Source organism: Schistocerca piceifrons, chromosome 1 (genome assembly GCF_021461385.2).
Source record: "Schistocerca piceifrons isolate TAMUIC-IGC-003096 chromosome 1, iqSchPice1.1, whole genome shotgun sequence".
In the NCBI taxonomy this organism is placed as follows: Eukaryota; Metazoa; Arthropoda; class Insecta; order Orthoptera; family Acrididae; genus Schistocerca; species Schistocerca piceifrons.
In genome coordinates, this window is record NC_060138.1 from 722,775,049 (window position 1) to 722,847,137 (window position 72,089).

Here is a 72,089-nt window from a genome sequence, read left to right on the forward strand (position 1 = left end):
AGTGAATGAAATTCGAGAAATTACTCAGAATCCTCCATTAGCATAATTGTTTGTCTGTCTTTTCACGGATCAGCCTAATAAGAAAACACGAAGCCCTGACTTTATTGCACCGATTTATGTGTGAGAGTGAAAGAGTAATAAAGGCGACAGATACACCTCTGTACAGACAAAACATTACACCAAGTTAGCGGCAAGCTGCATTCACATAGACTTTCATCATTTACAAAAGCAGAGTAAAGAATTCATTATAAAGTGTCCCCACAGAAAGAAGTCACAGGGGTTCATGTCTGGCGAATAGGGAGGACAATCCACGCCGCCTCCTGTATGTTTCGGATAGCCCAAAGCAATCACACGATCATCGAAATATTCATTCAGGAAATTAAAGACGTCGGCCGTGCGATGTGGCTGGGCACCATCTTGCATAAACCACGAGGTGTTCGCAGTGTCGTCTAAGGCAGTTTGTACCGCCACAAATTCACGAAGAATGTCCAGAGAGCGTGATGCAGTAATCGTTTCGGATCTGAAAAATGGGCCAATGATTCCTTTGGAAGAAATGGCGGCCCAGACCAGTACTTTTTGAGGATGCAGGGACGATGGGACTGCAACATGGGGCTTTTCGGTTCCCCATATGCGCCAGTTCTGTTTATTGACGAAGCCATCCAGGTAAAAATAAGCTTCGTCAGTAAACCAAATGCTGCCCACATGCATATCGCCGTCATCAATCCTGTGCACTATATCGTTAGCGAATGTCTCTCGTGCAGCAATGGTAGCGGCGCTGAGGGGTTGCCGTGTTTGAATTTTGTATGGATAGAGGTGTAAACTCTGGCGCATGAGATGATACGTGGACGTTGGCGTCATTTGGACCGCAGCTGCAACATGGCGAACGGAAACCCGAGGCCGCTGTTCGATCACCTGCTGCACTAGCTGCGCATTGCCCTCTGTGGTTGCCGTACGCGGTCGCCCTACCTTTCCAGCACGTTCATCCGTCACGTTCCCAGTCCGTTGAAATTTTTCAAACAGATCCTTTATTGTATCGCTTTTCGGTCCTTTGGTTACATTAAACCTCCGTTGAAAACTTCGTCTTGTTGCAACAACACTGTGTTCTAGGCGGTGGAATTCCAACACCAGAAAAATCCTCTGTTCTAAGGAATAAACCATGTTGTCTACAGCACACCTGCACGTTGTGAACAGCGCACGCTTACAGCAGAAAGACGACGTACAGAATGGCGCACCCACAGACTGCGTTGTCTTCTATATCTTTCACATCACTTGCAGCGCCATCTGTTGTTGAAAATTGTAACTACTGTAATTTCGAAAGTTTGTCCGCCTGAAAATGTACTGTTGTCCCAAGCATATTGCAACAAACGGTGTGTTTCTATCGCTGCTCGTTTAGTTTTTATTGCCGTTTCAAATATACCGGTCATTTTTGAAACACCCTGTAAGAGTGTGACCAACTGCCACACAGAGTTCTGTGCTTATAAAAAAATAGGAGACCCTACTTTTGGGATTGCCCTCGTAATTAAACTGATGGTGTTCCAAGAGCTCAGTGCAGTTTATACTCATCACAGGACGTTATCCTTCAGATCACGAAGAGTCCAGAGACATTCCTGATAGACATGATCTTTCAGACATCCCCACAGCCAAAAGTCACATGGATTTAGTTCTAAGGATCTGGAACGGTACATACCTTGAAATGGCTTATAGGGGATGCCGTTTTTAGCTTCTCAACGCAAATCTTTGATCTGGCAAGTGATATGTGGTGTCGCCACATCTTGCATGAACATAGTGGTGTGGACAAGTTTTATAACGGGCAGGTGTTACGGTACATCTAAAAGGCCCGCAGGGTGTCATCATCTCGAGGAAAAACGGACCAAGAATGAAGGATCTTGTGAAACCATACCACACAGTCCCATAAGCCGAGTGCAGTGGATATTCCTGCGCAGCATGTGTCGAAGAACAATCCCATATGCCTCAGTTCTGTACACTGACGGCACCCTGCTGAGTAAAGCGCGCCTCATCTGTCCAAACAATTTCCCCGTCGATTTCTCGCTTCCCACGCCCGGGTTCCCGGGTTCGATTCCCGGCGGGGTCAGGGATTTTCTCTGCCTCGTGATGGCTGGGTGTTGTGTGCTGTCCTTAGGTTAGTTAGGTTTAAGTAGTTCTAAGTTCTAGGGGACTGATGACCATAGATGTTAAGTCCCATAGTGCTCAGAGCCATTTGAACCATTTTTTAGCCCATCGATTTCTATGCTTCCCAAAAAACGAAGGGCAGAGTATCGGCATTGTAGCCTCTCATAGGGATTCATCTGGTGACCGTTCTGAAACTTGTAGGGTTACCCGTGTAAAATGCACCACAAAATCTTTTGAACTGTTGTTTAGCAACTTCGTCAACACCTGCCACTGGAATGGGCTGTCTTTCCCTCTCTGTTTCACCGCCTATTTCACGTGTTTGTTCGAATTTGTCGATCATTTTCTTTAGATCATTTCTTGACATTGGGCCTCTTCTCAGCTGTTTCTGTCGGCGATATTCCCGCAATGCGGCGCTGCTATTGCTGCCGTTCTGATAAAACAGTACCAGCACTGCACCCTATTTCTTAATACCATTGCATTTCGTACGGAAAACTTCAGCCATCTTGCCCCTTTACATCGAGAATCACTTCACAAAAGAAATCACACGTGTCACCAAGTGGCAAACAGCATACTCACGCCAAAACAGGAAACATCTGATATTCTGACTGCTTACAGCGCCGTATTTTCCATTTGGTAGCAGTAAGTGGAACTTTTCTTTTTTCAGCATACTTTGCGACCGCGCCGATCAGTGAACATACTTCCGATGTTTCAGCGTTCTGCGATGTACACAGCTGGCAGTTGTGACGGTACGTCACATAAATATTGACATTTTTATCGGTTGTAAAACGTCGTTAACGTATTTTATGAATATAATTAGTTTAAAAGATACAGTTAATGTTTTTGAAACAACTGATATGCAGCGATAATTTAAGAGTAACATCTTTACTTAAAAGATGTCTATGAAAATAAAAAAGGATCGTAAAGAGACGCGACTGTACAGCCGAGGAGGAAGGACGTACTTTATGGTACACATACTGTTTTGTTTCGCGATACGGAAGGCAGCCATTGAGCGGCTACACATGTTTTATGTAAGTTATTCTGTATTCTGATAAAATAAACTAATTATTGTTATCACAAAATGCATTTCTTTGTAACAGTTGCCACCTCAAATGGTCGCAGCGGCTAACTATTTTTAATAAGCATTTTTTGAGTAATTTGCGCTGCGGGAAGCTCATCTTCTGACGCAGCCTCTGTTCGGCCATTACGCGCCGAAGTATTAATTTATCTTTTTAAAGTGTTAACACTAACTGTAGATGCGAGAGATTTCGTTGTAAGAACCTTACTAAACTGCAACAGATAATTAATTTACGTTTAAGTTCATTTTTTAAATTATACAGATTCCATGAGCTCAGTAAGTTTTATCTTGGCCGCTCCACGGCAACAATCGAAAATCTCTCGAGCCTTGCTTTGCAATCAATAAATAGAAATTATCAAAATTACATTCAATTCAGTTAACGGCAACTATATTTTAGTCATCACGTTTAAAATCTAAAGTTGGTGCATGAATATCAGCTGCCCTTCAAGAACCCATTTCATATTTACTTATGCACGTAAGTAAAAGTTATAAGAAAAGATAATATCCCTGAGAGAAAGAATCATTCTCTAACAAAAGAAAAATTCACCTGATAAAAATAGAATTATATATATATACATATATACAGGGTGTTACAAAAAAGTGCGGCCAAACTTTCAGGAAACATTCCTCACACACAAATAAAGAAAAAATGTTATGTGGACTTGTGTCCGGAAACGCTTAATTTCCATGTTAGAGCTCATTTTAGTTTCGTCAGTATGTACTGTACTTCCTCGATTCACCGCCATGATTTCATACGGGATATTCTACCTGTGCTGCTAGAACATGTGCCTTTACAAGTACGACACAACATGTGGTTCATGCACGATGGAGCTCTTGCACATTTCAGTAGAAGTGTTCGTACGCTTCTCAACAACAGATTCGGTGACCGATGGATTGGTAGAGGCGGACCAATTCCATGGCCTCCACGCTCTCTTGACCTCAACCCTCTTGACTTTCATTTATGGGGGCATTTAAAAGCCCTTGTCTACGCAACCCCGGTACCAAATGTAGAGACTCTTCTTGCTCGTATTGTGGACGGCTGTGATACAATACGCCATTCTCCAGGGCTGCATTAGCGCATCAGGGATTCCACGCGACGGAGGGTGGATGCATGTATCCTCGCTAACAGAGGACATTTTGAACATTTCCTGTAACAAAGTGTCTGAAGTCACGCTGGTACATTCTGTTGCTGTGTGTTTCCATTCCATGATTAATGTGATTTGAAGAGAACTAGTAAAATGAGCTCTAACATGGAAAGTAAGCGTTTCCGGACACATGTCCACATAACATTTTCTTTCTTTGTGTGTGAGGAATGTATCATGAAATTTTGGCCGTACCTTATTGTAACACCCTGTATATATATATATCGTAACAAAGGGCACCGATGTAAAACACTGCAGCACTTGTAACACCGCCAGTTTAATTATAAGCATGTGGTATATTTAGTATCATTTAATATAAACACTAAATCACTCAGTTTTTGTGCACCCAGTTCTTCAACAGCTAACCTAAAATAAATCTTAGCTGCTAAGATGAACTGCTCTCTACTTTCATATCAAACATGACCCATAAGTATGTTACTTGTAAAACTGCCATGTCATATCACTGTTGAGTGCAAGAAAAATATGTACATTCATTTGTTATGAATTGAAAAATTCATAAAAAAGATCCTCGATCATTTGGTTTTGAATACAGTTGTTATTATAATAATAATTATTAGTATTGTTATTGAACAATGTTGTAGTGGACCTAGTGCAGGATCATGTGGCGAGTAAATGAAACAGCACCTGGGACGGCAGACAGACGAATTTTATTACGAGAGACGAGACACTGACAATAACAGAGTTAGTCCTCTGGGGGCGTGGGGACGCTGGGCGCCGAGGTGGACTTGGCCCTTTGGTCGGCGGACGCGCGGTGCCCGCCGTCGGCAGCGGGTTTGGCGGGGGCGGCGCTGGGGGCGGTGCTGCGCGGGAAGGCGGTCGTGCGTAGCGGCTTGGGCTCTCCTGTCCGAGGGTCGTAGGAGCCCAGGTAGCGCGAGCAGTGCGCGCAGAACAGCTGCGCCTCCTCCGCGCACAGCATCAGCAGCGGCAGCAGGCAGAACGGCCAGCACCTGCGCCGACGCACACCTCGCTCACTGCCTCGGTTCTCGGCGTATGCCTATTCATTTGTTGCACTGAGGGCCGTACTCTGTTCATCGTCAAGTTCAACCCTATTGTGATGTCACACTACTCTGCTTAACTGTCACACTTCGCGAAATTTCGGCTCCGTGCAGCACCCACGAAAAATCATTACGTAATTGAAAAGTTTCGCGCTCCACTATTTTTCTGTACACTGGTTTACTTTGGTTAATTGTACACTATTGGCCATTAAAATTGCTATACCAACAAGAAATGCAGATGATAAACGGGTGTACATTGGACAAATATATTACACTGTAGGCTGTTTCCCGGCATAGTAAGCCAGAAGTGTCCTGTATCAATGTGTCCCTCTTGACTTCAGCTACACCAATTCCGTGCGTTGTAGACAGTTATTGTTTGCTTCCCATATACTGACATTCAGTTTTGATATGTGAGCTCATAAATAACCATTTGTATTGTGTTCGTCTGTATTTGTGCTTGTTGTCCAGTTTTTTTGGTTTAAATGGTTCTAAGCACTATGGGACTTAACATCTGAGGTCATCTGTCCCCTAGACTTAGAACTACTTAAACCTAACTAACCTAAGGACCTCACACACATCGGTGCCCGAGGCAGGATTTGAACCTGTGACCGCAGCAGCAGCGCGGTTCCGGTCTGAAAAGCCTAAAACCGCTCCGCCACAGCGGACGGCTCCAGTTTTTTTTTCCTGGGTCCTCTACTCTGCAGGCTATTTTCAGTCTTTGTTTCCTGAATATGTTCTCAAGCCTGTGAGCTACTTTACTGTTATGGGCAAGTATCTACCGTTTGTTTATTTTTGTGAATACTTCTTATTCATACGTATTCTTTTTTCTGTACAAAAAGTACTTTTGTAACAGTGTGTACAGAGAGTAGACACACGTAGAGAAACATCCTTAGTAGTGTATGACAGACTTTTTAACAAACCTATGAAAGACTGACACTATCATGTACTCTAAATCTATGAGAAAGTAGCGGTGCTCTCCCTTGATGCAAACATTAGTCTTTTGACGTCTATTCTTTTCTTAAAGGGGTCTATGTCGCGCAACGTGAAGCTGACTTTGAGAGAACTGTCGTGGAGTTTAAATAACTGTCGTGTCGATGTGTAATGGCGGTGCTGTAGAACTGCTTGGACGGAGGATGTAATGAAAGAAGACATTCCAGAGGCACGAGAACTGAACAGCGAACAGAGACGTTTTGCTGAAGAAGATTCGTGGGCTAGAAAGCAGATTAGAAGATATTCGAAGGAACTTTAAAGGTGAATAGCGTGAACAGTACATGAAATCCGAAAATTCTTGTAGTGTGTCTGTTTGTGAATGTGCGTAAGAATGTGTATAGTCTACGCTGTTGAAAGAGAGTATAGTAAGGAAATAGTATTTTTCGATCCAAAGAGCTTATTAAAGAGGAGACGACGAGCGCTTTTAGTGGCAGTACCAAAGATTGGCAGCATTTAGCAACATTTAGCACAGCAAAATCTTTTTTATAGCCATCAGCCGTACATATTCTACTTCATTCTTTACTGGTTTCGGTTTTTATAACGATCGTCACCGGAAGACTGAACAAAAACAACAACAACAACAACAACAACAACAAAACATGTTGTTGTTGTTGTTGTTGTTGTGGTCTTCAGTCCTGAGACTGGTTTGATGCAGCTCTCCATGCTACTCTGTCCTGTGCAAGCTTCTTCATCTCCCAGTACCTACTGCAACCTGCATCCTTCCGAATCTGTTTAGTGTACTCATCTCTTGGGCTCCCTCCACGATTTTTACCTTCCACTCTGCCCTACAATACTAAATTGGTGATTCCTTGATGCCTCAGAATATGTCCTACCAACCGGATCCTTCTTCTTGTCAAGTTGTGCCACAAACTTCTCTTCTCCCCAATCCTATTCAATACCTCCTCATTAGTTATGTGATCTACCCGTCTAATCTTCAGCATTCTTCTGTAGCACCACATTTCGAAAGCTTCTATTCTCTTCTCGTCCAAACTATTTATCGTCCATGTTTCACTTCCATACATGGCTACGCTCCATACAAATACTTTCAGAAACGACTTCCTGACACTTAAAGCAATACTCGATGTTAACAAATTTCTCTTCTTCAGAAACGATTTCCTTGCCATTGCCAGTCTACATTTTATATCCTCTCTACTTCGACCATCATCAGTTATTTTGCTCCCCAAATAGCAAAACTCCTTTACTACTTTAAGTGTCTCATTTCCTAATCTAATTCCCTCAGTATCACCCGACTTAATTCGACTACACTCTATTATCCATTATCGTCGTTTAGCTTTTGTTGATGTTCGTCTTATTTCCTCCTTTCAAGACACTGTCCATTCCGTTCAACTGCTCTTCCAAATCCTTTGCTGTCTCTCACAGAATTACAATGTCATCGGCGAACCTCAAAGTTTTTATTTCTTCTTCATGGATTTTAATACCTACTCCGAATTTTCTTTCGTTTCCTTCACTGCTTGCTCAATATACAGATTGAATAACATCGGGGATAGGCTACAACCCTGTCCCCTCCCAACCACTGCTTCCCTTTCATGCCCCTCAACTCTTATAACTACCGTCTGGTTTCTGTACAAATTGTAAATAGCCTTTCGCTCCCTGTATTTTACCCATGCCACCTTCAGAATTTGAAAGAGAGTATTCTAGTCAACATTGTCAATAGCTTTCTCTACATCTACAAATGCTAGAAACGTAGGTTTGCCTTTCCTTAATCTAGCATCTAAGATAACTCGTAGGGTCAGTATTGCCTCACGTGTTCCAATATTTCTACGGAATCCAAACTGATCTACCCCGAGGTCAGCTTCTACCAGTTTTTTCATTCGTCTGTAGAGAATACGCGTTAGTATTTTGCATCCGTGACTTATTAAACTGATTGTTAGGTAATTTTCACATCTGTCAGCACATGCTTTCTTTGGGATCGGAATTATTATATTCTTCTTGAAGTCTGAGGGTATTTCACCTGTCTCATACATCTTGCTCACCAGATGGTAGAGTTTTTTTGGGACTGGCTCTCCCAAGGCCGTCAATAGTTCTAATGGAATGTTGTCTACTCCCGGGGCCTTGTTTCGACTCAGGTCTTTCAGTGCTGTGTCATACTCTTCACGTAGTATCGTATCTCCCATTTCATCTTCTTCTATATCCTCTTCCATTTCCATAATATTGTCCTCAAGTACATTGCCCTTGTATAGGCCCTCTATATACTCTCTCCACCTTTCTGCTTTCCCTTCTTTGCTTAGAACTGGGTTTCCATCTGAGCTCTTGATATTCATATAAGTGGTTCTCTTTTCTCCAAAGGTCTCTTTAAATTTCCTGTAGGCAGTATCTATCTTACCCCTAGTGAGATAACCTTCTACATCCTTACATTTGCCCTCTAGCCATCCCTGCTTAGCCATTTTGCACTTCCTGTCGATCTCGTTTTTGAGACGTTTGTATTCCTTTTTGCCTGCTTCATTTACTGCATTTTTATATTTTCTCCTTTCATCAATTAAATTCAGTATTTCTTCTGTTACTCAAGGATTTCTACTAGCCCTCGTCTTTTTACCTACTAGGTCCTCTGCTGCCTTCTCTACTTCATCTCTCAAAGCTACCCATTCTTCTTTTACTGTATTTCTTTCCCCCATTCCTGTCAATTGTTCCCTTATGCTCTTCCTGAAACTCTGAACAACCTCTGGTTTAGTCAGTTTATCCAGGTCTCATCTCCTTAAATTCCCACCTTTTAGCAGTTTCTTCAGTTTTAATCTACAGTTCATAACCAATAGATTGTGATCAGAGTCCACATTTGCCCCTGGAAATGTCTTACAATTTAAAACCTGGTTCCTAAATCTCTGTCTTGCCATTATGTAATCTATCTGAAACCTGTCAGTATCTCCAGGCTTCTTCCATGTATACAACCTTCTTTTATGATTCTTGAACCTAGTGTTAGCTATGATTAAGTTGTGCTCTGTGCAAAATTCTATCAGGCGGCTTCCTCTTTCATTTCTTAGCCCCCAATCCATATTCACCTACTACGTTTCCTTCTCTCCCTTTTCCTACTACCGAATTCCAGTCACCCATGACTATTAAATTTTCGTCTCCCTTCGCTATTTGAATAATTTCTTTTATTTCATCATACATTTCTTCAATTTCTTCGTCATCTGCAGAGCTAGTTGGCATATCAACTTTTACTACTGTAGTAGGCATGGGTTTCGTGTCTATCTTGGCCACAATAATGCGTTCGCTATGCTGTTTGTAGTAGCTTACCTGCACTCTTATTTTTTTTATTCATTATTAAACCGACTCCTGCATTACCCCTATTTGAATTGGTATTTATAACCCTGTATTCACCTGACCAGAAGTCTTGTTCCTCCTGCCATCGAACTTCACTAATTCCCACTATATCTAACTTTAACCTATCCATTTCCCTTTTTAAATTTTCTAACGTACCTGCCCGATTAAGGGATCTGACATACCACGCTCCGATCCGCAGAACGCCAGTTTTCTTTCTCCTGATAACGACGTCCTCCTGAGTAGTCCCCGCCCGGAGATCCGAATGGGGGACTATTTTACCTCCGGAATATTTTACCCAAGAGGACGCCATCATCATTTAATCATACAGTAAAGCTGCATTACAGTTGTACTTATGTACATCAAAATAATAATCAGTACTTACAAAGTAGTGTATCAGATGGATCAGAAATGCATATTTCTCATGAATGACTTATCAGCATACCAAATACAACGATGTTGCTCAGTGGTATGTAAAATACACGTAATTTGGCTAATGTCGTAAATCACACTAGAAGATTACAATCCAGTGCATAAAGGATTACGTAAGGACCCAAGTAAATGACATCGAAGGAAGAGGTAAGCCGAGGTCATCGAAGAGCGTTGAGTTAACTTCAAATGCTGCAGAACTGCCTCTCCCACAACGTCAGGAGGACTTCGATCGCTTCATTTTAGGAAGATATTGAGCTGCAACAGCAGCGCTGTGTACCCGCGTGGTCTCAGGCTCCTTGCCACGGTTCGCGCTGCTGCTCCCCGTCGGAGGTGCGAGTCCTCTCTCGGGCATGGGGATGTGTGTTGGCCTTAGCGTACGTTAGTTTAAGTTAGATTGAGTAGTGTGTAAGCCTAGGGACCGATGACCTCAGCAGTTCGGTCCCAAGGAACTTACCACAAATTTCCAAATTTTGAGAGCCACCACACAGTCACAAAAAACGAACCTGGATTTCTCAATGACACACTACCTTAGCGCTGGATAGGGCTCGCGCGATCCCGAGACACTGTCCTGTATTCCTAGACTGCAAGATCACCATACATGACTATGCATTTTTTTCTTGTGAGCATGCGTGAAGGGAAGCGAGTTCATCTCCTCTTTACCTAGTGAGGTAAAAGAAGCGAAGAACAGAACAACAGGAGCCGTAACTTCTGTAAAAGCCGATCCATTGTCTATATTTTATAACGAATTTAGCTGTTGTCTAGGTGTTGTTCGTGCTGCTGGTGGTGGACACACAGCCCATTTGTAATAGCTCAGCTAAAACTTTAAGATTTTGTGAGTATTTTGCAATTAATGTCATATTTGCAATTATTTAAGAATAGCTATGAAGTTGTGTACGAGGGTTGCCCAGAAAGTAATGCACTGCATTTTTTTCTTCAATAGTTTCTTACTGAACATAATCAGAATTACACACACGAAAGAACGGTGTTTTATACCCGCGAGGGTATCCGAGAGCGCTAACGCGCTGCTTCCTGGATTCGGGTAGACGCGCCGGCGGATTAAAGACGAGGGCTGGTGTGCCTGCCAGCCTGGATGTGGTTTTTAGGCGGTTTTCCACATCCCTCTAGGTGAATACCGGGCTGGTCCCCACGTTCCGCTACAGTTACACAGCTCGCAGGCATCTGAACACATTCGCACTATTCCATGGATTACATTAGATGCAGACAGTGGGGGTACTCCAATTCCGTCCCAGGGGAGGGGGGGGGGGGGTAATGGGTTGGCGGCAGGAAGGGCATCCGACCACCCCTTAAAATTAACATGCCAAATCCGATTAACCACGGCAGACCCTGCACAACCGCGGGATAAGGCACAAGCGATAGATAGAAAGAATGGTGTTGATAAGGCACAAGCGATAGATAGAAAGAATGGTGTTTTATGTACATAATGTACATACCCTATTTTTCCACGTAATCGCCATCCCGTTCTATGGCCTTCCTCCAGCGCAAAACAAGGGCGTGTATGCCCTGTCGGCCAAATCCTCCTCCTGGTGGCGAAACCAGTGCTTTACTGCTTGAACTTCCTTTACTGATTGACAGATGCAGCGCCAACTGCCGAGTTGTAATGCATCTCTCCTCGTAGATGACATCATCAGCTTGCTGTAACATGTCAAGTGTAACAGACGTGGATAGTCTCTCCGAACGCTCCAGATCGTGGAGCCCCGCCGAACCGCCTTCTGATGACCTTACCCTCCGTGCCCGGCGACTAAGTGTACTTCTGTCGATAGCAGATGATGATGATGATGATGATGATGATGACTGGTTTTTTTGGGCGCTCAACTGCGCGGTTATCAGCGCCCGTTCAAATTCCCAACCTTTTCTCAGTCCAGTATCGCCACTGTCATGAATGATGTTGAAATGATGAGGACACAACAAACACCCAGTCATTTCGAGGCAGGGGAAAATCCCTGACCCTGCCGGGAATCGAAACCGGGACCTCGTGCTCGGGAAGCGAGATCGACAGCAGATGCACCATAGACTTTGCACAAGCGTTTGTGAATATTCCCCAGGGTTTCTTTTTCTGCATCGAGAAATTCAATGACGGCACGTTCCTCGTAACGTTCGTCACCTACAGACGCCATTTTGAAATTGTCGTGCAGCTGCACTAACCGTCGGAAGTGACGGAAACTTGGCGCACTCACCCAGGAGACTTCAAATAATAGCTACGTAACGTTTCAGATTTGTAGCATTGTTTTCGGCTGAGGAAAAAAAATGCGGTGCATTACTTTTTGGGCAACCCTCGTAATTCACCCATTATTTTTGATACACGCTCTGCAATTCTGAGAATTTTCGCTCTTTTTGTCCGTGTATCCTATATACACTACTGGCCATTAAAACTGCTACACCAAGAAGAATTGCAGATGATAAACGGGTATTCATTGGACAAATATATTATACTACAACCGACGAGTGATTACATTTTCATGCAATTTGGGTGCATAGATCCTGAGTAATCAGTACCCAGAACAACCACCTCTGGACGTAATGACGGCCTTGATACGCCTGGCCATTGAGTCAAACAGAGCTTGGATGGCGCGTACAGGTACAGCTGTCCATGCAGCTTCAACACGATACCATAGTTCATCAGGAGTAGTGACTGGCGTATTGTGACGAGCCAGTTGCTCGGCCACCATTGACCAGACTTTTCAATTGGTGAGAGATCTGGAGAATGTGCTGGCCAGGGCAGCAGTCGAACATTTTCTGTAACCAGAAAGGCCCATACAGCACCTGCTGAAATGTAGGGTTTCGCAGTAATCGAATGAAGGGTAGAGCGACGGGTCGTAACACATCTGAAATGTAACGTCCACTGTTCAAAGTGCCGTCAATGCGAACAAGAGGTGACCGAGACGTGTAACCAATGACACCCCATACCATCACGCCGGGTGATACGCCAGTATGGCAATGACGAATACACGCTTCCAATGTGCGTTCACCGCGATGTCGGCCAATCACGGATGCGACCATCATGACGCTGTAAACAGAACCTGGATTCATCCGAAAAAATGACGTATTGCCATTCGTGCAGCCAGGTTCGTCGTTGAGTACACCATCGCAGGCGCTCCTGTCTGTGATGCAGCGTCAAGGGTAACCGCAGCCATGGTCTCCGAGCTGATAGTCCATGCTGCTACAAACGTCGTCGAACTGTTTTGTTGTCTTGCAAACGTCCCCATCTGTTGACTCAGGGATCGAGACGTGGCTGCACGATCCGTTACAGCCATGCGAACAAGATGCCTATCATCTCGACTGCTAATGATACGAGGCCATTGTGATCCAGCACGGCGTTCCGTATTACCCTCCTGAACCCACCGATTCCACATTCTGCTAACAGTCACTGGACCTCGACCAACGCGAGCAGCAATGCCGCGATACGATAAACCGCAATCGCGATAGGCTACAATCCGACCTTTATCAAAGTCGGAAACGTGAAGGTACGCATTTCTCCTCCTTGCACGAGGCATCACAACAACGTTTCATCAGGCAACGCCGGTCAACTGCTGTTTGTGTATGACAAATCGGTTGGAAACTTTGCTCATGTCTGCACGTTTTAGGTGTCGCCGCCGGTGCCAACCTTGTGTGAATGCTCTGAAAAGCTAATCAGTTGCATATTACAGCATCTTCTTTCTGGCGGTTAAATTTCGCGTCTGTAGCACGCCACCTTCGTGGTGTACCAAATTTTATGGCCAGTAGTGTTTTTATCAGCTGTAGAAAGTTACCTTTATAGAGCAACATTTAGCATAAGGCTGAGCAAGCGATGACTTTCGCACCGTTGTACAGTGTTGTTGCACTGTATAGCAAGGCGGGTACTGACCCGACAGCGCAGAGCGCCCCCAGCGGCGTCCTGGAGCGGTCGGTGCGCGCGCGCCGTATCACGGGAGGCGCCTCCATGCCGCACGCCGGACACGCCACCGCCGCCTTGCCCGGCCGCCACATCTCCACTGAAACAACGCCGCCAACAACCACCTGCATCCCACCCACCATTCGGCTGCACAGTACTGCGCCTAACGCACACACATTTTTTTAAGTTTACTGCCACATCCGTCATTCACGTCTATATTTCGTGACAATGTTGTACTTGGTGTAGCGTTCTATGTCACTTATACACAGACGCACCTGTTTTTCACAAAAGCAAAATCACGAAATAATCGTCCAAAGTGTGTGGAATCAAGAAGGATATCTGATACGAGTTATGGCAATGAAATTCGAATATCGGTGACAGTCCATTCTACACCTGTTCGATATACGAGGGTAATCCCAAAAGTAAGGTCTCCTGTTTTTTTTATAAGTACACAGACATCTACATCTACTTCTACATCCATACTCCGCAACCCACCTGACGGTGTGTGGCGGAGGGTACCTTGAGTACCTCTATCGGTTCTCCCTTCTATTCCAGTCTCGTATTGTTCGTGGAAAGAAGGATTGTCGGTATGTTTCTGTGTGGGCTCTAATCTCTCTGATTTTATCCTCATGGTCTCTTCGCGAGGTATACGTAGGAGGGAGCAATATACTGCTTGACTCTTTGGTGAAAGTATGTTCTCGAAACTTTAACAAAAGCCCGTACCGAGCTACTGAGCGTCTCTCCTGCAGAGTCTTCCACTGGAGTTTATCTATCATCTCCGTAACGCTTTCGCGATTACTAAATGATCCTGTAACGAAGCGCGCTTCTCTCCGTTGGATCTTCTCTATCTCTTCTATCAACCCTATCTGGTACGGATCCCACACTGCTGAGCAGTATTCAAGCAGTGGGCGAACAAGTGTACTGTAACCAACTTCCTTTGTTTTCCGATTGCATTTCCTTAGGATTCTTCCTATGAATCTCAGTCTGGCATCTGCTTTACCAACGATCAACTTTATATGATCATTCCATTTTAAATCACTCCTAATGCGTACTCCCAGATAATTTATGGAATTAACTGCTTCCAGTTGCTGACCTGCTATTTTGTAGCTAAATGATAAGGGGTCTATCTTTCTATGTATTCGCAGCACATTACACTTGTCTACATTGAGATTCAATTGCCATTCCCTGCACCATGCGTCAATTCGCTGCAGATCCTCCTGCATTTCAGTACAGTCCTCTCGATATACCACAGCATCATCCGCAAAAAGCCTCAGTGAACTTCCGATGTCATCCACAAGGTGATTTATGGATATTGTGAATAGCAATGGTTCTACGACACTCCCCTGCGGCACACCTGAAATCACTCTTACTTCCGAAGACTTCTCTCCATTGAGAATCACATGCTGCGTTCTGTTATCTAGGATCTCTTAAATCCAATCACACAATTTGTCTGATAGTCCATATGCTCTTACTTTGTTCATTAAACGACTGTGGGGAACTGTTTATTCTACAATAGTTTACATCAGTTTACAGCTTGAACATTTAGCTACTTTTCGACATAATCACCATTTCTGTCGATGCATTTTTGTAGACGCTGTGGCGGTTTTTGTATGCCCATGTCATACCAGCTCGCTGCCATGCTGTTCAGAAAGTTATGAACCTCTTCTTCCACCTCGTCGTCGGATCTGAATCTCTGGGACCGCAACTAACGCTGACAGGTACTGTGAGACTCTGAAAAAACTCAAACGGGCAATTCAGAACCGGAGAAGAGGAATGTTGAGCGGTACACATTCTCCATGACAACGCTCGCCCACACATCGCTCGGCAAACCGTTGTTCTGGTACAACAGTTTCAGTGGAACATAATCACCCACCCACCCTATAGTCCTGACTTGGCGCCCAGTGACCGTAACCTGTTCCCTAGGTTAAAAGAACATTTGGCCGGAAAGTGATTCATCTCCGACGACGAGGTGAATGAAGAGGTTCATAACTTTCTGAACAGCATGGCGGCGAGCTGGTATGACATGGGCATACAAAAACTGCCACAGCGTCTACAAAAAAGCGTCGACAGAAATGGTGATTATGTCGAAAAATAGCTAAATGTTCAGGCTGTAAACTGATGCAAACCATTGTAGAAATAAACAGGTCTAAGTATTTACAAAAAAAAAAAAAAAAAAAAAAAATAGGAGACCTTACTTTTGGGATTACCCTCGTACCTAGAATTCTTATGTCGTATCGAGTATTGCTAACGGCATTTCCTGCTTCGGGAAGTAAGGCATTCAACTACGTCCAGCGTGTTCTTTGCTCTGGCGGCGCATTGCATGCTGGAAGTCTTTTCTGATCGCCGATGCATTCAGTCTTATGTTTTGTGATTTTCTTTTGTGCTGTGTGCTGATGTCTGTTAATTGGTAACGACAATATTTGGTCGAAAAAAAAAAAAAACAATTTTCAACAATAGTAATTAACGTGTTTGACAAAAGTACAGAGGTAATTCATTACAAATACTGCAATGTGTAAATTGAGTGGCAGAGGAGACACGTCGCTAAAACATATTAATAACAACTCTTCTCATAAGAAGAACAAGGGAAGGTGCTAACTACGGTAGGTGAAAAAAGACAGTTACTCTCTCATACGTCAGTGCAGCGAGCAAACAATCGAAGCCAACAAAAAAGAATTCATTTTATCAACAACTCGGCCTTCCATCGAGAGTAACATTCCACTGGAAAAGTGAGCGTCCCATCTGATAGAGTGGATAAACAAATACGCTGCAGGTTTGTGTAGTACTTCACATTTTTCGAGGGGAAAAAGTATGAGTTTAACTTATGTTGGTTCCTGTTAGATTGCGGGGATTTGAAGCAGCAATTTTGCTTGTGTTATTAAAAATAGACATACGTGGTATTTTTTTTGGAACGAAATGTGGCTGGGAGGGAAGATAATTCCTTCATGCTGGTCCAGAAGCCAGCATCAAGCCCCACAAGCTGCACTAACTTTTATAGCAAGAATGAGACTAACACCTTGTGAATCAGCAAAATTCGCACTTTTCTGTGCTGCCAACAGTCACACAGCAAGAATTTTAAATTCAGAAAAAGTGACGTACTCATCCTAACCAAACTGTCACGCGTCAGTCTTTCATAATGTTTACAGCATGAAGTTTTGGCATGATGTATCGAAGTTGGCAGCATTCTATTTACACGTGCGCAGGTCGGCCATCACGCCGCGCGGTCGCTATGTTGGCAATCAGAAGCCCCGCAGTCGAACCAATACCCCTATTTTTTTCGTAATATCCCTTATTACATTTATATGGGAACTGGAAACGAATTGAATACGCTTTTTATACTCATTGCCTTAATTGTTATTCTGGTGTTAAGCATGGCAAAATATGTAGTCTAGTAAGCTGCATCACTGAACACAAATGCAATCGCATTATGTGCTACCAATGATTTTTGCTTCGGCTTTTATTGCTGAAAAGTGGAATTAAAAAATTTAGCGAAATCGTTGACGAAATGACACAAAAATTACTAAAATATATCGAAATAAATTTATGAAAATGACGAAATCAGGCAAAAGGTTTTACCACTAACAGCACCTCTACCCATACATGATTGTGTTTGGTATTTTCCGCGCTTGCTATATTGTTTGTTTTTAATTTTATTATTTATTTATTTATGCGAGAGATGAACTGTTAGTATTTTTCTCCTAAAGGTTGTGAATGCACAACTGTTAAAACACAGAAATCGGTATATACATTTATGATGGCTATAGAGGTGATCAAGTAGTACTTTTGACTTTAAAAAGTCATTGTTTAAGAGCCACTCGGATAAGGCGCGATTCTCAATGAGGCGATATGATGTGCGACACCGTACACGATGCGAATCGCTATAAGGTGCAGAGGCAACCCTTACTGGTGAAGCGCACAGAAAAGTACAGTGGATGACAATTGCTACAGAACAAATGCCAATTGCTGCGGAACAACAGACAGTTGCTACAGAACATCCGGCCGCTGATAGCAAAAGGTAATGTTGGGAGTGAGACGTGTTGACTACAGCGATGACTGTGCACGAACGATCTGTATGCATTCGAACCTACGGTGTTTGACGCAGTACGTTGTTTGACCAAGTCGTTGTGGAACCGATTATTGCGGCAATCCGCGTGGTAAGGCAACACATGTGCAAGACATCTTTTAGAGTGCTTACGATCCTGGACGAGCAGTTGGTTGGTTCGAAGCCGGTCAATGTGCCACTACTGTAGCCACAGTAATGTTTGTGTCCAAAAGTGACAAAAAATGGTTCAAAAGGCTCTAAGCACGATTGGACTGAACATCTGAGGTCATCAGTCCCCTAGAACAGAACTACTTAAACCTAACTAACGTAAGGACATCACACACATCCATGCCCGAGGCAGGATTCGAACCTGCGACCGTAGCGGTCGCGCGGTTTCAGACTGTAGCGCCTAGAACCGTTCGACCACAGAGGCCGGCCCAAAAGTGAGCTCTTGCGATTAAAAACGGCTGCTGAATGTAGAAATGCTATGTGAAACATGCCGATAGCCGTAGACGAACCACGGCACCGCAACAGGATCGATACATAGCGCTATTGGCGAGAAGAAAGAAACATTTCATTCCTAGGCATATCGCTGCAGACCCTGCAGCCGCTACCCATAAAAGTGTGTCTGCCAGAACCATATCGCGGCGATTAAATAAGGCTGTTTGTATGCTCGGAAGTCTCTTAAATGCATCCATCTTCAACCACACCATCGTCGAGAAAGAGTTTGTTGCTGTAGGGTGCATTTTGATGGGGCGTCAACAGCAATGGTCCAGAATGATGTTCGACGAATACCATTGCTTTATTGTGGCAAGTAATTCTGTCTCCCAGTTAGTGTGGAGAGAGAGGGAATCATTTTACACACCATAGAATGTTCATGTTCATCGGTATGGCCTAGGCGTTTTTCGTTATAGAAACACGACTCCACCTCTATTACGTACGTACTGTGCTTCATGTCGTCAGTCATTGCCTCTGATTATTTCTGTCCAACAATGTCTTAGTTGAAGTAACGTAAGTGGCTCACGGTAGTAGGACAGCTACAACACCGACAGGTATCTCTCAACAGAGTGTGCTGGTTGCTGCATGCAACTGTATCATACGATGCAAATTTCGAGTTATCAGAAGTGCCTAGAAAAAAATTGTTTTATATAAATGAAGAAAAGCTACATCCACCCCACCACTTGGTTTCTCATTAAAGCTTTTATTTTTAGGGTAAAAAATTACAAACCATGATTTTTAGATTGGCTATGCACTCTTCCTCATTCGATTCTAAGAATACTATCCGGTAGAAAACAGTTCTTAAAATCTGATAGTCGTACATCAAGCATGATAATGAACTCGTTTTCTTTTCGCTATTGCCCACAGTTATTGTGATACTTCACAAATAAGTAAAATACCGGCCATACTGTGGCTCCGTATCTTTCCCAGCGTAGTAACTGATGATGTCATATCGCGTCTCCAGCCGGAACGTAACGTCATCTTGACACAATATTTCGGCGGTCAACCTGTCCGTCATCATCGTGTGACTAAGACGTCGCACTAATTCGCCGGAACTGAAATCGAACGGCAGCGGCAGCTCCTTTATACACCGCCTGCAGGTCCACTACGCTTGCTAGAACATAACTGCTCTCTAGCGCAAAGCACTACAGCGCACCGGTGGTAAAAACTCGCGGTAAGAATAAATCGATATCCAACACTGTTGACACCATTTGATTATCGAAGCAAAGACCGTTGTTTTTTACAAGTTTGCAGTAAAGAATATAGTCGGTGGACTACTTATGTTTCGTGGGTTTTAGGTTATACATTGCTGCATGCGAAATACCGCCAACACATCGAAATTGCTTTGAATGGTGGAAGGAGAGCAATAACTCTTTTCACGATCGAGAAAATACTTGAGATATATCGGAAGCTGTCCGCGACGAGGTTGGCAGCTAGGTACCACATCCAAGGCCCTTCCGGTTAGCCGTGTGGTCTAACGCACCGCTTTCGGGGCGGGAAGGTGTGCCAGTCACAGGCACGAATCCGTATGACGGATTAGTGTCGAGGTCGGTGTGTAGGCCAGCCTGTGGATGGTTTTCAAGACGGTTTTCCACCTGCCTCGGCGAACGCGGGCTGTTTCCCCTTATTTCGCACCAGTTACACTATGTGGGCAATTGCTGCGCAAACACTTTCTCCACGTACGCGTACACCATAATTACTCTACCACGCAAACGTTGGAGTTACACTCGTCTGGTGTGAGACGTTCCCGGGGGAGTCCACTGGGGGCCGAACCCCACAATAACCCTAGGTTCGGTGTGGGGTGGCAGTGGGGTGAGTGGACTGCTGTAGCCGGCTGTGGGGTTGTGTACCACTGAGGGCTACGGCGGAGACGAAGCCTCTTCGTCGTTTCTAGGCCCCCAGTTCCACACAATAAAATACAATACCACACTGAAGGCTACTGCCGTCTACTATGCGGAGTACGGAGCTACCTGGTGATTCTATTTTTCATATAATGCCGGTACAAGCCAAAGATGGGCATGAAAAACTTACTGAAATGAAAAGACACCGGGAGGCGCCAGCTGATGACGCTGACTGGATGGTTTTTCAGTCTATGCTATCTGATTTCAGGAAATTTTGTGACAGGTGTGAAAGTGATCTGAAAGCTAAATACCAGTTACTTCTGAATGAGCAGATAAACGAAGCAGAGAACGACACGTCGAGATTAGCTGCTTCGATTTGCACAAACACGTTGTCTACCTGTAAGTAGAGTTCACCACCCATCGCTACACCATCTACGGTGACTGACCTCACTTCAAATCCAACTGTTCTTCTGAAAACTCATGAACGTAACGGATACAGAACGTAATCATCTGAAACAAGCATAACGGTAGACGAAAATGTTCCTCTCATGGGGTACGACTACCTCCGATAACATTGTAGGCCTGACGACGGGACATGCTATGAATGATGTCATGACTCTCATGTTGAGGCAGTAACACCCATTCTTCATGCAGAGCAGCTGAAAAGTCTTGGAGAGTGGATGGTGGATGCTGACGTGATGCAACCCACATCCCTAGTGCATCCCAGACATGCTCCATGGGATTAAAATCGGGAGAGCGGACAGGCTACGCCATGCGTGCAATATCTACCTTTTCCGTAAAACATCGACCACCCGTACTCTATGAGGTCCAGCATTATCGTCCATCATTATGAAGTCTGGGCTGACAACACCTCGCAATCTGACAGCAGTTAACTCTTGCTGACTCACCCGTACAATTTCATGAAGAGGTACTCGAGTGATGAACATAGTCCCTGCCCACACCATCAGGGATCCTCCTCGATATGGGTCTCTTTCCCATTGTTTGGATCCCGAAATAGTGTTCCACGTATTCTCCAAATCCGTCGAGAATCACTGTCCAGACCAAATTGGATCTCATCTGTGAAAAGAACATTGGCCACCGTTCGACCGTCCAGGTGGCATGTTGACGGCTCCACTCTAGACGTCAGAGGTAAACAGACAGCAGGTCTCCAACAATAAAGACCACTCCGCTGAAGCATTCTGCACGCCGTTTGCCTCGATACAACACGTCCAGGGGATGCTGGGAGGCAAGATGCTAGTTGCAGTGCAGTACTAAGGTAATTTTGCGCCCTTACTGCCAAACAACGGCCCACTCTTTCTAATGTCACACGTGGTTGACCCTGTCCTGGTCTCCGGGATACAGTTTCGGTCTCTCTAAACTGTCACCTAATCAGAGAAACAACAGAACGATTGGCATTAAGCTATCGGTCAGGTCAATTTGCGACACTCTTGCTTCTATTCTTCCTATTACCTTCCACAGCATAGTGTCTGTAGGCGTCTTCTCGTGCCATCCTGCACCGTCTGTGACTGTGTACACAGGGATTGTGGATGTGGGACTACCCTACAAACACTACCAAACACTATCCCGCTTGATAGGTGCCCTGACGTTGTTGGCGTGGTTGTCCGTTGATCGGAATGCCATCATCTGTGCAGAACACGATCGAAACGGCATATGTTGATAGTATGTATCATTGTATCTTGTATTAGACACAGGAGTGGGAAATAGCAGTTTGGTGCTTTAATTTTTGGCACTAGTGTAACACTTTGCGGAAGTCAACGGATGTTGAAACGCTTTCCTAGCTTTGTTAATTTGTAACCATTAGTTGTCTATTTACCACATTGACTGAAGTACCGTACTATGCTGCCTTACAAAAAAAACTTTTCATGGTCGCATTTTGAACGTCATTCACGCACTTTCACCAACTTACATTACTGCAAAGGGTTGCTTCTCACAGGAGAAACAGCATGTAGAATATTTGGGTTCTGATTTGTCAGAGTAGCTGTCATTGTTGCTCCAAAAAATGGAAGCTGTCTGGACTAATGCGTGGAGTTTGTGTTTCTGCGAGATACCTCATATGAAAACACAGCCGAACTATGTCTAATACACTGCAGCGCCAAAGAAACTGGTAAAAGCATGCGTATTCAAATACAGGCAGAATACGGCGCTGCGGTTGGTAACGTCTGTATAAGCCAACAAATGTCTGGCGCAGTTGTTAGATCGGTTACTGCTGCTACAATGGCAGGTTATCAAGATTTGAGTGAGTTTGAACGTGGTGTTACAGTCAGCGCACGAGCCATGGAGCACAACATCTCCTAGGCAGCGATGAAGTGGGGATTTTCCCGTACGACCATTTCACGAGTGTACCGTGAGTATCAGGAATCAGATCTCCGACATCGCTGCTGCCGGGAAAATATCCTGCAAGAATGGGACAAACGACGACTGAATAGAATCGTTCAACGTGACAGAATTGCAACCCTTCCGCTAATTGCTGCATATTTCAATGCTGGACCGTCAACAATTGTCAGCGTGCGAACCATTCAACGAAACGCAATCGATATGGGCTTTCGAATCCGAAGGCCCACTCGTGTACCCTTGATGACGGCATGACACAAAGCTTTTCGCCTTGCCTGGGCCCGTCAACACCTGCATTGGGCTGTTGATGACTGGAAACATGTTGCCTGGTCAGACGAGACTCGTTTCAAATTGTATCGAGCGGATGGACGTGTACGGGTATGGAGACAACATCATGAATCCAAGGACCCAGCATGTCAGCAGGAGACTGTTCAATTTGGTGGAAGCTCTATAATGGTGCGGGGCTTGTGCAGTTGGAGAGATATGGGACCCCTGATACTTCTATCTACGATTCTGACGGTGGCACGTACGTAAGCATACTGTCTGATCACCTGCATCCATTCATGTCCATAGTGCATTCCGGTGGACTTGGGCAATTACAGCTGGACACTGTGACACCCCACAAGTCTAGAATTGCTACAGAGTGGTACTAGGAACACTCTTCTGAGTTTAAACATTTCCGCTGGCGATCAAACTCACCAGACATGAACTTTATTGAGCATATCTCGGATGCCTTGCAACGTGCTGTTCAGAAGAGATCACCACCGCCTCGTACTCTTACGGATTTATGGACAGCCCTGCAGGATTCATGGTGTCAATTCCCTCCAGCATTACTTCAGATATTAGTCGAGTCCATGGCAAGTCGTGTTGCGGTACTTCCGCGACTCGCGGGGGTCCTACACGATATTAGGCAGGTGTACCAGTTACATTGTACGGGTGCATCCAGTATTTTCTTCGGTTTTTTTTAATATTTTTTTTTAGCTTTGAACAACGATAAGCTACAAAAAAGGCCAGTTCAGAAGAGATCATGATTGCAACTGCAACTGAAACTGAAACAGAAACGTGAATCGTGGTGCCTTGTCGGTTCTCGTTTCGAGAGTCATATCGCGCATCATATTGTACACGTATTCTCTCTCAGTGGGAACACGAGTGACGCACCAATAAACGTCACGTTGCGCGACTTCTTTTGCGACGTGTCTCATCACATATCGTATCACCTCTGTGAGAATCGCTTCCGAGTTATGTAGGTTGTACAGGACAGGACAGGACAGGACAGGACAGTACACCCGTAGTTGTTAAGCAGTGTGGTTGTGCAGGCCATTAGCCACCCCAGTACCTTGGTCTGGACAGCATACTGCGATCGTTTCTTGAACTACTCATTGATATCAGGAAGGGGTCCAATTGTAATAGACACTGAGACACATGTTATTGGAAATAAGTTCATTATCGTTGGCTGAGAGGGGGGAATGCAACGTCGCTACTGTGAATGTTGCGGTAATGTGTCGATATTGTTGTGTTTCCACCGTAGGGATTAAGTTTGCATGTTTAACATGGTCACCCACTTCACTCAAGCAAAGTGAACGATACAACTAAAAGCTAAATATATGTGTTCCTGTAAATTATTTTACTTATGATTGCCATTCACACACGTTTTTGTGACAGTGTCCACGATACCATTTTATTTACATCGACGATCGCAGCTTAATCTGCGAGAGCAGTTCCAATATTCAAATTAAGCGAGGTGGCGCAGTGGTTAGCATATTGGACTCGCATTCGGATGGACGACAGTTCAAACCCGGATCCTGGCATCGATATTTAGGTTTTTCATGATTTCCGTAACTCTCTCCAGGCGAATGCCAGGATGGTTCCTTTGAAAGGGCACGCTCGATTTTCTTCCCCATCCTTGACACAATCCGAGCTTGCATTCCGTCTCTAATGACCTCGATATCGACGGAATGTTAAACCCAATCTTCAATCCTTCCCTCCTATATTCAATATGCGCATTAGGCAGTAGAAAGTCCAAGAAGTTAAAGGTCAAGAACTGTTAACTCTCTTAAAGTGAAAGCGTGCCTTTTTCACAACTGGTTGAATCCCGGTTGGAGCACGACATTTTCAGTCAGCCTTTAAGCTTGTCTTCACCTCTCAGAGATGTGAAGGCTCGCCAGGAGCGTCACGTGGATCGGATTCCAAATTAAACTGTACGTCTCGTTCAGCCAGCAGAATTACTAGGGTAGGTCACTGAAACGCAAGTCGCCGAAGGTTCAAATGGTTCAAATGGCTCTGAGCACTATGGGACTCAACTGCTGAGGTCATTAGTCCCCTAGAACTTAGAACTAGTTAAACCTAACTAACCTAAGGACATCACAAACATCCATGCCCGAGGCAGGATTCGAACCTGCGACCGTAGCGGTCTTGGGGTTCCAGACTGCAGCGCCTTTAACCGCACGGCCACTTCGGCCGGTAGTCGCCGAAGGGAATTAAAAGATATGTTCTAGGCCGTTGAGTCGGAATCAACTAAATGTCAGTAAGCTCGACGATGCTAATTATCTACTTGTGTTGTGGCTCAGTGTTGCTGTCGACTGTCTCTGATGGCCGTCTGGTGGCGAGTGTGGGATAAGCGAAGTTTGTGTCTTGCAGAAATCGTGCAAGTTACTGCTGACAATTCCTGGCGATTCGCATCCAAGCCCAGCATAGCACAGCAACAAAGAGATTAGAATGTCATGTGTGAGTAGCTAACTGGGTATGGCGTGACTGTCCCGTCAATCGGAATTAGTCTCAGTTTAGCAAGCGTCCTGAATTCTGATGAACGCTGTTGTCAACTTTTCATAAATGCTGTAACGTCTGTTCACCATTTTAATTGGAGTGTAGACTGCCTCAATAATACACACATCAAGAAAAGTTTTGCATCACCTCGGTTCCGAGAGTTCCGGAACCTGTACATAAAATTGCAATACAGTTCAACATAAACATCATCTCCGTCCTTTTTATTGCTCATGAAAACCACACATTGCATGCTGTACCACCATACAGCGAGAACTTCAGAGGTGGTGGTCCAGACTGCTGTACACACTGGTACCTCAAACACCCAGTAGTACGTCCTCTTGCATTAATGCATGCCTGTATTTGTCGTGGCGTACTACCCACAAGTTCACCAAGTCACTGTTGGTCCAGATTGTTCCACTCCTCAACGGCAATTCGGCGTAGATCCCTCAGGGTGGTTGGCGTGTCACGTTGTCCATAAACAGCCCTTTTCAATCCATCCCAGGCATGTTCGACATGGTTCATGTCTGGAGAACATGTTGGCCACTCTAGTCGAGCGATATCATTATCCTGGCGGAAGTCATTCACAAGATGTGCACGATGGGGGTGCGAATTGTCGTCCATGAAGACGAATGCCTCGCCAATATGCTGCCGATATGGTTGCACTATCGGTCGGAAGACGGCATTCACGTATCGTACAGCCGTTGCGGCGCCTTCCAGTACTACCAACGGCGTACGTTGGCCCCACATAATGCCACCCCAAAACAGAAGGGAACCTCCACCTTGCTGGACTCGCTGGACAGTGTGTCTAAGGCGTTAAACCTGACCGTGTTGTTTCCAAACACGTCTCCGACAATTGTTTGGTTGAAGGCATATGCGACACTCATCGGTGAGGAGAACGTGATGCCAATCCTGAGCGGTCCATTCGGCATGTTGTTGGGCCCATCTGTACCGCGCTGCATGGTGTCGTGGTTGCGAAGATGGACCTCGCCATCGACGTCTGGAGTGTAGTTGGACATCATGCAGCCTATTGCGCGCAGTTTGAGTGATAACACGACGTCTTGTGGCTGCACGAAAAGTATTATTCAGCATAGGGGCGTTGCTATCAGGATTCCACGAAGCCATAATCCGTAGGTAGCGGTCATCCACTGCAGTAGTAGCCCTTGGGCGGCCTGAGCGAGGCGTGTCATCGACAGTTCCTGTCTCTCAGTATCTGCTCCATGTCCGAACAACATTGCTTTGGTTTACTCCGAGACGCCTGGACACTTACCTTGTTGAGAGCCCTTTCTGGCACAAAGTAACAATGCGGACGCGATCAAACCGCGGTATTGACCGTCTAGGCTTTGTTGAACTACAGACAACATTAGCTGTATGCCTCCTTCCTGGTGGAATGACTGGAACTGATCGACTGTCGGACCCCCTCCTTGTAATAGGCGCTGCTCATGCATGGTGTTTACATCTTTGGGCGGGTTTAGTGACATCTCTGAACAGTCAAAGAGAATGTGTCTGTGATACAATATCCACAGTAAACGTCTTTCTTCAAAAGTTCTACGAACCGGGGTGATGCAAAACTTTTTTTTATGTGTGTATATTTGATTTTACCAGATTAGCCTGTGCTTTCTTTAAGCAGCACAGGAACAACTGAATCACAGGTTAAGGGAGGGTAGGTGTAACAGGTCGAGAATGTGCTGCTGGACTTCCGAAGTACGCAACATCGGATGGTAGGTCTGTGTTGTAACTTGATCACGCACCCCTGTTAGACTACTGCTACCGTTCTAGGTATGGTGTTTGATATTACATTGCAGAAGTGAGTTTTTAGGTGTATTTTTCTTGACGGAAACCCATGTATGCATACTGCTGGAAAAAACTGAAGTGTGTTGTTACACGGGGCAGGTTTTTATTCTAGTTACCGTCACGTTGCTAAAACAGTATTCGTTAAACAACCGAAAGAAAGTCACCTGTGCTTCAAACTGTTGGAAGCAGTGAGATGTTAGTCAAACCGTTGAATCCACTTGTAAAAAAAGTCAATGATTGTTTAGAGGGTGGTGTTTACCCGTCCCACGAATTTTCACGTGTGAAGTCTTTGTGAATCTCTTCATCCGCTGGGCTGACCTCACCACAAGGTTCCCTCTTGAGAAACAGCTGACAGTACTCTGCCAAGTGTACTCTGCGGGCACCTGCTCTCAGCCTAGGGGCGGCACTACGTACCTTCCCCGAATTCAGAACCTCTGAACTTATAACACAATAAAGTAAACGGCAACCCGCTGCACGGCACATTGTGGAGGACTTGCTGATGGAGATATCTGTGACCTCTGAGGAGCGTAGATACAACGTGTTCGGAAATTCCGTTAAAAATTTATAGGACTTGCAGAGGGGAGTGAGTGTTTTGAATAGGAACTTAGGTCCGGGAACGTCATCCATCGACGCTATAGAGCGTCGGAGTTATAGGCGCCGGTGTCTGTAAATACACTCCTGGAAATGGAAAAAGGAACACATTGACACCGGTGTGTCAGACCCACCAGACTTGCTCCGGACACTGCGAGAGGGCTGTACAAGCAATGATCACACGCACGGCACAGCGGACACACTAGGAACCGCGGTGTTGGCCGTCGAATGGCGCTAGCTGCGCAGCATTTGTGCACCGCCGCCGTCAGTGTGAGCCAGTTTGCCGTGGCATACGGAGCTCCATCGCAGTCTTTAACACTGGTAGCATGCCGCGACAGCGTGGACGTGAACCGTATGTGCAGTTGACGGACTTTGAGCAAGGGCGTATAGTGGGCATGCGGGAGGCCGGGTGGACGTACCGCCGAATTGCTCAACACGTGGGGCGTGAGGTCTCCACAGTACATCGATGTTGTCGCCAGTGGTCGGCGGAAGGTGCACGTGCCCGTCGACCTGGGACCGGACCGCAGCGACGCACGGATGCACGCCAAGACCGTAGGATCCTACGCAGTGCCGTAGGGGACCGCACCGCCACTTCCCAGCAAATTAGGGACACTGTTGCTCCTGGGGTATCGGCGAGGACCATTCGCAACCGTCTCCATGAAGCTGGGCTACGGTCCCGCACACCGTTAGGCCGTCTTCCGCTCACGCCCCAACATCGTGCAGCCCGCCTCCAGTGGTGTCGCGACAGGCGTGAATGGAGGGACGAATGGAGACGTGTCGTCTTCAGCGATGAGAGTCGCTTCTGCCTTGGTGCCAATGATGGTCGTATGCGTGTTTGGCGCCGAGCAGGTGAGCGCCACAATCAGGACTGCATACGACCGAGGCACACAGGGCCAACACCCGGCATCATGGTGTGGGGAGCGATCTCCTACACTGGCCGTACACCACTGGTGATCGTCGAGGGGACACTGAATAGTGCACGGTACATCCAAACCGTCATCGAACCCATCGTTCTACCATTCCTAGACCGGCAAGGGAACTTGCTGTTCCAACAGGACAATGCACGTCCGCATGTATCCCGTGCCACCCAACGTGCTCTAGAAGGTGTAAGTCAACTACCCTGGCCAGCAAGATCTCCGGATCTGTCCCCCATTGAGCATGTTTGGGACTGGATGAAGCGTCGTCTCACGCGGTCTGCACGTCCAGCACGAACGCTGGTCCAACTGAGGCGCCAGGTGGAAATGGCATGGCAAGCCGTTCCACAGGACTACATCCAGCATCTCTACGATCGTCTCCATGGGAGAATAGCAGCCTGCATTGCTGCGAAAGGTGGATATACACTGTACTAGTGCCGACATTGTGCATGCTCTGTTGCCTGTGTCTATGTGCCTGTGGTTCTGTCAGTGTGATCATGTGATGTATCTGACCCCAGGAATGTGTCAATAAAGTTTCCCCTTCCTGGGACAATGAATTCACGATGTTCTTATTTCAATTTCCAGGAGTGTATATGTATATACAGGATGATTCCGTGATGGTGTTACAAACTTTCCAGAAACTTTCCTACCCTAAAATCTTAACAACAGTACCAGTAAATGTATTCCCCTGTCAGAGGTATCAGAAGGGTTTTCGATCATACTTTCGACTCGTTCATTACCGGATAGAAAACCTTAGCACAAATTGATCCATTAACGGCTTCCATCAACCTAGAAAGTTTGTAACATCATAATGGAATCCTCTGTTTGTACATACATTTACAAGCGCCGGCACCTGCGACTCTGACGGTCTGTAGTCTCTTTTGATGATGTTTCCGGACTCAGGTTTCCGTTCAAACTATTATGTACTCACTCCTTTAAGTTTGTAAGTGGATTTCCGAACATCCTGTATTAAATTATCGTTACAGGCAACTTGTAGGAGAAGTATTGAACTGATAAGGGAAGTGAGGCATAGCTTTCGATGATGCTTGTGTTTCTATTGGTGATTAAGCAACAGTAGTGTAAACTCTCTGCGGCATTTGTATTCAGCATCCCTCCAGGGAAGCTCCGCTACGACACGGCGATTCGATGGTTCTGACTACAGACGTATGCTTACAAATGTCTCGATGCACTGTCTTGAACAGACTCGTTGTTCGAATACTACAGTTATACTGAGGCGTGGAGGTGTGATATATGGGAGCACTCACGCGTGGTGCGGTACCTCTTCTGACGCTGCTGCATCTGCTCGTCAGCGCTGCCCAGCAGGATCGTTGACTTGGCTGCCTGCAAACCAAACCACAGTCAACACTCTCAAACGGGCTTTCCTCTCAGCAATGGATGGTCATTAGCATCATCTCACAGTGTATCGTATGAGCATGATCGAGTTTAGCCGATATTTTACAATGTAAATAAGCATAAAATCTTCCAGTTGCTTACACAGGCACGCATTCAATAGGTGTACCATGTGGACTAAGCATTCCTTTCCGTTCAGGTGTGGTACTACATGCACTCCGGAAGAGTGACGTGAATCTCTACACACGCCATACCGAAGAATGACCCTCGCGAACGAAAGAAATTGGCCAAGAGCGAGTAGAACTCGTACACAGACGCTTCCGTACGAAGTATGCATCCCGACAATCGAGAATCTGATCGATTTTTGCCTGTTATCGATATCATTTCCGAAAGAACAGACACCATATCCATATAAGTGTATCGTTCTGGCAATACCGGCCATGACCTCCTCCTCCTGTGCCGAGGCACACATATTTCCCGAACTCTTACGGGACACAGTAAATGGAATCACACCATTAATAAATATAGACTGCGATCAGAAATCGGTAGCTAAGGTAGAATATTCAAAATTCTAGGTGTATGCATTGATGAGGGGTTGAACTGGAAAAAACACACTGAGGATCTGCTGAAACGTTTGAGTTCAGCTACTTATGCTACTAGGGTCATTGCAAATTTTGGCGATACACATCTGAGTAAATTAGCTTACCACGCCTATTTTCATTCTCTGCTTTCGTATGGCATCATATTCTGGGGTAACTCATCATTAAGTAAAAGAGTGTTCATTGCACAAAAGCGTGTAATCAGAGTAATTGCTGGAGCTCATCCAAGATCATCCTGCAGACACTTATTTAAAGAGCTAGAAATCTTCACTGTAGCCTCACAATATATATATATTCGCTTATGAAATTTGTTATTAACAATCAGAAGGAATTCAAAAGTAATGGCAGTGTACATGGCTACAACACTAGGAGAAAGGATGATATTCACTACTCAAGGTTAAATCTAACTTTGGCTCAGAAGGTGGTAAATTATGCTGCCACAAAAGTCTGGTCACTTACCTAGTAGCATCAAAAGTCTTAGAGATAGCCATATAGCATTTAAAAGGAAATTAAAAGAATTTTTTAATGGAAACTCCAACCCATTAGATGAATTTTTGGATATAGTAAGTGTGTAATTTCCCAACCACCACAAAAAAAATTGAGTGTCATGTAATATTTTGTCTAATGTAATATCTTGTATAGACACCTTTTATTAACGTGACATTCCACATCATTACGAAGTGTCGTTTTGATGATCTATGGAACAAGTACTAATCTAATCTACTTGGTAAGAATGTCTTCCACGAGTAATGAGTGTGTTGGGGTGGGACACCACGAATGTAGTGTGTGGACATACAAGGTGAGAATGTGGGACTCGCGGGAGGCGTGCCCGAGATAGTCCCTGCAGTCGCGCTATCCTCTTGTGTCGTCGGTGGCTCAGATGGATAGAGCGTCTGCCATGTAAGCAGGAGATCGCGGGTTCGAGTCCCGGTCGGGGCACACATTTCCACCTGTCCCGGTTGATGTATATCAACGCCCGTTAGCAGCTGAAGGTATTAATACACTACTGACCATTAAAATTGCTACACCAAGAAGAATTGCAGATGAGAAACGGGTATTCATTGGACAAATATATTATACTAGCACTGACATGTGATTACATTTTCACGCAATTTTGTTGCACAGATCCTGAGAAATCAGTACCCAGAAAAACCACCTCTGGCCGTAATAACGGCCTTGATACTCCTGGGCATTGAGTCAAACAGAGCTTGGATGGAGTGAACAGGTACAGCTGCCCATGCCGCTTCCACACGATACCACAGTTCATCAATAGTAGTGACTGGCGTATTGTGACGAGCCAGTTGCTCGGCCACCATTGACCACACTTTCCAATTGGTGAGAGATCTGGAGAATGTGCTGGCCAGGGCAGCACTCGAACATTTTCTGTATCCAGAAAGGCCCGTACAGGACCTGCAACATGCGGTCGTGCATTATCCTGCTGAAATGTTGGGTTTCGCAGGGATCGAATGAAGGGTAGAGCCACGGATCGTAACACATCTGAAATGTAACGTCCACTGTTCAAAGTGCCGTCAATGCGAACAAGAGGTGAACGAGACGTGTAACCAATGGCACCCCGTACCATCACGCCGGGTGATACGCCATTATGGTGATGACGAATACACGCTTCCAATGTGCGTTCACCGCGGTGTCGCCAAACACGGATGCGACCATCATGACGCTGTAAACAGAACCTGGATTAATCCGAAAAAATGACGTTTTTCCATCGTGCACCCAGGTTCGTCGTTGAGTACACCATCGCAGGCGCTCCTGTCTGTGATGCAGCGTCAAGGGTAACCGCAGCCATGGTATCCGAGCTGATAGTCCATGCTGCTACAAACGTCGTCGAACTGTTCGTGCAGATGGTTGTTGTCTTGCAGACTCAGGGATCGAGACGTGGCTGCACGATGCGTTACAGCCATGCGGATAAGATGCCTGTCATCTCGACAGCTAGTGATACGAGGCCATTGGGATCCAACACGACGTTCCGTATTACCCTCCTGAACCCACCGATTCCATATTTTGCTAACAGTCGCTGGATCTCGACCAACATGAGCAGCAATGTCGCGATACGATAAACCGCAATCGCGATAGGCTACAATCCAACCTTAATCAAAGTCGGAAACGTGATGGTACGCATTTCTCCTCCTTACACGAGGCATCACAACAACGTTTCAGCAGGCAACGCCGGTCGACTGCTGTTTATGTACGAGAAATCGATTGGAAACTTTGCTCATGTCAGCACGTTGTAGGTCTCGCCACCGGCGCCAACCTTGTGTGAATGCTCTGAAAAGCTAATCATTTGCATATCACAGCATCTCCTTTCAGTCATTTCGCGTCTGTAGCACGTCATCTTCGTGGTGTAGCAATTTTAGTGGCCAGTAGTGTATAATTCTAATTTGGTTCTAGACAGCTGCGGGTCATCAATGGTGTCTGTCCTTTCGGACATGTCCGAAAGAACAGACACCATATTCATACAAGTATTTAGAGATTCTAGGTTGACGGAAGTACCCTATAGGTTTTGGTGAGAGAGTTTGCGAGTTTCAAAATATGTGGCGTAAATGGCCTCAGTAAGAACCGCTGGAATGACGCAGGAGGCCAAGAGGAGCGCCGACCTGCCATGTGCCGGAGTCGACCTGGCAGCGGCTCTCGAAGGGCGCGACGCTGAGGTCGGGGTGCTGGTCGACCAGGTGTCGCAGCAGAGGCGTCGTGTCCTGCAGCGCGTACGGCACCAGCTGCTGGCACAGCAGGCAGCGCGCCTTGCGCTCCTCGCCCGCCATCCGCCGCGCAGTCGCTTCCAGCTGGCTCTTCTGCACCAGGAAGGCACACCACATGCGCACCTGTCTAGAAAAGGCAGCAGTCCCTACTGGAGCGACATCCAAGACATCAGTGGCACTACGCAACAAGGAAATGTAGTTCTGCCTTGAGCAAACACAGTCTTCCTTGTTTTGTTGCCCATACATACCGTATGATCAAAAAGCCAGTATAAATTTGTAAACTTGATAATCCACGGAATAATGTAGATAGAGAGGTATAAAATGACACACATGCTTGCAATGACATGGGGTTTTATTAGAAAGAAAGAAAAAAAAAGAAAAGAAAAGAAACGAAGTTCACAAAATGTCCGACAGATGGCGCTGGACAGCAAAACGTCAGTGACTGCACATGACAATCTTATATAAAAGGAGCCGTAGTGAGAGAGAGAATCAGATGCGCCAGCGGTCGCAGCATGTTGACGTTTGGAAAGGCGCTTTTAGTGAAGCTGTATTATCAGATTGGCGGAATGTGATAGTTCAGCGTTACGATCCTATCGCCGTAGGAAGGGGATTCGAACGGGTAAAGGTCCACTGACAAATGCAGCTTGGCGAGAATGATTTCGAAGTTCGAAGCCACGGGTTGTTTAGACGATAGGCCCTGTAGTGCCTGACCGAGCACAAGGCGTAATGCTACTGCGACAGTTCAGGAAGAAATGGAGACTAGCGGGTTCGTCTATGCACGGGAAGTCAGCGATCGTACAGTCGCACGTCGCATCGGCATTCCATACACTACTGTTTGGTTGGCACTTAAGCGTACCCTCCGATGCTATCCCTACAAAATCCATCGGCATCATGAACTGTTACCTGGCGATTTAGTGAAGCGGAGGGCATTTGCGGTGTGGGCGTTTCAAAAGATGGCGGAAGATGACGATTGGTTGAGTAACGTGTTGTGGACCGACGAAGCTCATTTCACGCTCCGAGGGTCTGTCAACGCACACAACAGCAGAATTTGGGCTACCGAAAATCCTAGAACTGTCGTGGAAACTCCATTTCACGACGAGAAAGTCACGGTATGGATAGGATTTACCAAATCTACCGTTACCGGGCCTTTTTTCTTCGAGAAAATGCGTGATTCTGGTTTTGTAACTGCTACCGTGACGGGTGAGAGGTACGCCGATATGTTAAAGAGTCGCATCATCCCCAGCCTGGCTGATGAACACCTTCTGGAACGTACGATGTTTATGCAGGATGGCGCTCCACCCCATGCTGCTAGACGCGTGAAAGATCTCATGCGCGCGCCGTTTGCTGATGATCGTGTGCTCAGCCGCCACTTTCGTCATGCTTGGCCTCCCAGGTCCCCAGAACTCAGCCCGTGCGATTATTGGCTTTGGGGTTACCTGAAGTCGCAAGTGTATCGTGATCGACCGACATCTCTATGGATGCTGAAAGAAAACATCCGACGCCAATGCCTCACCATAGCTCCGGACTTGCTTTACAGTGCTATTCACAACATTATTCCTCGACTACAGCTATTGTTGAGGAATGATGGTGGACATATTGAGCATTTCCTGTAAAGAACATCATCTTTGCTTTGTCTTACTTTGTTATGCTAATTATTGCTATTCTGATCAGATAAAGCGCCATCTGTCGGACGTTTTTTGAACGTTTGTATTTTTTTGGTTCTAATAAAACCCCATGTCATTCCAAGCATGTGTGTCAATTTGTACCTCTCTATCTACATTATTCCGTGATTTATTCAGTTTTCAAATTTATACTGACTTTTTGATCACCCGGTACTAACACGAATTCTGTACAGACGAATGGAAAAACTGGTAGAAGCCGACCTCGGGAAAGGTCACTCTGCATTCCGTAGTAATGTAGGAACACGCGAGCCACTACTGACCCTACGACTTACCACAGAAGCTAGGTTAAGGAAAGGCAAACCTCCGTTTATAGCGTTTGCAGACTTTGAGGAAGCTTTTGACAATGTTGACTGGAATACTCTCTTTCAAATTCTGAACGTGGCAAGGGCAAAATACAGATAGCAAAAGGCTATTTACAATTTGTACAGAAACCGGAAGGCAGCCGCGCTGGGTAGCCGCGAGGTCTCAGGCGTCTTATCACGGTTCGCACGGCTTCCCCCGTCGGAGGTTCGCGCGCGTGTGTGTGTGTGTGTGTGTGTGTGTGTGTGTGTGTGTGTGTGTGTGTGTGTGTGTGTGTGTGTCGTCCTCAGTGTAAGTTAGTTTAAGTTAGATTAACCATAAGACATTAACACAAATCTTCCCAAAAGGCAGTTATAAGGGTCGATGGGACTGAAAGGGCAGCAATAGTTGAGAAGAAAGTGAGGCATGGTTGTAGCCTATCCCTCGATGTCATTCAGTCTGTGCAATGAACAAACAGTAAAGGAGAGCAAAGAAAAATTACGAATAGGATGGTTCAAATGGCTCTGAGGACTATGAGACTTAACATCTGAGGTCATCAGTCCCCTACACTACTCAAACCTAACTAACCTAAGGACATCACACACATCCATGCCCGAGGCAGGATTCGAACCTGCGACCGTAGCAGCAGCGTGGTTCCGGACTGAAGCGCCTAGAACCGCTCGGCCACAACGGCCGGCTTGGAGTAAGAATTAACATCCAGAGAAAAGAAATAAAAACCTCGTGGTTTGCCGATGACGTAAGTCTGTCAGAGAGAGCAAAGGATTTGGAAGAACAGTTGATCGGAATGGACATTGTCTTTAAAGGAGGATATAAAATGAACACCAAAAAAAAGCAAAACGAGCATAATAGAATGTTGTCTAATTAAATTATGTGACAGTGAGGGAATTATATTACGAAATGACGCACTTAAAGTAGTAGATGAGTTTTGATACTTGGTCAGAACAATAAATGAGGATGGTCGAAGTACAGACCATATAAAATGTAGATGGCGATGGCAAGCAAAGCGTTTCTGAAGAAGGGTAATTTCTTAACATTGAGTATAGATTTAACTGTCAAGAAGTCTTTTCTGAAAGTATTTGAATGGAGTGTAGCCACGTATGGATGTGAAACATGGACGATGAACAGTTTAGACACGAATAGAATAGAAGCCTTTGAAATGTGGTGCTAGAGAAGAATGCTGAAGATTAGATGGGCAGATGACGAAATTAATGAGGTGGTACTGAATAGAATTGGGGAGAAGAGTAATTTGTGGCACAGCTTGACTAGAGGAAGGAATCAGTTGGTAGGACCCGTTCTGAGGCATCAAGGGTACTGGAGGGAAGCGTGGGCAGTAAAAATCGTAGTGGGAGACCAAGACATGAAATACACTAAACAGAGTCAGAAGGACGTAGGTTGCAGTAGTTACTCGGTGATGATAAGGCTTGCACAGGATATAGCAGCATGGAGTGCTGCATCAAACCAGTCTATGGACAGAAGAAGAAGAAGAAGAAGAAGACAACAACAACAGAAACAACAAAATGTTTCGGAGAAGTTTCACCATCTTTTGTGGGTTTCATTTATTATTTTATTATTATATATTGATGTTCCCAAATCTGACTGATATTTGCAGCACAGCTACGATTATTGTCTTCCAGTACGAGAGCTACAGAGAAAATGACCAACTGGAAGGTAATAATTGCAACTATGCTGCAAACACCAGACAGGTTTGCGAACATCAATATGTAATAAGATAAAATAATAAATGAAACCCACTGAAGATCGAGAAACTTCTCAGAAACATCTAATAAAACATTATTGTGTTTGCTTAACACTTTCGCCACGGCTGACGCTTATAAGCGCCACAACAAGCCATGAGCCAGTGCGGCTGACGATTATAGGCGTCCGCGCTCACTGTCGGATTACTCAGTCTAGTTGCAGCGTCTAAGCTAGCATCAAAGCATGTTTTATGTGGTCAGTTATCGAACGTATATTGTCCGTAATGGCGGCTAAGGAACCGACACCTGGACCTTCCAATGTAAAAAGGAGCAGGAAAAGTGCTAAATTGACAGAGGAACAGTTATTAGTGTACTGGACGAAAGTGATTTTCTGTGTAGTGAGGTCGAGGCATACCACGGAGATTGTCATTTAGAGGCTACTGAAGAATTGCAGAGTGATGATAGCGTGGAAGCACAGCTTTCGAATCTCTTTCGTGACAGTTCCGAATCTGCCGATACGGATCACGACGATTGTGTGGAAATCGACGACGAAAAAGAGCCCGCGAGTCCTGGCATAAAGAACCATATAATATGCAGCATCACCCATTTACGAAGGAAGACGTTTTGTAAATTCATCCTGCTGATAATTCTCCTATAGATTTCTTCAGATTATTGGTAACAGACGAAGTGTTGCAACTTGTAGTTGACGAAACGAACGATAACGCAGTCAACATATTGCTGAGCTAAAATACAAAAGAGGGATCTAGGAACTGTAAATGGAAACCTCTAAGTATAGGCGAATTACTAGTTTTCCTGGGTGTTTCGTTACGTATGGGTAACTTTACATATCCGCGATTACAAGACTACTGGAAGAAAGAACCGCTGTCTGAGAATAGAGGAATAGCGATGAGTATATGCAGAGACCGGTATTTGATCATATTACGCTCTCTGCATTTTGCAAAATGTCCACTTCCAGGAAACCCGAAACCAGACTATCATTTATATCAGATACGACCTATATTGGATTATTTTAACACGAGAATGCCTCAAGTGTATTACCCGGGAAGAGATTTATCAATAGATGAATCAATGATTCTTTGGAGGGGAAGATTGTCATTTAGACAATACATAAAAAGCAAACGTAATAAATATGGCGTTAAGATACACGTGGAATCAAAATTTTTCCTGAATGCAATGGATTTGTTGCTTGATTGAATTTTATGTTTTGTTACATTATCAACAAATCACGAACATTTGAATGACGCCTGTAACCCCTATAGGTGTCAGACAGCAAACAGATTTTAAAACAGGACCACAATACAGTCGAAGCTTATTTGAAGTAACGCATCTAAGGTGTCATCATTAAGTCAGTATAGAACATGATCCTACAAGGTCTTGCCGCCAGCCTGTAGCTCAGGTGTGCTTAGGAGCGTCGGCTCCGAGCGGTGCCTGCCGTTTCAGTGTTACCGGCCCGCACTCGTACGTTGGCGCGCCGCACTGGAGAGTTGCGCGTCTGCACCGATGCCGCAGCGAAAGTGTTAAGGAAGAACCACATTTCCTGATTACATATTAAATGCAAACGTGCCCGAGGAATGAGCTTCGACTATAAAATGATTATCACTAGTAGCAGCAGTGGTGGTGGTGGTGGTGGTGGTGGTGGTGGTGGTGGTAGAAGAAGAAAAAGATTTATTCATCCGAGGAGCACTTTTAGATGGGCATTCCACATCTTGATTTACGTGATTACTCTGGTAACCACACTAAAGTTTCCGGCAGACAGGACACACAACCGCCTTCACACTATGTCTCGACTCTTCCACTCTATAATTGCCTGTGGAAAAAAATGAATCTTTCGGGCGAGATATGATTTCTATTACCTTATTAGGACGGTTATTTCTCTTTCGGGAGTCAACGAATTGTGCATTCGGAGGAAAATGTTAAACGAAATGTCCTGAAAACATCTCACCGTAACGAAAAATACATTTGTCTCAAGGCTTGTCACAGCACCGAGCGAGGTGGCGCAGTGGTTAGACACTGGACTCGCATTCGGGAGGACGACGGTTCAATCCCGCGTCCGGCCATCCTGATTTAGGTTTTCCGTGATTTCCCTAAATCACTCCAGGCAAATGCCGGGATGGTTCCTCTGAAAGGGCACGGCCGACTTCCTTCCCCATCCTTCCCTAATCCGATGAGACCGATGACCACGCTGTCTGGTCTCCTTCCCCAAAGCAACCAACCAACCAACCTTGTCACAGCAACTCGCATATCATATCCAGCGCACATCTCACCTATTTCGCGATAATGCAAAACGATCCACATTTCTTCCAACTCTTTTCCACGTCCTCTGGCATTCCTGTCTGATAAGGATATTGTACCACGCAGGAATACTCCAGAATAGGACAGATAAGCCAAGTGTAGGCCAGTGGTCGTCAAACCGCTGCCCGAATCACGTATTTGTGCTGCCCGCATTTCACAGTATCATGCATCGCTTTTAACAGTCTAATCGAGAAACGTCAACTTACGTTCAGAACTTCTGAGAAGTGAAGTTTTCCTTATCAGGAACAAGCAAAAGTATTGACGGTGGCAGTAATATTTTAAAATGTGCTAAATTTTTATTAACTTTGTGAATTCACTCACGAGTTAAGTAAAGGTCGCATCTTACCTCGTGGTCAGAGGAATAAGTAGCGCAGTCATTGCAAGGTTAGAGGATGTGAGAGAGGAATGTTTTATTGCTTATCTTCCAGTTATAACAACTCACAGGCGTACACGACTCGTTTCGATCAGCTGCTACGGTATGAATTTTGAGACAGAAGCGTACATGGATTCGTGACTGCGCATTACAGAGATGATCATCTTCAAATATGGTATATATTTGTAGGATGGAAGATTAAATTAATGAGGCTCTTATAATACAGAGCAAAGATTAGGAGAAAAATGACATCATAACATTTAGTAAACATATGTGATCATATTCATAGTGTATAAAGCATTTAAATGTATGTACAACTGTTGTGACTAGTCGATCACCCAGTCACACAGACAAGAGAACAAAACTTCACCAGGCGATTAGTGCCACCGATCTGAAATAGACAACGCTCGACACAAAGGATTCCAAATGGTGCTTATATGTAACAATCAGTACTTGGAGGCCGGTGACCAACTTATTACACCCTTAAAATAAGACTATAATAGTACTATTTTATGTAGTTAACCCAAGGAATAATAATATCGATATATATGCGGTCCGGGTTCCACCCCACAGTGTCAGTATTGGGCTTTGAGCCAAAAAAGTTGATCATTGGTATGGACAGTATGTTTAGTAGATTTTTCGCACCTTCCGAGTATTGTGGCAATAAAACGCAGTCCTCGGTTTGCCTTCCCATCAATTACAGTGTCTTAGATCCAATTTATGCTGTTCGTAATTGTAACCCCAGCTTATTTACGTGAATCGAGAGCCTTTAAGTTTGAGTGGTTCATCGTGTAACCGAAATTTAACGGAATTTTTTCTAATACCCGTATGAAGGAGCTCACTATTTTGCTTAACTGCCGATATTTGTTTTATGAGCATTAGGCCCTGGTCCAAGGCATAATTCTCTGTCTTACGTTTCGTCTTCCAATGCTGGAGACATTATCAGAGGCTTGAATGACTCAAAAAGCAATTACAGAATCTAACAAACTTACTTACTAAATGTTCTAGTGTTTGTATGTACCTACGCAACGGTCGGTTCATGACGTCATCAGACCGCTCCTAATATCGCGGAGTCTGGTGAAGTCTCCAGCATTGGAAAACGAAACATTAGGCAAAGAATTATGCCTTGGACCGCGGCCTTCCTACCATCCAATAGGTGTGACACTCATCTTTTGTACAAATCTTAAATTTTATGAGCTCAAACACAATGAGACCACACACCCCGCACCTGGCGTTAGGTAAGTTTACGAAATTTTAATGAAATAGCGTTTTAATCAACGAACGCGGACGGGTATCACAGCTTCCCTGTTCGTCCAGTAAAGGTACATCATAGAGTACTTAAGTGAGAAATATATCGTATTTGTAGGCTCATTTCATTTGTGCATACATCTCGAGCTTCGTGTTGGTGAGTACTTTTGAACATGTGTCAGGCTCGATTTGCGAGAACCACTTCAGACTTTTCTGGGGAGGAAAGGTATGCACGTGGTCCACTCAGTCTTTTGGGGCCGAATGAGAAACAGCTTCAGTAAAAGAGCGCAGTGATTGACTTGCGAGCCGCTGGACATGTATCAGATCAAACAGCTTGCACCAGAGAGCCACAGGGCATTTAATAGATTAATATGGGCGTCCCATCTAGCGACTAAGGAGCTTCATCACAATATTGCTGCCAGCAGAGTAAGTGAGAGTGATCTTCTGAACTATTTCCTGCAGGTCAAAAAAATAAACTGAAAAATAAAAATTAATACCAGAATTTGAGGTCATATAATGTTTTGATTACATGTGGGGGTAATATACCTGTTCAAATAATTTGTATCTACCTCATCTCTATATGTTAAACATTGATCTGTGATTTCTCTGTAGTGCTTTACAAACCACTGCTATTCAAAAAAGTCGCTTAACAAATGGAAAGTATCTGATCACAATTCTGTGAGATAAACGAGGTTGTATGTTTCGCACACTACCTTTTAAGTAATGTGAACTGCTACTCGTTCATGCAGATCAATGTATATTATTTTATTACAGTTTTTATAAGCACGGTAAGGTGTTTGGGAAACTTACACATAACCTGAAGAGTCATGGTGAAGCATGAATTAACGATCATGTGAAATTAGTCCATGTGTTATTTTAGTGTGCAGGAAGCGCCTAAGACTAAATTTATATTATAAAAATTTGATCACTTTTTTTGCAGGGAAATGATTTTCAAAGTAAATCGGTTCACAAATATGGAAGCCTCGGGCATCGAATTTCAACTAGCTGCTACGTCAGAGTCTTTATTCATTTCAGTAATATAAACAGAAAATTAAATGCCCAGGGTACTAGTAACATAATGTCTTACAAACCCGGCTCATCATTTTGCCTTTTTGCCAACCTCTGAATTACTTATCTTGGAACAATAGCACGCAACATTCTTAAAGGTATCAAGAAACGGATTCAGCCTATTGGAGACAGAAATACACTTTCTAAACCGTCAATACTTGTTATAGAACTCTATTACGAAGGTACTGGTTCAGTAAAGATCAGTGTTCTCTATAGAGTAGAAAACTTAACGTCAGTGTAAAGATATCATAGCACAGGAATCGCTGCCAATTTAACATTTCGCATCGGAGTCAATACAACTCACTAAACGCCAGTAACTTAATGTTCTGTTTAAATATCACTCACCAATAGAATCCCGACACCACAGACTCTCCAGGAGAGAAATTGCACAGAAGCACGTTTAAATGCACCTCTTACCTTATATGCATAAACTGCGTCACTTAACATTGACAAATTTGATTTCCCACTCCCTTCCGCTCCATCCTTCGTGACTGTTTCCACGGTAACAAGCAACAGATGCGGTGAATCGGTGTCTGTAAGGAAGCTCCGACTGGGTGAGTTGCAGACACACTAATATTTACAAAATATTAGGAAAACGAATTTTATTGAACTTTCGCTAGGTTTAGGACTGCAGGCTGCATAATTTTACCACAGTAAATTCGTACTATAATCTCAAAACAGTACGTCGTATCTGGCAGGCCGGTTAAAATTGGCTAAATTATCCTGTGAACGAAGTCATATTACAGAGCAATGCGTCTGAAAATTACGAACGCGATGACACAGTTCTGAGAAACTATCTTCTACCAGTAAAATCAGTTGCTTTGTAATATGAACTAAATTATTTAGGTGATTTTTTTTCCGTATCAAGAATTTCAGACACGGGACGCTTATCATAACCGTGATGTTAAAACTGAAAATCATCAACCAGATGGGACCACCTTAGTAATTTGTAGCTCTTAAAGTGATTAGATTTCAGGTGTGTATTGTGTACTGCATGGTATCCAGGGAAGGAGTCCATGATTACGAAATTAAATAGCACGAAAACCAAGATCGATAGATGAGTGCAACGAACAGTTATGTTCGTTGTGAAAGCTGTAACAGTTTTATAAGAAATTTCGAAATAGTTCGGAAACAAATGGCTCCATAATCTAAATACATAGTGCCGATACATAGTGCACCGCATCTCAGAGCGATCAGTTCCGTTGAGACACTGCAAGATGTGATGGCAAATTTCATTATTCGTTTGCGTCTCCTCCGTATTGCGAGTGGTGAACATTTCGAAAATATTGTGATGTGGTTGCAAATAGTTTTTGCGGAGAACTGATACTGTACGAGATGTACAGCACCATTTGTTAGCGGGTTTTCGAACTATTTCGAAACTCCAGCGGTCACAATAAACATACCTTTTGTTGCATTCATCTGTCGATCTTAGTTTCCGAAATAGTTAATTTTGAAATCAGTGACTCCGTACGTTACAGAAGATTAAGAAAGGTACTGTGTGACGGTAAGCCAGTCAGTCTTATTTACAACTAAGCACCTACAGAATAACATGTCGATGACAGACAAGCAATTCACAATACTGTCATACGAAGAAACAGCTACTCAGTAAAAACGTAAATGTCGTGTGACTAGGGCCTTCCGTCTGGTAGACAGTTTGCCTGGTGCAAGTCTTTCGATTTGACGCCACTTCGGTGAGCTGCGCGTTGATTATGATTAGGACAACACAATGCCCAGTCCCTGAGTGGAGAAAATCTCCGACCCAGCTGGGAATCGAACCCGGACCCTTACGATTGATATTATGTCGCGCTGACCATTCAGCTACCGGGGACGGACAGCTACTCAGTGATTATTCCGCACTGTGTAGAACTATATTTTCGCTAATAAGATGTGTTAACTTCTGATACTCTCTTTATTGGAGCCCAATACACCCAAAAATTTATTGCTATAACTAATTTTTGTTCGATACTGTCACATATAGTGTGATGAGTAATTCCAATTAATCTCCAATCACAACAACGTAACTTTTCGATATACTTTTTTGTCGATCATGACTAATACCAGCGAAAAACTACTGTCTGAGCACAAAGAATTGGAATGTTCGTCTTCAGATCACTGACAGTAAAATGGGGAATCAGCTGCCTCAGTCCTCATTCCGCCTTCCTCGCGAAAAACTTTGTCATGCGAACGCATTCGCGCTCTTTTAATATACCATTCTAAATACTTTTCTCCAGTCTCTCAGCAATCTCCCTATCACTGTCACACTCTATACGTTTCTCTCCCTCACATTCTCCTTTTCACGCCATTATTTACAAAACATCCCACTGTCACTACTCCCTCCCTCCCACTCGCTCCCTCGCTCCCTCGCTCCCTCACTCACTCACTCACTCACTCACTCCCTCCCTCCAGCTCGCTCGCGCGCGCTCTTTTATCTCCATCCATCTGACTGCCCCAATAGATGCCGGCACGGTAGCTCAGCGTGTTCGATCAGAGGGTTAGCTGCCCTCTGTAATAAAAAAATAATAATAAAAATAAATAAACTGAGTCAATGGCTCGACATTAAACTTGAACATGTGTCATGGGACATCCGTACCGAACAAATGCAACGAACAAAATAGCTGAACGGTGAGGGCGTTGAAATGCCATGCACGGGGGCCCAGGTTCGATTCCCAGCTGGGGTGGGAGATTTTCTCCCCTCAGGGACTGGGTGTTGTGCTGTCATCATCATTTCATCCCCATTGTCGACGCGCAAGTCGCCCAATGTGGCGTCGCACTCAAGAAGACTTGCACCTGGCGGCCGAACTCCCCGCCTGGGAACTCCCGGCCATACGATCATTTCATTTCATTTTCCATCTCTCTCTCTCTCTCTCTCTCTCTATCTATCTCTTTCTTTCTTTCACTGCCACTGTCACTGTCTCTGATCATCAATACCTCCTATATCTTTGGCTTCCACTGACAATGTCTCCTCTCTGTTCCACCGTGGCTGCCTGCCTCTCTACTACACTCTTTCAGCACAAAAGGGGGGGGGGGGGTGCGTAAATGCGCGTGCACAAGAGTTTTTGGTTAGGAAGGCAGAATGAGGCAGCTGGTTCCCAACTTTTCTGTCATGCTGTGCTCCAACAGGAGCATTTTCCAGCTGCTTCACTTGCTTGCCCTGGTACAGCAAGTTCTGCTGCTTATACAAAACGAATAATATAGGTCAGTAAAGTTTAGACAGTTTATTTATATAGTTCGACACATTTATATACCTTGACACTTGAACAACAAGTAAGAGCGCGTAATATAACGTTAACACAAAATCGTTTGCTATACATCTTTTCTTGATAATTTGCTCCTCCATAGCAGTTCGCCGAAAACGTCTGACTTATGATTTGTATCTTAAAAGAGTAAAATATTATTAAAAATATTTTACTGAATTTGCATTCTTTCCCGTAGTGCACAGTTTTTTGTTGTACCCCTAAGTTCTTTCCAGGTTTGTTAAGATCGTGTTAAGAAAAGGAGAATTTTCTGCAGCGGTCTGGACAGAGAACTCAGCAAGAGACTCATAAAATGTCTTGTGTGGAGTGTTCTTCTATATGGCGCTGAAACATGGACTATGAGGAAGAAAGACAGAAAGGCTGGAGGCTTTTGAGATCTGGACATGGTGGAGGATGGGAAGAATAAGTTGGATGGACACATTAAAAAATGACGAGGTATTGAGAAGAGTGGGAGAGAAAAGACAGTTACTAGATGTAATGACGAGAAGAAAAAGAAACTGGATTGGGCATATGTTAAGAAAGAATGACGGACTGATAACAGTTTTAGAAGGTTATGTAGAAGGGAAAAGGAATTGAGGAAGGAAGAGATTCCAGATACTGGATGACATGATGGACAGTACAACATACAGCAGCCTTAAGAAGGAAGCAATGGATCGCAGAAAACGGAGAGGCAAAGGACCTGCTAATATAGCAGATAACATGATGATGATGATCGTGTTCTGCCACTGCAGTACCACCTTGGACGTTTTGAATAGGCGTGGACTGTCCATTGCATTGAGAAACCCGCCATAGTTATATTGATGAAAAATACTAAATAAAAAACATAGTTTGATGACCTCAGAACCCTTGTCATTGAATCTCGATCTTTGGCCACCTGCTCACTAAGTCAGTTAAAACAACATTTACTACTCAGAACGGATATTACTTACGTATTTTACTTTCGTACGTACTTTAACTTTGAACCTCTGGATCTCAGTAACGGATTCTAATATTGAAGAGTTTCGAAGTTCTTCAAGAATATCATTCTAAGAATATACCGTAAAAATTTTGCCATGAATAGGAATTATATGAGTGTCCATCCCCACAGTCACGAACCGCCTATGAACAAATGCTGTTTTTATAACCCGCCTAATATTCACCCTAGACCACGCATAAAGCAAAAGAACCAACCGATTTGCTGATTTGCCCCAACTATAGGATAGCCACAGAACGGCCGTTCTTCCGATATGTATACAAATGATCACTAGGTCAACGGCTATCCAAAACACTTGCCCTTGATCTCTGATCAATAGAACCCGACATATGACCCCTGAAAAATCGTATTTTGGAACACGTCGCTACCGTTCACGAACCGATTTGGCGTATACCTTAAATCGTTATTTGTGAGCTTATGGATTTTAAGATAAGAACTATCTTTGTCGTTTCGGCTATGGGGTAAAAATGGTGTGTTACTCCTACTGCTGAAGTTTTACGAATGAGTAAAGCAACATCTGGCTAACCGTCAATGGAATAGCTAATAATTTTTAAACTACGTCGTCATTGTTCATAGAAAAGTAACATTACTCTTCTGCGTAGAGTAACGCGACAGAACTGGGAATGTCAATTTTTTTTTTGTTTTTGGATGATTGAATGCAAAACCAGTGTCGCCAGAATGTGCTTATTTGCCAGTTTTATGTTCCATATGTATACCACTTTGCTCACACACAGCTAACCGAAACTTTATCACCTCTGTCCACCAACAGATTGAATCCCGCCTGGTGACGCGGCAAGTAAATCATATCAGCGCAGCAGAGACGAACGGAGATCATTCTAGCTATGGTATGAGCCGCAAATTGGGAAATGCGCTGACCTAAGAGACTTTGACAAAGAGCTGTCAGGAAATGTGCATTTCAGAAATGAGGAAGCTAGTCGGGTGTTCGCGTACTATTGCCTTCTGCACCTATGGAAAGAGTTGAAGGACGGTGAAACCACGAGTAGGCGACAAGGACGCCCACGCTTCATTACAGATGGTGGAGTTCGGAAGCTTGCCCAGTCTGAAAATCAGATCGAATGGCGATCCAACGACAGGGTACACCATTATTTTGGAGCACATTTTTTACCTCGCACGGTTTGAACATGGGGCTCCGCAGCAGACGAACCCTACATGTCTCCGCGTTGATCCAACGTAATCGTAAATTACGCTTGCAATTGGCAGGGTTTCATCGGGAGGGCGAAAGGAAATACGTCGCTTGGTCGGATGTATCACGTTTCTTGTTACACCATATCTTCGGTCGTGCTCTTATACGCCGTTATTCACGCGAACGGCAGCTCGAAACAGGGCCTGCCCACGGACGTAGAATGGTGCTGACAGTATTCTGCTGTGGGTGATATTCACCTGTACTTCCATGAGACCTGTGTCAGTAAATCAAGGCACCGAGCCAGCTGTGGATTATTTGTGCGTTATTGGGGACCACCTGCATCTCTGATGCCTATGGCATCTTCCAGCAGTGTAACTGTCAGTGTTAAGACAAGAATAGTTCTACAGTAATGTAACAAGCACGACACTGAACTTACTATGTGTTGGCCATAAAATTCGCACGAAACGAACTCGATGAAACACATCTGGGGCGCTAAAGGGTGCCTGAATTACAAGAACTGTATGACCTGTGCGTAGGCATCTGCTGCCACATACCTCCGGAAACTTACTACAGACATGTCGAGCCAATGCCACTATCAACCGCATAATGTTCCAACGGCGGACCAATACGCTATGTGATGGTGGTGATGTTTTTGTTCATCGTGTATCCCAAGTGTGATGAAGATAAAGAAATTCTTCCTAATTTTCACTTATAGTGCACCGGAGATCCAAAGAAACTGGAACACCTGCCTAATATCGTGTAGGGGCCCCGCAAGCAAGCAGAAGTGCCGCAACACGATGTGCCATGGATTCGACTAATAACTGAAGTAAGGCGAGGGAAATGACGCCATCAACCTTGCAGGGATGTCCATAAATCCGTAAGTGTACGAGGGGGGCGGGGCGGAGAGGGTGGAGATCTATTCTGAACAGCACGTTGCAAGGCATCCCGGATATGCTCAATAATGTTCATGTCCGGGGAGTTTGGTGGCCAGCCGAAGTGTTTAAACTCGTAAGTGTGTTCCTCGAGCTACTCTGTAGCAATTCTGCACTTGTGAGACGTCGCATTGTCGTCCTGGAATTGCTCAAATCCGTCGGAATGCACAATGGACATGAATGGATGCAAGGGATAAAACAGGATGCTTACGTACGTGTCACTTGTCAGAGTCGTACCGAGACGTATCAGGGACCCGTATCACTCCAACTCACACGCCCCACACCATTACAGAGCCTCCATCAGCTTGAACAGTCCCCTGCTGACATGCAGGATCCATGGATCCACGAGGTTGTCTCCATACGCGTACACGTCAATCCGCTCGGTACTGTTTGATATGAGACTCGTCCCACCAGGTAATATGCTCCCAGTCATCATCAGCCCAATGTCGGTGTTGACGGGCCCAAGGGAGGCGTAAAGCATTGTATCGTGCGGTCAACAGGGGTACACGAGTAGGCCTTCACCTCGGAAAACCCATAACAATGTTTCGTTGAATACTTCGCACGCTAACACTTTATGGCCCAGCATTGAAATCTACAGCAATTTGCGGAAGGGTTGCACTTCTGTCACGTTGTTGTAGGACCTTTTTCTGGCAGTAGCGACATCGGAGATTTGATGATTTACCGGATTCCTGATATTCGTGGTACACTCGTGAAATGGTTGTACGGGAAAATCTCCACTTCGTCGCTTCCTCGGAGATGCTGCGTCCCCATCGCTCGTGCGCCGATTATAGCACTACGTTCAAACTCACTTAAATCTTGATAACCTGACACTGTAGCAGCAGTAACCGATGTAACAACTGCGCCGGACACTTGTCTTATATAGACGTTGCTGACCACAGCGTCCTATTCTGCCTGTTTACATAACTATTTGAATACGCATGCCTGTACCAGTTTCTTTGGATCTTCAGTGCATATTACAAAAATAACTTAACTATGTCTACGTCAAAAACTTAATTCAGGAGAGGATAGAAGCTGGATGTTGAAAGCCGGTGAAATGAAATCTGCGTTTAATGGTTAGCCTCCAAGTGTGCAAATAAGTGGAAATGCGTAGATTTAAGGCACAAACTCAAGAAACCTTAAAAGGCACTCGCAACAGGGAGACAATTTCGGTAAATAGTTATGGTATTCCGTGTCAATAAAAGGAGAAACATTGAGAAATAGACACGACGTTATCCCGTGAATTTATAAATCAGTTTTGGCAGCTGCAAACGGAGGACAAATTATGAATGATCTCTTTTTGAGTACTGTATTAAAGGGGAAACAACGGTAAATTACCGCATCGCAACTCCTACATAACACATTGTCATTTTATGTTGATTTTTTACTTTAGCAATGGAAATGAAGGGTAACAATATTTCAGGAGGGGAAAGGACTAATATTATGTAAATATCTACTCTATTCTCGTCCTTTTCGAGATACGACTATTTGGAATTCCTAGGAATCTTAATGGGCGGGTGATGGCTTAGGATTTATTAATACCAGATTACCAAACCTTAGTGGGATTTAAGTTTGCAGTAATCTATAAAACAGGTTTTTTTTTATACTCGATTTGATATGGAGCTATCATTGCGGATAAATGTAGTCAACTAATGCACAACCTATAAATTACGACTTCCTTTGAATAACATGTGACGTAGTAAACTTTGCTATGTTGTAGCGCTAATGTAACATGCTCCCACTTTTTTGTTTTCTTTTTTTTCTTTTTTTTTTTTTTTTAAGTGTTCTAAGGTTACCAACTTCTCTGTACACTAAATGTTCACCAGTGACACTGGTGACTCCAATGTCTTTCCAGTTGCTCTTTAAGGTTCACACAAACATTTCGAACGTGGACTTGCAACTCACCGCATGATTGCATCTTTAGCTTCTTCACTTTGATCTTTGAAACAATAATCAAGTTAAGGTCGATTGCTCTGTGGTATGGAAAGAGCTTAACTTGTACCTGTCAGTGTGTCTCCCAAAGATTACAAAAACTGTTCTCTAGGTCTCTCAATCATATGAAATTAGAAATGTTTCACTGACTTTTTTTCTGAAGGCAGATAGATCGTTGCCAACTTACACTCGTATTTTGAGTCCTCGTCGAAACTCAGCGCCTCTTATTTCCATGTTTACAGAAACAATTTCTAGGGATCGCTTTGTTGGAAAACAACTGATGGAAGCATATCTCCGTAACGTTTTACAAAACTCTTTATAGGAAGCAAGGAGGGTCAAATATTAAATGTTGACCAGCGGAGTTCGTACTGCGTATTATTCTACTTTGTCTTTTTCTCCAACGTCAGTAATTGTCACACCTCATGTGTATATCCAAAGTTAATATTTTCTCCCAGCGTATCCATACAGCAGTTAAATCTAGATCTACTGTTTGCAAAATATGCTCTACCCGCACATTGTATTCCCATTCTCAGCTAAAAAGTTAGTCACGTAAATACATATCAATGTCTTTATAGTTTGTCTACTTTGATTGCTTCAGCAGCAGAAGATCAACAAGAAGAGAAAGGTAAGTCATTCGCTGGATTTTTTTTTTTCGCAGATACAAACTCCGTGTTTCACCCTTTCGTATCCACTCCAACTTCTATTCTTTTGTTTGTTCATCTGATGATTACTGTGTCCTCCCTAGGTGAAAAAGAGAAGTACAATGCACTAACTCCTGCTGAAGGTATACTTCCTTGCGTAAATCAGATAATACTTCGCGTTCAGCTGTGTTAATTTTTCCGTAGAGGCTGGTCAGGTATTTCGTCGGCTGGTTTCAATCAAATTGTATCGATGTTTGTGCATCAACTATAAATATCACAGGGACGTAACTGAATAAATCACTGTTCTGTTACTTCACTAATCATTTACTGTCACTACGTGTTTACTACGTTTCAGTTGCTATAATTTTCATATCCCCTTCGTTCAGCCACTGAACCTAAAATAAGCTTCCTTTGTGTAGAAACTACTTGTCCTGATTGCCTTATTCCATTTCATAGTAAGCATATGTAATTTTCAGGCGTCATAAACGGTGTTGACGCTCTCGGGCGATTCCTTTCATGTGACCTGCAAGATTGTACGTAATTATCCTCTTTACTTCTGTAATCACTGTTTTAAAAGAGGGTTTCTTCAGCTGAGACTGATTAATGTATGTTTCCTCGTGATCTTAAATCTAAGACTCATGCAATAGATTATTTGTTCGTTTAACGCGAATTTAACGAATTACGATTTGGTAGTTTTATGTAGGCGCAGGTCGGAACAGCGACTCACTGGTCCTGTTAGGACGTTTACTATCAGATTTTCGCGGGGAAAGTCTGTTTCGCAGATGAATGAACACTCAGCGTTGAGACGGTGCGACGAATTCGTTGTTGCCTCGGGCCACAGTGTACTGTTCTAATACTAAGTTTCCGACCCCAAACTGCTTCCAGCCAATAAACTTCGAAGAAGGAGAGGGGAAAAAAAAAGGAACGGTGTTACACTATTAATAAACGACACGTTTGGGACAATCCCTGAACTGCTTTACCAATATTCTCGTATTCCTCACAGCTTTCACTATTAGCCACCGAGTCAACTGACGGCCGACGCAAAAGATGTCACACAGGATGACTACAAACAGCGTACGCGACCGGAAGATCCCTCAGCGGAAGGGATACACGCTATGCAATTATTATTGCGTTCGTGCAATTTGTAATTTAAGTGTCATAATCTCGAAGACATTACAACGCTACGCATTTCATACGCTGATGGAGTGCTGAACTCCTGATCCAAAAGTTTTAAGTTATCTGTTTCTTACTCCATAGTAATAACCTTTGAACAGATCTGGCGAATGTAAGTTTTTGGAACGAAATTTAATAACAGTTATGGCAATCACAGCCCAAAGTGTTAACGTAAATCATGCATAATCTAAAGAGCTGATTTTCAGATACAAAATATCCTGTAAAAATTGTTTAATTTGTAGCAGAGATTACCTTGGATGTTCAGTTTCCTTACGAGCTCAAGGTTCTCCATCGTCGTTTCATGAACTTTCGTTTCGCTTTCGTCATTTTAAAATCATTTCTGCACACTGCGAAACTGATCTGTTGTAACCTTCCTAATAAATTACTTACGATGTGCCTACTTGGTCTCCTTAGAGACTACAATTATTTATTCACAAATCCTTCCTCTTAACTCCACCACTGGCTTTGAGAGATTAAGAACTGCCTCAAATTCCCTCACTGCACTATCCGACGTAGCTGCGACTGTTTTACCTACCTGGAAAATATTAACACGTTCTCCGCTCATCCTCACTATCAGACACAGCGTGCTCTATTTCCGTAAACTTCCGACTTCCATCACGAATAATTTTGTATTTTTCCTTATGTTTTATCGAAAACATTCGAATGCCTTTTTTCTCATCCTAAATCTTACAAACAGGTACGTATGCACTGAAGAGCCAAAGAAACTAGTACAACCTGCCTAATATCGTGAAGGGCCCCCGCGAGCATGCAGAAGTGCCGCAACACGATATGGCATGGAGTCGACTAATGTCTGAAGTAGAGCTGTGGGAATTGACACCATGAATCCTGCAGAGCTATCCATAAATCCGCAAGTGTATGAGTGGGGTAGACATCTCTTCTGAAAAGCACGTTGATAGTCATCTCAAATATGCTCAGTAATGTTCATGTCCGGGGAGTTAGGTGGCCAGCGGAAGTGTTTAAAGTGAGATCAGTGCTCCTGTAGCAGTTCTGGACGTGTGCGGTGTCGAATTGTCCTCCTGGAATTGCTGAAGTCCATCGCAATGCACTATGGGCGTGAATGGATGCAGGTGATCAGACAGGATGCTTGCGTGTCACCTCTCAGGGCCGTATCTAGATGTATCAGGGGTCCCGTATCACTCCAAATGCACATGCCCTAGACCACTGCAGAGCCTCAACCAGCTTGAACACTCCCTTGCTGCCATCCAGGGACCATTGTTCCATGACGTTGTCTCCATAACCATAAACGTCCGTCCGCTCGATATGATTTGGAACGAAACTCGTCCGACCAGACAACGTGTTTCCATTCATCAACACTCCATTGTCTGTGTTGACGGGCTCAGGCGAGGCGTAAAGCATTGTGTCGCACGGACCAAGAGTACACGAGTAGGCCTTCGGCTCCGAAAACCCATACCGATGTTGTTTCTTTGAATGGTTCACACGCTGACACTTGATGGCCCAACAGTGTAATTTAAAGCAATTTGCGGAAGGGTTGCACTTCTGTCACGTTGACCGATTCTCTTCAGTTGTCGTTGGTCCTGTTCTTGCAGGATGTTTTTTCCAGCCACAGCGATGTCGGTGATTTGATGTTTTACCGGATTCCTGATATTTATGGTACACTCGTGAAACGTCGCACCGGAAAATCCCCAATTAATCGCTATCTCTGAGATGCTGTGTCTCATCGCATGAGCGCCGACTGTGACACCACGTTCCAACCCACTTACATCTTTATTACCTGCCACTGTAGAAGCAGTAACCGATCTAACAACTGCGCTAGACCCTTGTTGTCTTAAATAGGCTTTGCCGACCGCAGGGCCGGGTTCTGCGTGTTTACATATCTCTGTATTTGAATACGCATGCCTTTATCAGTTTCTTTGGCGCTTAAATGTGTAAGACGATGGTCTCACAATATAGCTATTTTAGTTTTGATTATTGCGCGAATTACGAATTTTTAAATAGAAAATGGTTCAAATGGCTCTGAGCACTATGGGACTCAACTGCTGAGGTCATTAGTCCCCTAGAACTTAGAACTAGTTAAACCTAACTAACCTAAGGACATCACAAACATCCATGCCCGAGGCAGGATTCGAACCTGCGACCGTAGCAGTCTTGCGGTTCCAGACTGCAGCGCCTTTAACCGCACGGCCACTTCGGCCGGCCTTTTAAATAGAAAATTAAATACAAAAAGAGGCTAGTAATTACTGGATGAATTTAGAAGGCTGTATCTTCAGGAAATTTAGAAATAAAAGTGTAACTTTATCATAGTGAATTGAAAATTTGTGCCAGTTTGGCTACCATCCAGCTTTCCTGCTTATCAAGGGTAGTAGCCTTAAACAATGGGTTCATGAGCACGCCTCCAGGCCTGGCACAAATTTTGAACTATCATCAAGTTACATTTCAGCTTCGACACATCTGAATTGTTTGCACTAGCATCATCTCACACAACTGCAGCCTCGCCGATTTCATCCATATCGATCCACACATTTCATTTTATTGCGTTGCATTAATTTTTCCATCGTATCGTAACATTTGGCTGAACAAAAATGTGCAAATGTGTGTGAAATCTTATGGGACTTAACTTCTAAGGTCATCAGTCCCTAAGCTTATACACTACTTAACCTAAATTGTCCTAAGGACAAACACACACACACACACACACACACACACACACACACACACACACACACACACACACACACACACACCCGAAGGAGGATTCGAACCTCCGCCGGGACCAGCCGCACAATCCATGACTGCAGCGCCTTAGACCGCTCGGTTAATCCGTGTGAGCCAGTCGCTGTTAACACATTACGAAAAACTCCCTAAAAGTTTTGGAAATTTGTTGGAGACATCACTTTCGTTTCAATGTCAAAATAGAGAGCAGACCTTTACGGCACAGTCACCACACATTGGAGGATCCTCTCGCTGGAAAAAGGAGCCATGCGTCAGAGGACTTTGGCCTATGCGAAGACGAGGAAGCAGGACCTCATTGAGTCTTCGTGGCGGAAAGGTGTCACGCCATGGCCTTGCAGTGCGCTTTGCGAGACGCAGTTTATTATGTGTCATTTCAGCCACTCGTCTTCCCACCGGCACTTGACTCTGTACCTCAACAGCGAGGTGATAGCATGCAGAGGGATAGCACACTGAAATAACCGAGAATCGCTACACGTCTCCTTGGCTGCTACAACCGCTCTATCGTTCCCCACGTTACCCATGTGTCTTAGTGCCCAGCAGGAAGACACCAGCTTCACTAACCGTTGTAGCTGAAGGACGTCGTCCTGAATATTCTAAACTACTTTATCTGCCGGGTACAAGCGTTTTAGGGAGTGAAGGGCACTCATAGAATCGGAACAAACAAGGAATTTAGCACTAATCACGCCCCATCTGCTCCAGTGCCCGTAAAATCGCTTACAGTTCCGTGTCGAAGACAGTAGTCTCGCGGCAGACGGACCTTGAGGACACTAACAGGGGAGAATACGGAGGAGCGCAATCTCTCCTTTACTGCACTAAATCTGAAATTGCACTCGGCCTATGCAGTAACTACGGTGTCAGGCTTTTAAAACACGCTGCACCCAGATCTCAGCTGCACGAACTTACATCCCTTACACACTATGAGGAGCTGCCACCGGACGGTGAGTGGCGGTTCCCCAGCCTCAGCACAGAGACTGGGTATGGGCCAGTCCTGTAAGCAACCTGTTGCCAGCCTAATCCCCTCGTGGCGGGTAGCGTCAATCTTCAGGTAAAAAGGCCTTTTTAACCCATACACTGTGCATCCATAGTCTAGCCCTGATCGAACAAAAGCCCTGTAAAGCGGGAGAAGACGCACCATGGCTGTTCCCCAAGGCCTGCGGCTAAGGCATTTCATGATACTCAGTGCCTTCTGGGTCCTGTCTTTCAGGTCTCTCAGGTGTGGTAACAGCGACAGTTTGGAGTCAAAAATGAGGCACAGAAAGCTCAGTGTGTCTTTAAAATGTAAAATGGTGTCCCTCATACGCAAGTCATGTAAATTAGAAACACGATGAAAATGATTAAAATGAGTACACACATACTTTTCTGCAGAAAATTGAAAACCCGTCTTGGTAGCCCAAACCTCTGACCTCCACACTGCAAGTAATGAGTCGCTGTTGCAACACTGGAGGAAGAACAGAAAACAGCAAATCGTCCACGAATAGGGATACTGTACAGGACTCCAGCTGAAAACTATCCCACAGCATATCACCAATTCGGGACATAAAAGAGCGCTTAGATAGGAAGAACAGTATGGAGACCGGGAGGTGGCGACAAAAGCACCAATGATGAAGTTGCAGGACAGTGCCGTGTCTCCAAGTAGTAATGTATGCCTTACTGATATCAAAGAAAATACGGGGACAGTGATGTTTATGTACGGAAACCTGCTGAATAGGCATATCTAGTGGAGCCAGATTGTCGACAGTTGCCTGAAATATACGGAATCAAAAATGGTTCAAATGGCTCTGAGCACTATGGAACTTAACGTCTGAGGTCATCAGTCCCCTAGAACTTAGAACTACTTAAACGTAACTAATCTAAGGACATCACACACATCCATGCCCGATGCTATATGGAATCCACAATTAGAGCGACTAAGAAGTACCTTGTCTCTAACAGCTAGACCAGACCACAGTCAACCGTTCGCTCCAGCGCCTTTCCTACATGGCTCGTTATAGTGGCGCTGAGATAACTACGAGGACATATGCAGTCCGTTCCTGGTTTGAGGAGAGGTATCAGATTTGCTTCTCTTCACGTGTTGGGAAGTTGTCTTTCTGTGTTATGAGGAGTATCTCCTTTGAAGCTGCAGGCAGATGGCTAAGCATGCAGTGGCAGATTTGGTCATGACTATGTGCAGTATCACAAGTCTCAGACAGTGCCGATACCACCTCCCACATGGAGAAAGGGTAGTTGTAAAACTCAGAATTGTGGGATCTTAAGTCCCACCTGCCTTTCTCTACAGTTACACGGTTGCGGCGAAACACTGGATACTGGCTGGCATTGGCTGTAGTTGTAGCCAAATACTCTGCCATAATCTGAGCACTGTCTCTGGACGTTATTTGGAGACCCCTGTATCAGCACTGTTGCTACTGGTAAACGACTGTGTTTACTGGAGATCGTCCAGGTGGTTTCTCATACTTTTGTGGAGCAAGTGGAACGGCTGATAGAATCCAGGAACGTTTTCCATGACCATTTCTTGTTCTCCTTAACTACAGATCGGGCCTTGGCTCTCGCGACTCTGAGGGTGGGAGTTTGTCTGCTGTCGGGTGGCATTTAAGCCATCAAAGAACTGCATGCCTACCCTAGATTGTTGAATGGTACTCATCTGTCCATCCAGGTACAGGTTGCCTCCTAAGATGAAGACTTTGGGATGGATGAGTCATCAGGGTGATGGATCACTCATGTAATGTGCTCCACCCATCCCTGGACACTGTCTCAGGGTTCAAACGCAGCCACCTGGTTGAATGTCGTCTTTTTTGACCTGCTGACCACCCATTTCGGTGGCTTCTGTTGAAGCAATCCTCCATCCAGTAGGATCCACCGTGGGAAGTGGTCATTGGAATAAAGGTCATCAGCTGCTTCCGACTGTCCCGAGCCTGTATAGGTTGGAGGGTGGCAAGGGAGGTCTATGGCTGAAGATGACTCAGGAACAGCTGGGAAATGAGTGGGACTATGTGCTCACGATGCATAGCTCCTGACACATCATGTGTTTCTTCAAGACTATCCCTGGGGAAATATGGTTCACGTCTGATAATACATTATGGCCACTGAAATCACCCAATAGGAGAAATGGGCCTGGTAGAGCCTCAGAGTCTATTGTATATTGTGGAGATAAATACAGTAACCAACAGAGACCATAGGAGTGGTGTATGTTATTGACAAGAACAGCAACCCCTCCCCCCTTTGCTCATTCCCTAGTCAGATGAGTAAGTAGCTTTGAAATGCACCTCCTTTAAACAGAAGTGCAATGAGTGTGCCTGTGCCAAGAGTTTCAACTCCTCTACATGAGTCCTTAACCCACCATGTTCCACTGCAGTATGGGAGCCATTTACCAGTGGAGTTGCACTTTCAACCTGTGTGTCAGCTATGGTGGGGAACCAGCAACTGGTGGAGGTTCAGCCTTGGGGCAAGATAGCTACCCTGGGCAGAGTTTGCAGTCTGGCAGCTCCTAAGCAGAAGCAGTGGAACCGTCAAGTGGGATGACATCGACATGGTCTGACAATTTACCACTAGTTTCTGCCTGTGGTGGAAGTTTCCCATTTGATTTTTTGGCCTGGGAGGGCTTTGCAGGAGCTACTGCAGCATTGGTGGAGGTAGTGCAGGATTTTGTAGCAAGCTCTCTTTTTGGAGGTACTGGGAGCTATGCATTGTTTGGAACTGTGGCTTTATCTTGTGTACTCATTAGGGCTATGGGCTCTCAGCCAACTGCTGTTTAACAAGTGCACTGAAAAACGCAGATACTAATGCTGACGCTAGCAACCTCCGGTTCTATAGAAGCGTTGGCTGTCGAAAAAGGCTTTTTTCAGGGGGCAAAGCAAAAGATGTAGTGAATGTGGGAGGCTGCTTGCCCTTCTAGGTCTTCTTGGCCTCACCATATGATATGTGTTTGATATTTTAATTTCCTCTGTCTTCCTTTCTTCGCGGAAGCCACTCCAGTCCCTATTCCAGACGAAGTGAGTCCCAGAGCAATTTACACAATCCGGAGGGGGGGGGGGGGGGGGGGGGAGCAACCAATTCGGTTTCGTGCAGCCTTGCCGCATTTGCCACAAGTGGTATCACCCTTGCATTCTAAGATCGTGTTCCCAAAACGCTAGCATTTAAAATAGCGCAATGGATAGGTAGTGTAGGGCCATATGCTTAGGCGAAGGAACCCTACCTTGACAGGCTCTGGAAGTTACATGCTCTTGAAGGTAAGGATGAAGGAGTCAGATTTTACAAGATCCCCATCCACTCTTTCCAATGTATTTTGCACATCAACAATCGCTTCCTGAGCCCACCATCTTTCAGTTTCTCCTTACGAATGTCGACCAGATCTCTACATGACGCCTTTCCTGGAATTCAAGGTGTTGAGCTCCATTACTACGGCATATTTCGGAGGTATTTAGCTTTCTGGAGATTTGTCGCTTGTTGGGAACTACCGTTCCAACCAGCAGTGTTCTAATACCCAAGCTCTTGATCGATGTCAGTGTCCCTGCGATGCCCTCTTCACCTGTTTGAATATAAAAAGGCGATACCTCCTTGCGGCTGCCCTCTTTGCATTTCACAATCTAATACATTCTGACCAGCAGCATGCATTCTGTTACTATTGATAGAAGAACTCTGTGTAATCCTGAGTCTTTATGACTGACTAAACGCCCCTCTTGTTATATTGGGTTCAGCTATTTACCAGAGGCTTACGCTTTCCGCTGGGAGGAGGAAGAGAAAATTTCAAAGGGTCCATTTAGGTTCTAAGAGCAGCTAGGGAAATGAAAGTCTACCTAGACAGAGGCCCACATAACTAGGCAAGCCTCACAAAACTGAGGAGCGGCAGGCTCCCCAGAGGCTGCCCTCAAATGACTGCTCCACTTCAACCGCCTTGCATCTCGTCTGCTCGCAGACCATCTCGAAACTCAGGTTTTTTTTGCTTTTTTTTTTATAAGAGGTTTTAACTACCCTTGTGATCCGGACAGTCAAGCTAAGATCCCCGTTCCTTGTGACACGCAATGTTCCATCGCCGCGCCGCACTGTGGTCGCTGAAGCAAATCCATAGGTTATGGTGACAGAACTGGCAGGAGTTGAAAATCTCCGGCTCAGAAACCATTGGGCCGCCAAGCCCACACCCAGCGAACGAATACTGAGTCCCTGAGGGCATTACTGATCGAAAGTTACTAGTGTTCGCTGAAATATGCACCGCGAACTATTGTTTGTGCGGTTGCATGGATATTTAGACATGACAAATTAAATCTGAAGGGTTGTAACTAAGGGCAGGGGTCGTGTCATCAAACGCTTCAGGCTTTAACGAGCCTCGCGCTTCATACTAATTGTGAAGATGTACGATAAACAAAATATGTAACATGATAGTCACATTTTGCTCTCAGCAATGTAACGCGTACATAATGTAGAGCTTAATTCTCAAGGGGCATATGTGATGACAGTTGAGGTTACTCACTCCCAATCGTAACATCTCTTAACTTCCCGAAAAAGATCAGACTATTTTGCGTAAAGAAAATACGCTTTTTGGGACGAGATTTACCGTTGGCAGAGCATCAAACGTCAATTGAGATTGGCTTACCAGCAATTTTGGTGGCATAGTGAGGGCCGCCGTTGACAGCATAAGTTTTTAAAGACATTCGGGACAAAGTAGTCTTTAGAGACAAAAGTGAAGACAGTGATATTAGGTCTGAACCGTCTAAGGAGACACTTGATGAGAAGACAGGAGAGCGCAGAAACCGATGCGACACGTACTTCGCCACCATCACCCGCTGCCACTCCATCCCACCTCGGCACCATTTAACTTTTGCATGTTATGCTGCAGTATTGCCAGCGAGAAACAGTCGTGAGAGAATAGGCGCTCTTTTATCTCACTTGATGTTGGTCGTCCGCTGTGTCCTTTACCTCTTGGCCACGATTGTTGTTATTGGATCTTCTCTCACGCTGACACCCCACACGTATCAAATCGATGCTATCATCACGAACAGAATGACCTCGAGGTTAAATTCAGTTACATTCTGCGCGAGGCTTTGTAACCAGAATAATCTCTGTTCTTTTATAAGCCACAACGCACACGCTAGCACATTAATGTACTCATTTCCATTAACTCAGTTTGTGCACTCATTTCTTCTAAGTCGATTTCGTTTACTTGTTTTTGCCCAGTGATAATCTACATTCAGCTGAACTGCCAGTAAAAATGTTTCAGAAATCCTGTCTCGTTCTAGTGTACATATGTCCCCAATGCTGTTCTCATAATTAAGAATTTCTTTTAAGACTCACAGCTACAGTTCGTATGTCAGGGACATCCTTCCCTTCAGTTTCCTTGCACTTACTTCGTTACCATACATTTCAGTCTTAGTGAGGTGATTTACGTATCATATAGAGAGGAGATAATTTGCGCGTATCAAAGGCTCATTTAGTGAAGTATAACCATAACCGCAGTGGCGTCTTGTAGTCTCTCATAAAGGGAAACACCAACAGTGAGAAAATCTTTCACTTTAAAGGACGTCGATTAGCGAAATACTTGACTAAGTGTGTGAATCAGTTTCTGCAGCCATGTAGCTGCAATTGCTACATTAAAGCCTGTGGTACAGTTCTCATGCTGGATTAATAACTTTTACCCATGCTTTTTCCTTCCGCAATCACGTAAGTGTTTCTTGAAGTCTTCTGAGCGAATAGAATATTCCACCATCTTTCAGGGACACAAAAAATTCGTTCCCCAAGTTTTCTGCTATCAAATTTATAGCCACCTTCAACGGGTCTCAATTACATCCACTCGACAGAGTGATATGCCGTGTAGGTAAGGTGCTCTACACAAGAACGGCATGTGGAATGCCACTAACAAACCCGCGCTCTACAGCCAAACAAAAATATTTAGTGGCTGACATTGTATTTCCACTGGCCGTTCGACGGGTTACTTGAAAGCCTGCGTACTGTCCACAGCCTCATCCTACTGGGATTCAGTGGTTAAGGAGGGTGCACAAACAATTGGCATATAACCTGCTTAACCGAGGATTTCAAGCTCGACAATTCAAGGGAACTACACATTTCACGTCTGTGCTCTAAGAGGAATTATTGTTCCAAGTCTTCAGTGCCTGCCATTGCAACACTCGCAATTCATGTTAGTAACTAACCACGTAATTAGTAAGCAATGCGAATTTGCTGACTCTGCGACTGACATTTTGTTTCTAGATGTGTTATCTTTTCCTATGATTGGCACTGTTGTGCTGTCTTATCTGTGTCGCATGCGCATTTACTCCACGCTACTCGCACATCATTGCGCCAAATGGTTTTATTTCAGTCAACGACTCGCCCTGAAGCTGGCTATACGATTAACAGCCGAAATATCGGCAGATGATATATTGCTGTCCAGAAGGTGCGCCCAAAAGAGGAAATATTCACTTATTAACTGAAAGGAAAATATGTTTTTGGACGTAGTGTTACGAAACAATGTAGGAACCAAAGATTGTTCTACAATTTACATTTCATGTAATATGGTAGAAGCTGCAGATAGAACCGATGCTTTTTTTAATCGGGATACTACATAACAGTGCACAAATAAGGCAGAAAATTTGACGTTGCGTGGGTCGATGTGTGTGTGACTGGGAAGCGCGACAGCGGAGCGCAGGAAGGCAGAGTAGGCAGAGGCTGACCAGACAACGCGACGTCTCCAGGGCCATCAGGAGTCCTTGCGGTAGCCAGCGCGGGTGCGCGGCGCGAAGCCGATCATGGTGCCACACAGGGGGCAGTAGTGGCGCAGCATGCAGTACCAGCCGCAGTAGAACGGCAGCCAGCAGCACCTGCGGGAGACGAGACGTGGTATCACCGCAGTGGACGTCACAAACACGAACTGCAACTACTGTATGAAATTACAAAAATATGCGCCTCTCCACATTTAGTTACTTACATGCTACATAGAACATTCGAACGATTCTTTTATCGAACTGATGTGAAACGAGTCAATTCACAGGAAGTATTTACATATTAATGTTCACATTACTGAAAACGTTATTGGTTTAGTCCTATTCATGCAACTACAGATTTTCTTAATGGCAACCAATTTTTAAGGTTGGTTTGTGGGATTGAAGGGACCAGACGACTAGGGCCATCGGTCCCTTTTTCCATGAACTTTGAACACCCACAAGGAATAACAACAAACAGTGGAGATGACGAGAGACGACACAGGACAAGAAAGACACAGACAGAGAGCAGACAAAAGGAATTAAAATCACACCGAGTGTGACAGTGGTTGGCCGACCATAGAGAGAGGAAAAAAAGGAAAAGCCAACCACCAAGAAAAACGCACTAAAAACCCCAGTCTAAAATCGTAGGCCAAAGGCCAGACCCAAGACAAAAAAAAGAACAAACACTTAGATCAAGCGATAAAAACCTCCTGCACGAATGAAACAATACTAAATCTGACATCGCTACGTCATCTGATAAAAGTGCAGGAAGCTTATCAGGCAGCGCAAACGTCTACCTGAGCGGAGTTAAAAGCGGGCAGTCCAACAAGATGTGCACCACAGTCAAAGCTGACCTGCAGCGACAAAGGTGGGTTCTCACTGCGCAATAAATAGCTGTGCGTCATCCAGGTGTGGCCAATCCGTAGCAAGGAGAGGACAACAGAGTCCTTGCAAGAGACCTGCAAGGAGGAGCGCCACGCACTGGTAGCCTCCTTGATGGCCCGAAGTTTGTTGAGTGAAGGAGGTGCCCGCCATTCTTCACCCCAGGTGCGAAGTATCTTCTGCTGCAAAACTGACCTGAGGTCACTCTCCGAAAGGCCATTCCCCAAGGCTGGTGCACCGACAGCCTGTTTGGCCAGCTTGTCAACACGTTCATTTCCCGTGATGCCTACTTGACCTGGGATCCACACAAAGACCACAGAGCGGCTGCAATGGGCAAGAGTATTGAGGGACCACTGGATAGCCATCACCAGACGAGAGCGAGGGAAACACTGTTCGATAGCTCGTAAACCACTCAGGGAGTCACTACAAATAACCAAGGACTCACCTGAACAGAACTGGATATACTCTAGCGCGCGAGACATGGCGACCAGCTCGGCAGTGAAAACACTGCAGCCAGACAACAATGAGTATTGTTCACAATGATCACCTAGAGTAAGAGCATAACCGACACGACCAGAAACCAGCGAACCATCAGTATAGACAACGTCAGAGCCTTGGAACGCGGCAAGGATTGAAAGAAAGCGGCGGCGGAGGGCCTCAGGAGGGACTGAGTCCTTCGGGAGCTCTGACGCGAATCGCGATCGTACACCCTGAACGGGGCTGCCGTTCCAGAATATGGACGCCTGACTGAGGGAACAGGAGACGAGAATTGGGATGCCTGGGGAAGCTGCAAATGTGTGTAGCATAAGCGGCCAGTAATCGTTGGCGCCCGAACTGCAATGGAGGGACACCTTCCTCCACAAGTGTGCTGTTGACAGGGCTTGTCCAGAAAGCTCCAGTGGCTAGTCGGATCCTACTCTGAAGATGGTTGGTTGGTTTGAAGATTAAAGGGACCAAACTGCATAGGTCATTGGTCCCTTGTTTCGTAAACACACAGAGCACAGTGAAACCATCCACGAGTCATTCGAAGCACAAGAGAAAAATTCCAGGGGAAGAAAATCCCAATGGTCAATAATAAAGCAACATGGAAAACGGAGCACAGCAACAAAAACAACATAGAGAAGAAAGGCAGAAAGAATTAAAACTGTACAGCAGAGGATCATGGCTGGCTGATCACGAAAATAATAGGATGAGCCAGCCACTCTGCAACACGTTAAAACCTCCAGCCTAAAAGATTAGGGTGGAGTCGAATTACAACACAAAACTAATTAAAAGATACAGCTCAAAAGAGGGTGATGTAATAAAATTAAATGGACCTATAAAAGCCGCTTGCGCAAATAAAACTTAAAACCTGATCTGCCAGAGATGATAAATCACCCTGGAGATTAAAAGCTCGCCTGAGAGCGGTTAGAAGAGGACATTCCAACAACATATGGGCCACCATCATCGTTGCACCAGAGCGACAATGAGGGGGGTCCTCTCGACGCAACAGATGACCACGCGTCAGCCATGAGTCACCAATGCGGAGCCTACAGAGAGTAACAGAATCTCTGCGAGAGGCCCGCATGGAGGAACCCCACACAGTCGTGGTCTCCTTTACTCGCCGCAGCTTGTTGGGTACAGAGAGTGCGCCATTCGTCTGCTCACATCCCAAAGACGCGACGGCGCAAAACTGATCGGAGATCAGTTGCCGGGAGGCCGATCTCCAACGTCAGTTTGCGGGTAGCTTCTTTGGCTAACTTGTCGGCGAGTTCGTTTCCCGCTATCCCAACGTGTCCCGGGGTCCATATGAACACCACTGAAAGTCCACGCTGTTCAAGAGCATGCACGGACTCCTGGATGGCAACAACAATGGGATGGCGTGGGTAGCAATGGTCAAGAGCCTGTAGACTACTGAGAGAGTCACTGCAAATGACAAAAGACTCTCCAGTGCTGGTATGAATACGCTCAAGGGCACGAAAAATGGCTGTTAGCTCTGCGGTGCAAACACTGCAGCCTTCCGGCAAGGAGTGCTGGTCTACATAGTCCGCATGAGCATAAGCGTACCCCACACGGCCATCAACCATCAAGCCATCTGTGTAGAAAGCCTCCGAGTCAGGGGATACGTCAAGGAGAGCAAAAAATTGGCAGCGCAAGACTGCAGAAGGAACTGAATCCTCCTGCCATCGTGAGAGGTCCAGCTGAAGCTGCGGCCGACGAATCAACCAAGGTGGCGTATGTGAGTGGACCTGAAAAGCAGATGGAAGAGGCAAAGACTCGAGTTCACTAAGGAGTGACCAAACACAGATCCCAATTGCATGGCCTGATCGCGGCCACCGGTGTGGGATATGGACTGCCGAATCAGCGAAAAGGAGACAGTAGTTAGGGTGACGGGGTGAACAACAGACGTGGGCAGCATAGTTGGCTAACAGTTGTTGACGCCCAATGCGAAATGGAGGAACCCCAGCCTCAGCAAGTAGGCTATTAACAGGGCTGGTGCAGAATGCTCCTGTCGCCTGTCGAACCCCACAGTGGTGAGCGGGGTCCAGCAGTTGCAACGCTGAGGGCGACGTTGAGCCATACACCACACTCCCATAATCCAGCCGGGACAGCACAAGGGCTTTGTAGAGCTGCAGCAGCGTATTACGATCTGCACCCCAAGTTGTGTTGCTGAGGCAGCGAAGGGCATTCAGATGCTGCCAGCACTGACGCTTGAGCTGACGAATATGTGGAAGCCAAGTAAGCCTGGCATCGAACAGCAATCCCAGAAAGTGGTAAGTGTCAACAACGCTGAGCATGGCATCCTGAAGATAGAGCTCAGGGTGGGGATGGACAGTTCGACGCCTACAATAGTGCATAACACAAGTCTTTGCAGGAGAAAATTGAAACCCATGGGCTAGGGCCCACGCCTGCGCCTTGTGTATGGCTCCCTGCAACCTACCGTTCTGCAACACTAATAGTGGAGGTGCTGACAAAGATGCAGAAATCGTCAGCATATAACGTGGGTGAGACAGACGACCCTACTGCTGCTGCAAGGCCATTAATGGCCACAAGGAAAAGGGGCACGCTCAATACAGAGCCCTGTGGAACACCGTTCTCCTGGATATGAACTAGGTGCCAATTAAAACGCGGAATGTCTGAACAGATAAAAAATTCTGAATAAAAATGGGGGGAGAGCCCCGGAGACCCCACCCGTGCAATGTGGCGAGAATATGGTGCCGCCACGTCGTGTCATATGCTCTGGAGAGGTCGAAAAAGACGGAGACAAGGTGTTGGTGCCTGGGAAAAGCAGTGTGGATTGCAGACTCAAGGAAGATCAAAGTATCGGCAGTGGAACGGCCCTGACGGAAGCCACTCTGGCACGGAGCCAGAAGACTCCAAGACTCGAGCAGCCAACACAGCCGTCAACTCACCATACATTCCAGTAGCTTGCACAGAGTATTTGTCAAGCTGAGGGGCCGATAGCTTTCCACATTAAGCGGGTCCTTACCAGGCTTCAGCACCAGAATGATGGTACTCTCTCGCCACTGCGACGGAAAGGGACCATCGCCCCATATGCGGTTGAAGATGGCAAGAACACACCGTTGACAGTCCGGGGACAGGTGTTTGAGCATCTGATTGTGGATCCCATCTGGCCCATAGGCTGTATTGGGGCACTGTGTCAGGGCGCTTTGGAGTTCCCACAAACTAAATGGGGTGTTATACGCCTCAGGGTGGCGAGAAGCAAAAGAAAGCCGTTTGCATTCCTCCCAGCGTTTTAGCGCGCGAAACGCGGGCGGGTAATTCCCCGACGCAGAAGCCCGAACATAGTGCTGTGCGAAATGCTCGGCGATTGCATCGGCATCGGTGAATATCGCCCCTTTGATGGTAAGCCCTGTGACACCTGTAGAGTGCTGCAATCCAAAGATGCGCCGAATCTTCATCCACACCTGGGAGGGTGAAGTACGGGAACCAATGGTGGAAACGTACCTCTCCCAGCACTCCTGTTTCCGCCTTTTGATGAGCCTCCGTGCCTGAGCACGGAGACGTTTGAAGAAAATGAGGTTCTCCAAAGACGGGTGCCGCTTATGTCACTGAAGAGCCCGCCGACGTTCTTTAATGGCTTCTGCGACCTCTGGAGACCACCAAGGCACTGACTTTCGCCGGGGGCACCCTAACAAACGAGGAATGGTACGTTCTGCAGCGGAAACAATCGCTGCAGTCAGTGTCTCAACCACCACATCGATTGTACCATGGGGGAGAGAGTCAACAGTGGCAGCAGAGGAGATCGTTTCCCAGTTTGCCTTGCTAAATGCCCATCTAGGCAAGCGTTCATGGGAGCGACGCTGGGGTAGTGAAAGGAAGATGGGAAAATGGTCACTACCACACAAGTCGTCATGGACTGCAGTGGACCGATGGTACAAGCCCTGGGCTGCACAACGACAGATCTATGGCGGAGAACATGCCAAGCGCCACACTGAAATGTGTGGCGGTGCCAGTGTTTAACAGGCAGAGGTCGAGTTGGGAGAGGAGATTCTCGACATCTCTGCCTCGGCCAGTAATCTTCGTTCCACCCCACAGAGGATTATGAGCGTTAAAATCCCCCAGGAGAAGAAAAGGCGTGGGAAGTTAGGTGACAAGTGCAGCCAATTCGGTCAGGGAGACTGTACCACCTGGAGGGAGATAGACACTGCAGACGGTTATGTCCTGGGTAGTCCTTGTGCGGACAGCCGCAGCTTCCAATGATGTTTGAAGGGACACAGGAGCACTATATACAGAGGTTAGGACATACACGCAGGCTCCACCTGACACACAATTATAAGTGCTACCGTTGCAGTAATAACCCCTGTATCCACGAAGGACAGGGGCCGCATTGCCGGGAACCAGCTTTCCTGGAGGGCAATGCATAAAGCAGGTATCATGCTTAGAAGCTGACGTAACTCAGGTAGATGGCTAAAATAACCGCCACAATTCCACTGGAGGATTGTACAAAGCGTGTCCTGTAGGGGCATGCAGGCACTGAAAAGGCAAATTACTTCGCAGGGTCACATGCTGCCATCGACTGAGTGACGGACATCACTACGTCCATCGTTTGAGGAAACTACTATGGCGCAAAACTACTATGGTCATTGGCGCCCAGTCCGTGACTTAGGAAACAGTAAAAAGCCGAAATTGAAAACCAGCAGCAATGGGAACGAAAGTCATAAAATTGGAGAAACTAAAAGCAGAAGGAAGGCTTAAAAATCCACTACAGAAAGGGGTTGGTTGTCCCCAAAAAAGGCTTCAAATGACTGACGTCATTTCACTGGCACTAATAAACTTGAGAACGCGGTCGGCTGAGCGCGTGTCATCTGCTAAAATCGACGATATATCAGGCGATAGCTGTAGACGGGAGCGTAACGGATTAAAATAGGGGCACTCATTTAAAAGGTGTCTTACCGTCCACAGCTGAGAGCAGTGGGGACAGAGTGGGGAAGGATCGCCACTTAAAAGATGTCGATGGCTAAAAAGACAGTGCCCTATCCGGAGTCTAGTTAAAATTACCTCCTCCCGACGACGCGTTCGGGAGGAAGAGGTCCAAGCACAAGGAAGAGCTTTCATGTCCCGCAATTTATTATGGGTAAGTGTCGACCAATGCGCGTGCCATAAATGAACAACACGTCGAAATAGAACACTCCGTAGATCGGCGAAGGGAATCGATTGAATAGCTGGCCCAGGAAGAGAGACTGCAGCCTTGGCTGCAATATCGGCCGCCTCATTTCCACAGATACCAACGTGTCCCGGGAGCCAGAGGAACGCCACCGAGACGCCCCCCAGGTGGAGCAAGCGCAGACAGTCCTGAATCTGGTGGACCAGAGGGTGCACAGGATAAAGAGCTTGGAGACTGAGGAGAGAGCTGAGAGAATCTGAGCAGATAACATACTGTATCCGCTGATGGCGGCGGATGTAGTGGACAGCCTGGAGAACAGCGTAAAGCTCCGCAGTATAAACCGAACTCTGGTCGGGAAGCCGAAATTGATTTGGGGTGTCGCCAACAATATAGGCACTCCCTACACCTAACGATGTTTTCGAGCCGTCTGTGTAAATAAATGTGGCGTCCGTCATTTGTGCACATAGAGCAGCAAATGCCCGACGATAAACAAGTGAAGGGGTACCATCCTTGGGAAATCGACAAAGGTCATGGAGCAGGCAGATCCGGGGACGGAGCCAAGGAGGTGCTGTACCCCAAGTTGTCAAGAAGGTTTTAGGAAAGCGGAAGGAAAGAGAATGGAGCAATTGACGGAAGCGGACTCCCGATGGTAGTAGGGAGGAGGGGCGGCCTGCATACCCTACATCAAAGGAGGCGTCGAAAAAATGTCATGGGCTGGATTAGCAGGCATGGAAGACAGATGGCTAGCATAACGACTCAGAAGGACTGCTCGCCGATTGGACAGCGGAGGTTCAGCAGTCTCAGCATAAAGGCTTTCCACAGGGCTGGTGTAAAAAGCTCCAGACACTAAATGTAATCCACAGTGGTGGATAGAGTCGAGACGCTGAAGAATAGACGGCCGAGCAGAGGAGTAGACTATGCTTCCATAGTCCAATTTCGAGCGCACTAAGGCGCGATACAGGCGGAGAAGGACCACTCGGTCCGCTCCCCAGGAGGTACCATTCAGGACACAGAGGGTGTTGAGGGATCGCAGACAGCGAGCCGAAAGATAGGAAACGTGGGAGGACCAGCACAGTTTTCTGTCAAACATAAGACCCAAGAATTTAGCGACCTCTGAAAACGGAAGGTTGACAGGACCTAGATGAAAGGAGGGCGGAAGAAACTCCTTACGTCGCCAAAAATTAACACAAACGGTCTTACTGGGAGAAAAACTGAAGCCGGTTTCGATGCTCCAAGAGTGGAGGCGATCGAGACATCCTTGAAGACATCGTTCAAGAAGGCTGGTCCGTTGAGAGCTGTAGTAGATCGCAAAATCGTCCACAAAGAGGGAGCCCGAGACATCAGGAAGGAGACAATCCATAATTGGATTTATGGCAATGGCAAACAGTACAACACTCAGCACTGAGCCCTGGGGTACCACGTTTTCTTGGGAGAAAGTACGGGAGAGAGTAGTGTTCACCCGCACCCTAAATGTGTGCTCTGCCATAAATTCGCGAAGAAAAAGGGGCAGCCGACCTCGAAAGCCCCAAGAGAACAGTGTGCGGAGGATGCCTGTCCTCCAACAGGTATCGTATGCTCTCTCCAGATCAAAAAATATTGCTACTGTTTGGCGTTTCCGGAGAAAATTGTTCATGATAAAAGTGGAGAGAGCAACAAGATGGTCAACTGCAGAACGCTGCTTTCGGAATCCGCATTGGGCAGGTGTTAAAAGACTGCGGGATTCCAGCCACCATACGCTCCAAAACCTTACGGACACTACTCGTGAGAGAAATGGGGCGATAGCTAGAGGGGAGATGTTTGTCCTTTCCAGGTTTCGGAACAGGAACGACGATAGCTTCCCGCCATCGTCTGGGAAAAGTACTGTCGGTCCAAATTCGATTATAAAGGCGAAGGAGGTAACGCAGACTATGGGTTGATAAATGCAGCAACATTTGGACGTGGATACCATCCGGTCCTGGGGCGGAGGAGCGAGAAGAAGAGAGTGCATGTTGGAGTTCCCACAAGGAGAAAACAGTATTGTAGCTTTCGCGATTTTGAGAGGAGAAAGCAACAGGTCGCACTTCCGCTGCACGTTTCTTCGGGAGAAACGCTGGCGGGTAATTTGAAGAGCTCGAAATCTCAGCAAAGTGCTGACCCAACGACTTAGAAATTGCGACGGGGTCCACTAATGTGTCATGCGCGACAGTGAGCCCAGAGACCGGGGAGAAACTAGGCGCGCCTGAGAACCGTCGAAGCCGACTCCAAACTTCCGAGGAGGGAGTGAAGGTGTTAAATGAGCTAATAAAGAATTTCCAGCTTGCCTTCTTGCTATCGCGGATGACACGACGGCATCGCGCTAAGAACTGCTTATAGCGGATACAGTTGGCCAAAGTAGGATGGTGGCAGAAAACGCGGAGAGCACGTCGCCGCTCACGTATTGCATCACGGCATGCCTCGTTCCACCAAGGAACTGGGGGGCGCCGGGGCAATTCGGAGGTGCGTGGTATTGAATGTTCCGCAGCTGTAAGAATAACGTCGGTAATATGTGTGACCTCATCGTCGACGCTGGGAAAGTGACGGTCATCGAAAGTCGCTAGAGACGAAAAAAGTGTCCAATCGGCTTGGGCAAACTTCCAGCGTCGCGAGCGCATATATGGCAGTTGAGGCTGCAGTCTAAGGACACATGGAAAGTGGTCACTCGAGTGTGTATCATCAAGGGCGAACCATTCGAAGCGCCGAGCTAGCGGAACAGTACCGACCGCAAGGTCCAAATGAGATAAATTTGTCGTGGAGGCAGACAAAAATGTAGGGACCCCAGTGTTGAGTCAAACTAGATCTGCTTGGTGGAAGACGTCTAGCAATAGTGAGCCACGTGGACAAGGATGTGGAGATCCCCAAAGCGGGTGGTGGGCATTGAAGTCCCCAACCAGCAAATATGGGGGTGGAAGCTGACCAAGAAGATGAAGATGATCAGCTCGTGCCATTGGTGTGGACGATGGAATGTATACAGTACATAGAGAGAACGTGTATCCGGAAAGGGAAAGACTGACGGCGACAGCTTGGAAGGAAGTGTTTAAATGGATTAGGTGATAATGGA

The 72,089-nt window shown here is 45.5% G+C and overlaps 1 protein-coding gene across 1 annotated transcript; it reads right to left on the reverse strand.

Moving 5' to 3' along the window:
• Nucleotides 1–5,050: 5,050 nt before the first annotated feature.
• LOC124772316 lies at nucleotides 5,051–33,519 on the reverse strand. Its single transcript, XM_047249331.1, has 4 exons — nucleotides 33,301–33,519; nucleotides 30,005–30,080; nucleotides 13,924–14,113; nucleotides 5,051–5,315 (listed from the first exon to the last, which is right to left on the reverse strand). Exons 1-4 carry the CDS (start codon nucleotides 33,517–33,519, stop codon nucleotides 5,051–5,053), a joined length of 750 nt encoding a protein of 249 aa, XP_047105287.1.
• Nucleotides 33,520–72,089: the final 38,570 nt, after the last annotated feature.

Excerpts from the sequence above, each read along its gene's own strand:
- LOC124772316 (XM_047249331.1), bottom strand. The coding sequence starts at position 33,519 with ATGTGGTGTGCCTTCCTGGTGCAGAAGAGCCAGCTGGAAGCGACTGCG. Across the intron at positions 30,081-33,300 it reads TCGACTCCGGCACATGGCAG|GCAGCCAAGTCAACGATCCT; the intron begins GTCGGCGCTCCT and ends TTTGGTTTGCAG. Across the intron at positions 14,114-30,004 it reads GAAGAGGTACCGCACCACGC|GCGCAGTACTGTGCAGCCGA; the intron begins GTGAGTGCTCCC and ends TGTGTGCGTTAG.